General features: G+C 31.7%; 3 protein-coding genes, 1 long non-coding RNA gene and 1 other non-coding gene across 5 annotated transcripts; 2 read left to right on the top strand and 3 right to left on the bottom strand.

Annotated features, from left to right (window-relative positions):
- The first annotated feature begins 38,330 nt into the window (after window positions 1-38,330).
- LOC131620991 (probable aquaporin PIP-type 7a) lies at window positions 38,331-39,821 on the top strand. Its single transcript, XM_058892191.1, has 4 exons — window positions 38,331-38,715; window positions 38,832-39,130; window positions 39,224-39,364; window positions 39,448-39,821. Exons 1-4 carry the CDS (start codon window positions 38,379-38,381, stop codon window positions 39,538-39,540), a joined length of 870 nt encoding a protein of 289 aa, XP_058748174.1. The 5' UTR covers window positions 38,331-38,378; the 3' UTR covers window positions 39,541-39,821.
- Window positions 39,822-45,316: 5,495 nt separating this feature from the next.
- LOC131617618 (uncharacterized) lies at window positions 45,317-45,777 on the bottom strand. Its single transcript, XR_009288633.1, has 3 exons — window positions 45,687-45,777; window positions 45,490-45,600; window positions 45,317-45,396 (listed from the first exon to the last, which is right to left on the bottom strand). It is a non-coding gene; the product is annotated as an uncharacterized LOC131617618 (long non-coding RNA).
- Window positions 45,778-47,282: 1,505 nt separating this feature from the next.
- Window positions 47,283-48,308, bottom strand: LOC131617617 (uncharacterized). The gene is made up of 2 exons (XM_058888879.1): window positions 47,854-48,308; window positions 47,283-47,759 (listed from the first exon to the last, which is right to left on the bottom strand). Exons 1-2 carry the CDS (start codon window positions 48,229-48,231, stop codon window positions 47,439-47,441), a joined length of 699 nt encoding a protein of 232 aa, XP_058744862.1. The 5' UTR covers window positions 48,232-48,308; the 3' UTR covers window positions 47,283-47,438.
- Window positions 48,309-55,220: 6,912 nt separating this feature from the next.
- Window positions 55,221-55,293, bottom strand: TRNAA-AGC (transfer RNA alanine (anticodon AGC)). The gene has a single exon. It is a non-coding gene; the product is annotated as a tRNA-Ala (tRNA).
- Window positions 55,294-65,173: 9,880 nt separating this feature from the next.
- Window positions 65,174-68,272, top strand: LOC131617616 (eukaryotic translation initiation factor 3 subunit F-like). Its single transcript, XM_058888878.1, has 5 exons — window positions 65,174-65,455; window positions 65,804-65,883; window positions 65,957-66,186; window positions 67,510-67,745; window positions 67,950-68,272. The coding sequence occupies exons 1-5, from the start codon at window positions 65,237-65,239 to the stop codon at window positions 68,037-68,039; spliced, it is 855 nt and encodes a 284-aa protein (XP_058744861.1). The 5' UTR covers window positions 65,174-65,236; the 3' UTR covers window positions 68,040-68,272.
- Window positions 68,273-72,089: the final 3,817 nt, after the last annotated feature.

Genomic DNA, 72,089 nt, shown 5'->3' with positions numbered 1-72,089 from the left:
CTCATTAAAATCTTCCATCCAAACACACTCTAAGAGCTACCCCCACTTATGCCCATGAACAACTTGTATGAAAGTTTACTTTCAACCGGATGTCAATTTTTTTTAATAAGATAGTAAAAAGAAAATGATACAAAAAGGGGAACAAGTTAGCCCCCAAGATTACGAGAACCTAAAGAAATGTATGCCTAACCTATTCTTTACAAAATTATTCTGAATCTCCAACGGGGTGGAATCAAAAACGGCGGTAGAACCAATGCCGAGCGCAAAATTTGCCAAAAAGTCGGCTCAAGAATTACCTTCTCTATAGATGTGAGTGAAAATTAGATGCGAGAAATTAAAGTGAAGAACGCAAAAGCGCCAACGAATCCTATAAACAAAAGGAACAAGATTATGGTTGGAGAAAGCTTTGACAACCATGCTAGAATCGGTTTCCACCCAAAGCTTATTCCAACCTTTATCAATGGCAATCTCCATAGCACGGATTACCGGTCCAAATTCAGCATGAATTGAAGAGATGTACCGAGTAGGTTCAGTAAAGGCAAGAATGAAATCCCCCTGTGATTGCATAAAAGGCCCCCACCACCCGCCTTGGCAATGTCGGGAAGAAAAGAATCGTCACAGTTGCATTTAAGCCAACCAGAAGATTGAGGGCTCCAAATGACTTCTTTAATAGAGGGAGCTTTAGGAGGGATGATGTTAACCTTGAAATCTTTTATGAAAGAGAACTCATGCATGTCAATATACAAAGCTTTGCGAGTTGAGTTTCCAGATATTTGAACTTGCCGCATAATCCAATCAATAGAAAAGCTGAGAGAAGGCTTGCGGTTGTCGTGCTTTGTTGAGTTCTGAATCTGCCAGAGAATATACAGTGAGTTTACAACAACGGCACAGTGGATCAAAGCAACTTACGGCGAGTTAATGTTGAAGCTTCGTTCCAGCCATTCAACAATCGATAAAGGGAGGGAACTAAGCTTTAATTTTTGCATAATCCTAGACCAAAGGTTGTTGGAGAAGCTACATTCAAAAAGAAAATGCTAAAAGGATTCGGAGTTAACATGACATATCGGGTAATGGGAAGCCAAAGATATACCTTTCTGCATGATAAAACCATCTGTGGGAATTTTGTTGCAACATTCTCCAAACCAGAATAGATCTACTAGGGGGAATATTAATATGCCAGATAGATTTACTCCAAGGGAATTCCATGGCAGGTTTGACTACAAACTTATAAGCATCATTCAGCTCTAACTGACCCGTGACAGAATGATTTCAGCCCATTGTGTCGTCGATCTCAATAGAAGGAGCCGAAATGTTATCCATATGCAAAGTCAAAAATGGGAACCAAATAAACCATTCCGAAGAATAATCCAAAGCCCCTTAGAAGAAAGGTCCGATAACATGACGTGAGGGTTAATACCTTTAAGCAACAGCACCTCCAAAGAAATATCATTGATAAAGGGGTTACCGTTCCATGAGTCGGTCTAAAAACGAATTTTAGTGCCCGATCCCAAACTTCAGCAAGCATTACTATCAACAATGTTGATATTTGCCTTGATGTCGGTCCAGATGGAAGAAAAGATGTGGTATCAGATAAAATCGTAAGATTTAGTAACCCTATTTCTCAAAAGCTTAGCTCAATCCTCATTGTTGTTGCATAACTCAAAGAACAGCTTCATATTCGCGACTTCATTTAACCAAATAATCGATCTAAGCCCCCAAACCTCTCTTCGAGAACGGTTGACACGTTTTCTTCCAAGAAACAACTCAATAGTCTTAATAGCTCTTATAATTTTCCACTTTATCCTTCCAAAATAAAATTGTCTGCAAATTTCAAATGTAATTTTCTAATCTTTGAATCATTACTAACTAAAAAACTTTAAAAATATATCAATTCTAATAAAACATCACATCATATAACCAAGACCTCTTGTGGCTATAAAAAAAATAAGAAAGGTGGTTGTGGATTGCCTTGTATCTAACCTTTCTCGAATTTGAACTCATCTGTCATTCTTTCATAAGATAAAATAAGTTCAATGGCTAAACTCACACATTCCATAACTTGTCTTGTCTCCTCCATTTTTCTAAGAAATTTATTTTAGTTATGACAGCCTTCAAATATTCTTATTCACCTAGATTATATGCTTTTTAAACATCTATCTTGATTAAAATCAACTTTTTTTCAATTTCTTGGTCTTGTCAACCATTTCATTTGCAATGAAAATTCCATTTAAAGTCTATCTTCCCTTCACAAAATAATAGAGATTCACTTAAATGAATCTGTCAATAACCAATTTTAATTGATTTGCTAAAATCTTGAACAACACTGTATACATACACCCCATAAGAGAGATTGATCTACATTATATAAATTTTATTGAGCGTCCACTTTGACAATCAAAATTATAATGGTGCAATACACCATTTAACAAAATTAGCATTTACATGAAACTAGTTCAAAAATCATATAAATCGCACCTTTATACCACTCTAAAAAATTTGGCTTAATTGTATTTGGTCCCCTTACTTTCTCTTTTTCTAAACTTGGCCCACCATTTTAAAAATCAAAATGTTGATCCTTTTTTAAAGTTTTTTTAAATTTTAAACTGCTTTCCAATTTGAATATAGTTTTTAATGACAAGACACATGTACTGATTACTTGGCATGTGTTCAAATATGGATTTGCTAAGTTATCAATACATGTGTCATATATTTCGATCCAAACACAAAGTACGAAAAAAACACGAAAAAGAACAAGACACATTTGTTATATTTAAAGAAAAACTCATAAAAACTAAAATTTTGAAATCAAAACAAGATCTTTTATCTGGGCTTCTTGCAAATGCAGTGAAGTCTTGAAAAAAAGTTGACACTTTTAGCAAGTTAGAGTTGAGTATTCAAACTTTTTAAAGATAAACTGATTCGATGAAGTCTTTAAATGGGAGGAAGATGAATAATGGGAATCTTCACTTCGAATGCAAATGCACTTCGTTTCTCTTCAGCTCTTTAATTTTTAGGTTTCATCTCTTCGTCAAACACAATGAAACTCAAGAGAGCTAGGGCTTGTGTTTGGAAGTGAGAATGAGATGAACTAGGGCTTGTGTTTGGAAGAGAGAATGAGATGAACTAGGGCTTGTGTTTGGAAGAGAGAATGATATGAACTAGGGCTTGGGTTTGAGCTTCTATTGTAGAAAACCTTTTGTCATATTCTTCTTTTAATTCCTTTTTTGGTAACATATTCTTTTTTTTATTCTAAGTTAATGTTTAATGAAAGACACATTCCAAGTCAATAAAAACCAATTCCATGTCACTTAAACTAATACCAGCCAGAGTGCCACGTCTGTCCAACTTAACCAATTTTAACAAAATTTAACAGAAATGACCAATGTGGCTAAGGAAACGTGATTTGAGGAACTTAAAACAAATGTTTATTAAATAATCGATGAAAGTTAAACCTAAAATTAATTTAAAGAACCCAAAGATGCATTAGATAAAAAAATTAAAAAGAGACCAAAATCTTGATTTTTAAAATGGAAGGACCAAAACTATAAAAAAATAGAAAACCAAAATTACAATTAAGCCAAAAATCTATTTAAAACAAAACCTTGAATCATGTAGTTTCATACTTTTAAAGATGATTTTCAATCATTAAGAGATTCTAAAAATAAATTATGCACACTATGTTTATTAATCTCAAAAGACTTAAACTAGTTGGGAAAATAATTAAAAGTTGAAGGGACTTAATTGCAATACTCCTTAATGATTTATGTCTTATTTGACTAGTTACCAAACTTATTAATTTTGTTTGTATTAGCATTTTTTTCTTAACTCATTAAAACTGTTAATACATATTTTTGAAAAATCCCTTGTAAAAATAAAAGTTTGAATTCCTTCTTCCATGTCATATGAAAATTTCTTTGTTTTGACTCCTCAAAAAACCTATTCATAAAAAATAATGACTTTGCAGGGAATTTTTAAAAAATCGTCAATTTGGCAGGGGGCAAAATAAATATTAATTCTTAAAAATTACATGACATTTAATATGTTATTGATGGGTAAATTTCTTTAGGGGTCAAAACAGGGGAATCTTCATATGGCAGGGAGAGAATTCAAACTTTTTTTATAGGAGATTTTTTAAAAATCGTCAATTTGACAAAGGACAAAATATGTATTAACCCATTTTAAATCTTAGTTTTCTGCTACTGAATTTTACAATCACAATTCTGAATTCAATGATGCATCTTTTCTAAAAGATAAAGTTATAATTTTCCACACTCAAAACTAGAGGTGACAAATGAGCATGTCTGTCTTGTTTATACTAGACTCGTAAAAGGTCATAAAAATAAATCTGGTTTTAAGCATAACAATGTGTTTGGACGAGGTAATTGTGAATTTTTTATGAATTCAAAATTCTAAGCAATTCAAATGATTCAATTGAAATCCATTTATTTATAATTTTTTTGTTTGGGTGGAGTATAAAAATGATTCATTGTTAAATTTTTGGGTCATTTCATAAATTTTAAAACTTTTAGATCAAATTTAAAATATGAAAAATAAGGACCAATTTGCAATTTTTAAAATTATTGGAGGTGAATTTGAAATTTTTATAAAATATGAGGATCATTTTGAAAAATTTTAAAAATTAATAATAAACAATTTAATATGTGAAAGAGCAATTTCAAATTCTTTATTTTTTTAATATTAAAATTTCTTAAATTTAACTTTAATAAAATATTTCAAAATTTATTTTATTTTAATAGTTCTCCATATTTTTTTATCTAAATAATGAATTTTCATTCCGTCAATTTAAATTTTCTTTAAAAATTATTTTTCCTCATTAAAATGTATCATTCAAACACACTTTAAAATCATACTTCATCCCAAAAAAAATGAAGCGGAGCGGGGCGGACTCGCGAGCCCGGCATCTTTTTAGTCTAAAAATCACAAGCATTTATTAATGTTCATGCTTACAAAAATTCGAAAAAAAACTAAGTGGAATAGACATATTAAATACAAGTCTAGAAATTAGACTCCACCCACAAAAAAAAAAATATTGGTAAAATAAGTATGTCCAATGGGACAAACTCATTTTGACAACCCCTACTTAAAACACACAATACTTTATAGCCGCATCGAATTTGAAATGAATAGAAATTTATATTTTAGTACATTTTTTCTTCAATTAATTATCGTTTATATTATCTCGAATTAAATTGACAATTCACCACTAAAGAATAATCAAAGGCTTCATTTTCTATTCCGTTTTCCCCTCAATTTATTCTTGTTTATACTATCTCGAATTAAATTGACAATTTCAGCACTAAAGAATAATCAATGGCTTCATTTTCTATTCTTTTTCCTCTCTTCTTAAATTCTTTCTTTTCATTTTCTTAGCAACTGTTTGGTTTGACAATAGATTAAAAAGAAAAAAGTGGAGCCAAACCGTCTATTCCAATGTCGAATTTGATTCGCATGAGCAATTGTCTGATAACTAAAGCATGTGTACATTATATACGTAAATATAACTTCGTGTTGAATTGAAAGAAACAAATAACATTAAAAAACAAAATATTGTAAAATATTGTAATTTTTATTAGAGTTAAAAATAATATAATGATAATGTAAAATAATTTTACACTGTCATTCAATAGAAAATCATCAATATACCATATCATTAGAGTTAAAAGGTAGTGCACTGACGGTGACGGTATAAAATAATTTTAGATTGTTTTTATAAATAATAAAATAATTTTACACTGTTTTTATAAATAATTTGTTATCAATTAAATATAATTTTTCCCAATCAATCCTCAACGAAACCATTTTTCTTTTTTATATTTAAATAATTTATGTGACTTGCTTGGTAAAAAAGATGATATTAGTCCTCAATATCAAAGACTAAAGGTGTTTTATTAGTACATACAATTATTTTTATGAGTGAAGACCCATTTTGGTCCCTCACAAATATTACACGAGTCAAATTAGTCCCTCACAAAAAAATTGACCCAATTTAATCTCTTACAAAATTTAACCGGATCATATTAGTCCTTCTGCTAATATTTTTCTCAAATCGGCTTTTTTTTCTAGTTTTAAACCGTGACTGGACTGCCATGTTGGATTTTATTTATTTTTCATTTTGTAAATACTAAATTGATTTTTATTTTTAATTTCATTTTTAAACAATTATAAATTAATAATATAAAAAAGCCAAAATTGTTTCTTATAAGGAGTTGAACTTAAGCCCACGTAGTTGTAAACAATTCTAAATTTAAAATATAAAATATAAAATTTGTATCAATATGGTCTTGAAACTAAGTCTCTTCAGATTAAATGACAGTCAATTGTACAATAGAAATTGATTTGTCTATTTGTAAATAATAGTCACTTTACTAACAATAGAAATTGATTTGTCTAGTTGTTATTGATAGTCACTTTACTAACCGTAGAAATAGATTTGTCTAGTTGTAAATGATAATCACTTTATTAAGAATAGAAATTGATTTATATAATTGTAAATGATAATCACTTTACTAACAATGGAAATTGATTTGTCTTGTTGTAAATAATAGTTGCTTTACTAACAATAAAAACTGATTTTTCTAGTTGTAAATGATAGTCACTTTATTAACGATAGAAATTGATTTGTCTAGTTGTAAAGTGAAAATTATTTAACTTGAATGAGACTTGGATTTGAGACCTCATAGGTAAAAATTTATGTATAGAATTTGTTAATATTAGTAGAAATCATGGAAATTATTTGTTTAAAAATTACTTTATAAGAAATAATTTTGACTTTTTTGATATTATTCATTGATAACTGTTTAAAAATAAAATTAAAAATAAAAATTAATTTAGTATTTAAAAAAAATCTAACGTGTTAGTCCAGTCACGGTTTAGAAGTATGAAAAGAACCGGTTTAGAAGTAGAAAAAACCGATTTGAAAAAAATATTAGCAGAAGGACTAATATGACCCGGTTAAATTTTGTAAGGGATTAAGTTGGGTCAATTTTTTTGTGAGGGACTAATTTGAGTCGTGTAATATTTGTGAGGGACCAAAATGGATCTTCACTCTATTTTTATTAGGGGTATATTTAAATTCTTAATCCCAAAAAAAGCACATAAATTTACAATTAAAGGTGACTAGAATGAAAGCTATATTTAATATTTACAATTAATTGTGTTATTGAAAAAATAAACACAACAAATAATTAAAAATTGTGTACGACTTATCCCAAGAAAAAACAGATAGGTACGTACTAGACATCAATTTAAGTACGTATGACAAGGATGCGATTAATTGAGAAATACTCTTGTATGGTCCCAACATTAAATATGAGTAGTTCTTTATGTGGGAAAATAATAAATAAAATAATAAAATAATTATATTTTTTTAAATCATTAAAATGATATGTGTTTTGTGTGAAGGTCTAAATTAATTTTATTTGAAACTATGTTCTAAATACTAAAAAATTGTTTTAAAAGTTTACGTATTTAATACAAAATTTTGCATCAAATTTATCAATTTTCTTTAATCAACTTTTGTTTATAGATCAGGATGAGTATTTTTCTAATTTAATATTAACACGAATAAGCCAAACATATAAACACTGCTGACGCCTGACATGATATAATTGACTTTATACCAGATAACAAAATTTATATTATATTGATCATGACATGAGGGAAACTTTGCTTAGATCCTACTTTTCCGGAATTATAAGTTATTAATCATGTTCAAGTGTTATTCATTATATATTAGTAGTACAACTCTTATAAGAAGAGCATCTTTTAAACACTTAATAATTCAATGTCATAACAATAGTTTTAGGTCTCTTTTTCATTAAAATATACTACACACCATTCATTTCTAATCCATACATTTGAAGAAAATTATTTTCAAAAATATCAGTACTGGTACGAATTTAAGAAGTTAACCTAAAATACATAATAAATTATCTATAAAAAAAGTTAATATTTTAAATTACACAACATGTCAAATAGTATGACTCATAGTTGGGATATGGGGTGCTAACCTCAATAACATGACTAAGTAACTCATTCTTGAAATCATCTATGTAAAAATAACACTCATATTAGTCAAATATTTAGAAGTACAATGTGTATGAATCGTTCCGAACTATATTCAAATAAAATAGGTTTTATCATTTATCTTTGAGGGAGCACACTCATTGAAATCAAAACTCCTAGAACGATGGACCCGTAGGCAGAGATTCGCCTCCTTAGAGACATGTTGATTTAGAGTGATGGTTTACCCTTTAACTTTCTCAATCATTGTGAAGAAACAAGGTAAAATAATCCATGATATGTGACGTCGCATAACCCATGCACCACAATCAAACGTCGAAGAACACTATTAGTGTGATGGAAGCACAAATCAAACATATCAAGAAAAGGTAGAGCTGGTTGAGAATGATAAGAGGCCCAGAAGTCTCCCACCTCGAGAGAAAGACCCTTAAGGTAGAGTGTCAACTTAGACCCAAGGAACTAAACATCGTTCCTGAGTGTACTAAGACAAAAAAGGAGAATGATGATATCAACTCACTTCTCCTTCATCAACAAGATAAATGAAGAGTTGATACCAAGATGGTTTTGACTTCCAATAATGGAGGAGTGTGAAAGCAAGGTGGATCCACAAGAGCACATGACTTCCTACGCCAAAATGAAGCTCCAAAAGGCACCCAACGCCCTTAAGTACATTGTCATCGTAAGGTTCTCCCATCTCCTCCAAAGGTCCATCTATTTATGGTGTGGTTCTATATGTAGTGTAGGTCAAAAGCTATATAAGATTATGATGATGATTGTGGATCTATGTGCTTGTAGGTACAACTGTTAGCAACCGTTGAGATGATTTCGTTGGTTTTGATGATGAAGAGATGATGTCAATAATTTATTTTTGATGATATCAACACTTTATGTCAAAAAGTTGTTGCGGCGCAAAAAATATCCGAGCGTATGAACGCTCAAAATAGACAAAGTCGCCACCGAAGTTTTATTTTTAAAGGGAAACATCGATAAAATCCTTAAAGAACAAAAGATGGTCATCGCAACCCAATTTGGATTCGGGAGTCGGTTATGTGCGGAAAAGGTATTAGATCCTCTCACATCTGTTGTACTCAACGAGAACCGTTTAGTTATTTTTTTAAAAGTATCAGCTTGAAATGTTTAGGTTTATTCTTTTTAAAAGTATTTACGAAAGCGAAAAATTTTAGTTTTTTATTAATGTGCTTGACAAGATGTTAAACCATGCTCCTACGTATTCCCAGGTGTGGTGTGAAATTTAAAGCCTCGTAGTTCGTTGGTATAGAATACTTGTGTGTTGATTGATTTTAATTATAAAAAAAGTTTAGTTGCACTTGGACGGTAAAAGTTGGTTTGATGAGTTGTAATTGATTTTAAGTGCGGAAGACGAGTGATCGCTCAAACAAAATATACGCCAAGTCACCGATTACACGAGAAACAAGTGAATATACATTCACCTATTTTTTAATCCTAAATTTGTTGTGAAAATTGATTGTGCGAAAGACGGCTAATCGCTCAAACAAAGTGTACGCTAAACTCTTGATTATTTGAGAGACAAGTGAATGTACAATCACCGTCACTTTTTTAGTCCGATTTTATTAGAGTGGGTTTTAAGGAATTTGATTTGAAAAGAGAACAAAATATTATTTAAAATGAATTATTGTTTTTGTATTTTTTAAATTTTTTTTTTATTTTTACTTTTATTTTTTTATTTTAAATGTTTGATGTTTAGGAATTAAAATTAATCAAACTAATAATTAGTAAATTAACAATTAACAAAAATTTAAATTAGAAGCTAACAAAGAAGTGTATGCAATTAAAAAAAGACACAATTTATCATGCTAACAATAATTAAATAAATAATAATAAATAAAAATATAAATAATAAAAAAATCAATAAAAGTGATTAGTTGACTTTTCAACTATTCAAACCAAAAACCACTAAATCCACGTGAAAACATAATTATTTCTCTTCCAAAGAAAGCGCCAACTCGGATTCAACAAAAACAAATGGTTTAAACATGAACAATCAAGTAAAATATCAAATATTTATTTCTCATAAAAAATACATTATTGAAACAAATCAACAACTCGGATTCAACAAAAACAAATGTAAAAAGGGAATAGAGATGAACCTCCTAGCTACAATGGGGTTGCCAGTCGGATAAAGTTATGCCACCGAAGTCCATGGATGGTGATTGACGGAAAGAATATGGTGATAAGGGTGAAGGTTTGAGCTTAGTTGTTAACGGTGGAAAATGGTAGTATTGATGTTTGACTTAGTCAAACACGTGAGAGAAGGGGGAAATAATTTATTTTCTTTGTTTGTTTTCCTATAAGAATAAGGGATGACTTGAGGCTATTGTGTGGTATTGTGAATAAAAATTGGTCCTCAAATGGTAAAAATTGTCTCCTATTCATAATGATTTTTTAGATCAACATAAAAGAAAAAAGTAAATGATAGAACATGGCCAATTAAAAACAAGTATGACACATTGTGACCAAATAAATAAGAATGACAAATTGCGACCAATTAAAAACAGAGATGACACATTTGGACCAATTAAAAAGTAAGTATGACAATTTGCGACCAAATTAGAAACAGGGAAGACAAATCGGGAAAGATTTTGATTTTTCTTTTAAATTGTGATTTTTTTAGTATTTTGTGATTAAAAATGAATTAAAATAAACAATAAAAAATGGCTATTAAAAAACGAAAAAATAATATTAAAATTTCCCAAAAAGTCAACATTTGACTTTTTATTGATTTTTTTACCTTTATTAATAAACAAATATAAAGAAATACAATAAGGTTCGAACTTGCAACCCTGCGCTTGATCTCCCTACACAGCTATAAATTGAGCTGACTTACTCAGATTCTATAAAGCTGAGATACATATACATTTTTTTAAATTTGAAATGCTCCTAAAAATAAAGATACTAAAAGAAACACGCAGACAAGTGAATGTACAATCACCGTCACTTTTTTAGTCCGATTTTATTAGAGTGGGTTTTAAGGAATTTGATTTGAAAAGAGAACAAAATATTATTTAAAATGAATTATTGTTTTTGTATTTTTTAAATTTTTTTTTATTTTTACTTTTATTTTTTTATTTTAAATGTTTGATGTTTAGGAATTAAAATTAATCAAACTAATAATTAGTAAATTAACAATTAACAAAAATTTAAATTAGAAGCTAACAAAGAAGTGTATGCAATTAAAAAAAGACACAATTTATCATGCTAACAATAATTAAATAAATAATAATAAATAAAAATATAAATAATAAAAAAATCAATAAAAGTGATTAGTTGACTTTTCAACTATTCAAACCAAAAACCACTAAATCCACGTGAAAACATAATTATTTCTCTTCCAAAGAAAGCGCCAACTCGGATTCAACAAAAACAAATGGTTTAAACATGAACAATCAAGTAAAATATCAAATATTTATTTCTCATAAAAAATACATTATTGAAACAAATCAACAACTCGGATTCAACAAAAACAAATGTAAAAAGGGAATAGAGATGAACCTCCTAGCTACAATGGGGTTGCCAGTCGGATAAAGTTATGCCACCGAAGTCCATGGATGGTGATTGACGGAAAGAATATGGTGATAAGGGTGAAGGTTTGAGCTTAGTTGTTAACGGTGGAAAATGGTAGTATTGATGTTTGACTTAGTCAAACACGTGAGAGAAGGGGGAAATAATTTATTTTCTTTGTTTGTTTTCCTATAAGAATAAGGGATGACTTGAGGCTATTGTGTGGTATTGTGAATAAAAATTGGTCCTCAAATGGTAAAAATTGTCTCCTATTCATAATGATTTTTTAGATCAACATAAAAGAAAAAAGTAAATGATAGAACATGGCCAATTAAAAACAAGTATGACACATTGTGACCAAATAAATAAGAATGACAAATTGCGACCAATTAAAAACAGAGATGACACATTTGGACCAATTAAAAAGTAAGTATGACAATTTGCGACCAAATTAGAAACAGGGAAGACAAATCGGGAAAGATTTTGATTTTTCTTTTAAATTGTGATTTTTTTAGTATTTTGTGATTAAAAATGAATTAAAATAAACAATAAAAAATGGCTATTAAAAAACGAAAAAATAATATTAAAATTTCCCAAAAAGTCAACATTTGACTTTTTATTGATTTTTTTACCTTTATTAATAAACAAATATAAAGAAATACAATAAGGTTCGAACTTGCAACCCTGCGCTTGATCTCCCTACACAGCTATAAATTGAGCTGACTTACTCAGATTCTATAAAGCTGAGATACATATACATTTTTTTAAATTTGAAATGCTCCTAAAAATAAAGATACTAAAAGAAACACGCAGACAAGTGAATGTACAATCACCGTCACTTTTTTAGTCCGATTTTATTAGAGTGGGTTTTAAGGAATTTGATTTGAAAAGAGAACAAAATATTATTTAAAATGAATTATTGTTTTTGTATTTTTTAAATTTTTTTTTATTTTTACTTTTATTTTTTTATTTTAAATGTTTGATGTTTAGGAATTAAAATTAATCAAACTAATAATTAGTAAATTAACAATTAACAAAAATTTAAATTAGAAGCTAACAAAGAAGTGTATGCAATTAAAAAAAGACACAATTTATCATGCTAACAATAATTAAATAAATAATAATAAATAAAAATATAAATAATAAAAAAATCAATAAAAGTGATTAGTTGACTTTTCAACTATTCAAACCAAAAACCACTAAATCCACGTGAAAACATAATTATTTCTCTTCCAAAGAAAGCGCCAACTCGGATTCAACAAAAACAAATGGTTTAAACATGAACAATCAAGTAAAATATCAAATATTTATTTCTCATAAAAAATACATTATTGAAACAAATCAACAACTCGGATTCAACAAAAACAAATGTAAAAAGGGAATAGAGATGAACCTCCTAGCTACAATGGGGTTGCCAGTCGGATAAAGTTATGCCACCGAAGTCCATGGATGGTGATTGACGGAAAGAATATGGTGATAAGGGTGAAGGTTTGAGCTTAGTTGTTAACGGTGGAAAATGGTAGTATTGATGTTTGACTTAGTCAAACACGTGAGAGAAGGGGGAAATAATTTATTTTCTTTGTTTGTTTTCCTATAAGAATAAGGGATGACTTGAGGCTATTGTGTGGTATTGTGAATAAAAATTGGTCCTCAAATGGTAAAAATTGTCTCCTATTCATAATGATTTTTTAGATCAACATAAAAGAAAAAAGTAAATGATAGAACATGGCCAATTAAAAACAAGTATGACACATTGTGACCAAATAAATAAGAATGACAAATTGCGACCAATTAAAAACAGAGATGACACATTTGGACCAATTAAAAAGTAAGTATGACAATTTGCGACCAAATTAGAAACAGGGAAGACAAATCGGGAAAGATTTTGATTTTTCTTTTAAATTGTGATTTTTTTAGTATTTTGTGATTAAAAATGAATTAAAATAAACAATAAAAAATGGCTATTAAAAAACGAAAAAATAATATTAAAATTTCCCAAAAAGTCAACATTTGACTTTTTATTGATTTTTTTACCTTTATTAATAAACAAATATAAAGAAATACAATAAGGTTCGAACTTGCAACCCTGCGCTTGATCTCCCTACACAGCTATAAATTGAGCTGACTTACTCAGATTCTATAAAGCTGAGATACATATACATTTTTTTAAATTTGAAATGCTCCTAAAAATAAAGATACTAAAAGAAACACGCAGACAAGTGAATGTACAATCACCGTCACTTTTTTAGTCCGATTTTATTAGAGTGGGTTTTAAGGAATTTGATTTGAAAAGAGAACAAAATATTATTTAAAATGAATTATTGTTTTTGTATTTTTTTAATTTTTTTTTATTTTTACTTTTATTTTTTTATTTTAAATGTTTGATGTTTAGGAATTAAAATTAATCAAACTAATAATTAGTAAATTAACAATTAACAAAAATTTAAATTAGAAATAAAGGAAAAGATAGTGTAAGCTTAATTTGGGGGTGAGAAGCTAAAAAGAAGTGTATGCAATTAAAAAAAGACACAATTTATCATGCTAACAATAATTAAATAAATAATAATAAATAAAAATATAAATAATAAAAAAATCAATAAAAGTGATTAGTTGACTTTTCAACTATTCAAACCAAAAACCACTAAATCCACGTGAAAACATAATTATTTCTCTTCCAAAGAAAGCGCCAACTCGGATTCAACAAAAACAAATGGTTTAAACATGAACAATCAAGTAAAATATCAAATATTTATTTCTCATAAAAAATACATTATTGAAACAAATCAACAACTCGGATTCAACAAAAACAAATGTAAAAAGGGAATAGAGATGAACCTCCTAGCTACAATGGGGTTGCCAGTCGGATAAAGTTATGCCACCGAAGTCCATGGATGGTGATTGACCGAAAGAATATGGTGATAAGGGTGAAGGTTTGAGCTTAGTTGTTAACGGTGGAAAATGGTAGTATTGATGTTTGACTTAGTCAAACACGTGAGAGAAGGGGGAAAATAATTTATTTTCTTTGTTTGTTTTCCTATAAGAATAAGGGATGACTTGAGGCTATTGTGTGGTATTGTGAATAAAAATTGGTCCTCAAATGGTAAAAATTGTCTCCTATTCATAATGATTTTTTAGATCAACATAAAAGAAAAAAATAAATGACAGAACATGGCCAATTAAAAACAAGTATGACACATTGTGACCAAATAAATAAGAATGACAAATTGCGACCAATTAGAAACAGAGATGACACATTTGGACCAATTAAAAAGTAAGTATGACAATTTGCGACCAAATTAGAAACAGGGAAGACAAATCGGGAAAGATTTTGATTTTTCTTTTAAATTGTGATTTTTTTAGTATTTTGTGATTAAAAATGAATTAAAATTAACAATAAAAAATGGCTATTAAAAAACGAAAAAATAATATTAAAATTTCCCAAAAAGTCAACATTTGACTTTTTATTGATTTTTTTACCTTTATTAATAAACAAATATAAAGAAATACAATAAGGTTCGAACTTGCAACCCTGTGCTTGATCTCCCTACACAGCTATAAATTGAGCTGACTTACTTAGATTCTATAAAGCTGAGATACATATACATTTTTTTAAATTTGAAATGCTCCTAAAAATAAAGATACTAAAAGAAACACGCAGACAAAATTTAGGGTACGACAACATTGTTCGGTGAATTTTTTGGTACAATTTATCCAACAATCTCTAATGATGGCGTCCAATCATGAAGATGTCTCAAGCTTCATCAATTAAAAGATTCAAATTTCTAGATGAAGTGTTAAGTCAATGTTGAATCCAGCTAATGGACTTGAACCTTCAGAGTAGTGAAAGAAAGGAGAGGTGAAAACTCGTATGGACTTGAATGATTTGTGTTTTGTAAAGGTATAAGAGTAACTCTTAAGATATTAAGGTAACTCTCTATACCACACATACACAAACACACTCAAATACTTTTGAAGCCTCTCTTACTTTATAAAATCACCTGAAAAACATTTTGTACACGTACCTAAGGGAGTAAGGACATGTTTAATCAATTAGCAGTACTTTTTTACATTGTTTAATCGACTACTGCAATAGGGTTAATCAATTAACACTTTTGTAATGCCTCCCAATCGACTAGAGCAACCTTTATTCGATTAGTCAATGCGGAATTTAAAAACTTTCCTTTTATAGATTGTCTAATCAACTAAAAGATATGGTAAATCGATTATAAGTATTAAAAAATCCATGGGTCATTTTCCTTTGAGACATATTTTCTCCTATAAATAAAAAGTTTCTCCTCACTTCTTCTCACACCAAAATTTGGATTTGAGACTCTTATTTCTCATTATTATTCTCTTATTCTTCTTTTTATATTCTTTCACTAAAGTTTCCTTAGTGTCTTGAGAGTGAAAAATAATTGTGAGGATTTGGTTGTATTGGTGTTGTACTTTAATAGTTCTTCTTCGATAGTGTGATTCTCTTGAGTGATATTCTTTTTCAGTTCATGAGATTAGCCTGTCAAAAACTCTATTTGGTTCTTGAGATTATCCAGTTAAAATCCTTGTTTGGTTCTTGATTTTAGCCTGTCAAAATCTTTGTTTGATTCTTGATATTAGCTGATTAGAATCTCTATTTGGTTCTTGATATTAGCCTGTTAAAATCTTTGTTTGGTTTGTGAGCTTAGCCTAATAAAAGCTTCGTCTGATTTTGGGGATCAACATGTGTAAAATCTCTCATTTGTTGTAAGAAGGTTTATGGGCATACCTTGTGAAAAGTTCCAGATGTTTTTTAGTGAAAATGTCAAGAGGAAATTCTTGGGAACAAGAGTAGGCCAAGTGGTTAGGATGAACTTGCATAAACCTCTGGTTCAATCTCTCTAACTATATCTCTTTAGATTTAAGTCATCTCTTTTCTTTCCTCTTTATTCATGTCTTCTCTCTTTTCCACTACTCTGTCTCTATTTGGCCTTTTATTCTAACACAAAAGGATTTTTGCTTGAAAGTTTTTATTTTATCTGGATGTCTAAATATTACAATTCATCCCCCTTTTGTATTTTGAGTCATTTTTTCAACAAGACAACTAAATAAGACAAAGTTAATCATAAACATCATCAAATTAGAAGCTAGAAAAAAGCAAGTTAATTAAGTTCTAATGTTGAAATCAAACAACTTGAATCAATTTCAAAGATAAACATCGAAAGAAACTGACGATGTGAACGCCCGTTTGATCTTGCGCTTAGTGGGTTAATCTTTTTTATGAGTAGTATGTAAAATAAGTAAGAATAAGTCTTGATGTAACAAGGTGGTACATACACGCATCAAAAATATTTTTACTATCTTCATCTATTTCTCATTTCTTCTAAAAATATCAAGCATGGCAAGTAATTAATTGATTAATAAGCAATTCTGATAAGTTAAGGAAGCTAAACTCATTGCCTAAACGCCTATAGCCTTCTTCTAATCTATTAAGGAGTGGGGTTTCCTCATTATCAATTTGGAAGTCAATTAATATATTAAGGTGCTAACTGATATCACGGTTCCCTATTTTGGTTTAGTCTAATCGATTAACATGTCATTTCTAATCGGTTACAAAGTGGTCAGGCCCATGAATTGTCGCCTTTTTTAGCCAATTTTTTTCCTATATAAAGGAGTGATGTTCTCACTTCTAAAGCACAAGTTTTTATGAACACTTCTTCTAAAATCAATATTATTCACTACACATTACCTTAAAGTTGAAAGAGTGAAAAACTTTTTTTTAGAGTTGGGTTATTTTGTTGTTGTGCTAAATTTGTTTAATTTAGGAACTTTGCTCTCTTGTGCATTTGTAATTGACTTGGAGGTTGCAAGCTAAAACTGTAAAAAAAAAACTTAGTGTAAGGAAGGTTGTTGGGTTGAACCTGTGTAAAAGCTCAAAGTTCTTGATAGTGAAAATGTCAAGAGGAAACTCTTGGGAACTGGAGTAGAACGTGTGATATAAGGCCAAAACAGTATATATTTTGTGTGTGATTTTTCTAAATTTGTCTCCTTAATTCGTGTCTCTTATTTTCCTTTCGTTTCTTAATCTCTTCTTCTACCCCTTTATTAAAACTAATCAACCTAAAATCAATTTTTCACAAAACATTTTTAAAAACAGAATATCATAATTCACCCATCCTCTTGTATTTGGAGTCATTTATTCAACAAGTGTTATCATAGCCTAACTTCTGTTATTAGACTAATCATATCAAAAGGTAGAAATTACCTTAAAAGATTCACTAAACATACCCCCTCTTTCAATGGAGAGGGTTATGTTTATTGAAAAGAGAATATGAGAATCTTTATAGAGGGGATGATTTATGATATCTGGACTAGTGTAAAAACAATGGTCCCCTTGTTACCACACGTTTAGTTTATGATGTTGTAAAAAACAAAACTAGAGAAATTTGGACCAAAGAGGAAAAAAAATGTGCAACATATTTTGAAAGCAAAAACTATTATCACTGCTGCTCTTGGTATTCATGAGTTTTTACATGTTTCTCATTGTGAATCTGCTAAAAAATGTTAGACACCCATCAAGTTACCCATGAAGGTACGATAAACTTGTTTCTATCTCTAAATCTACTATTTCTTCTCTTGAAAATGAAAAAAAAAAAAAAACATCTAAAGATGAATCTTCCATTCTTTGTATTTGAATTGGTCGTAGGTTGCTCCAAGTACCAATATTTTGCCTTTCCTATCAACAAGTGTGGAAATAGCCTTATAATGGCTATTCTTGACAATCTGATGCTCCAAGTGATATTGCAATTTCATAAAATTTTAACTAGGTGGTTGATTTAATCCTCGAGATCAATTATGGTGAACAGGTCTTTATGAACAAGTTGAAAGACACCTTTCTTCATCTCCATTTTTATTTGATTTGGCCCAAGTCTATTAGTGTAACCTAGTATCCATGGAGCGATGTTAATTATTTGAAGAGGTACAAGTGGATTCATGTTGTTTGGTCTTGTTGATTTTGATATAATATAGGTAAATGACTTCCCTTCTTTGATCTAAAATTTTTTTCTTTCTAGTTTTGCTTAAATTTTTCTTGTCATTTCTTCTGATCTCATCTTCAAAGAGAAATTGATCGATTAAAGTTTTAAATCATAAAAATATAAACCACAAGATATACCAAGAGCCGACAACAAGTGAATATATAAATAAATAAATAAATAAATATATATATATATATATATATATATATATATATATATATATATATATATATATATATATATATATATATATATATATTGAAGTATGGACAAAATGCTTAGAAACATATAAAGTACTGTTATGTCAAAATATGACAACGCAAGTCCCTGACAACACCTCCATTTAATAAAGCATTATTGCAATATTAAAGTATTTTTTAATTATCGTATTTGCATACTAGTAGTGTATTTCAACCGTTCAAAAATCTATATAGGTCTAAGCAGGGTTCATAAAATGTTTTGTTTCGATGAAAAACAAAGTAAAAATACGAATAAAAAAAGAGAGAAAATGTGATGGGATTAAAGATCTTGCCTAATTTCCTACAAAAGTGTTGGAATATGCTTGAAAGCATTAATATATTGATTAAGTCCTATTAATATAATTTTCACAAAAAATAGAGTTAAATGGTTTGTTGCAAAAATAAGTTAATAAGTATCATTATTATACTATTAAAACTAATGGAAAGTTAATAACCTTTCGTTTGCAGGTCGATTAACGCTTATAAAGAGTGTGATGGAAGTTGTCCCTATGTACCCTATGATATCAGCTATGTTGCCCAAGGTTTGTATTGAAGAGATTCTGAAGATGTAGAAGAATTTCATCTAGGGTGATACAATGGAGAAGAAAAATCATCATGCAGTTTGTTAGGATACTTTGAAAAGGCCGAAGAGAGAAAGAGGGCTAGAACTTAGGAAGATGGAGCAGATGAACATAGTGTGTTTCATGAATTTGGTGTGGAAGATTCATAACAAAGGTAAGGATATTTGGTGCGAATTTATAAGGAAAAAAATACAGGATACATCATACCAATGATCTTAGTAGTAAGTGAATGGATTCAAAACTTTGGCGCGACATTGTCAAGATCGATAAATATAATAGGGATATTGGAAGCTGCAGCATATGAAATGGTTCAAAAGCTAATGCTTGGACAAAGTGCTGGATTGACTCTAATATCATAGTACGAAACCTGGAGGTGAAAATTCTTATTGAGCTCGAAAATGCAAAGGTTAAGGATCTTGTGAGTCAGTATGGGGATTGGAGCTGGGGTATTCTCAGAAGATGGTTACTAGATGATATTAGATGAATTATGTGTTACCCCCGGTATGAATATGGGGAAGATACTTTTCTGTTTGAAGGATTCCCAAAGGATCATTTTTTCTATCAAGGAAAGTTATGAGAAATTAGTTATGCAAGACAGAATTATTGGCGGTAGTAGATGGAGAAAGATTTGGAGGATGAAAGTCCAAGAAAGGATTCGATGCTTCATTTTGCAAATACTTGATTAAATGGGTGCAAAAGTATTATTAACTTTAGTTATTCAATTTACAATAAAAATATAATTAATTTTATTAATTCAATTATTTAAAACAGAATCCCGCTAGTGGACGCTGGGACTGGTCCTCTTAGATTAATCGATCGTAAGGTCGGATACCAAGATTTAAAAGGAAAAATTACTTAAATTACTTATATTTTTTAATATGAATTAAATTAGTTGTTTAATAAATTAAATTGATTATATTTTAATATCTGATTAATTAGATGTCGCAAAAATGTAAAAGAAATGTATAAATAAATGAAGTTGTGGCTGTGAAAATTGTGCATGCCGGTAGAGAAACAAACATTGTTCCAGACCATCTAGCTAAGCTAGGGAGGAAGTCTAAGAGTGGTCTTAAGTTCATCGAGGAGGCTCCTGAAAGTTTAAAATCGTATTTGCTTGAAGATATGATTGGTTGTCACACTTCTAGAGTGTTTGTTGAGTAGTTTCTTTCTAGTTACTTGGGCTTTGGCCCTTTTTATTTTCATAAAAATGAAACATTTTAAAAAATGTTTGACTGTTTTGGCAACTTATTGAAATCTAATACGTATTATGAAAATTTATAAATAACTAGGAGAAAAAAAATTCTAAGATTGGTGCATACTGAATTTTGTTTCTTTTGTTTTTATAGTTGGATTGTGTGTTAACTGTTAACTAACTGAGATGCAATTAAATTGTATCAGGTGAGGTGAAGTATATTAAAATTTTGGGCTTTCCGGTATTGGACTTGGCTTTTGGACCAATAGATTCAAGGGAATTGTTGGTATTTTTTTTATGGGAATTTCTCATTTCACCTATATAGGGTAAAAAATACTTCTGAAAACTTTAAAATGTCGTTCGAATATGTATATTAGAACGCGCAATTTTTTACATTTAAGATGTTTCGGATATGCATATCCAAAAACACCTTCTTCGAACATTTTTTTATCTAAACATTAGATTTAAAATGTCAGAGGTTTTTTCGGATATGCATATCCACAAAAATCCCAAAGAAATTGAGAAATTTGGGATATAGATTAATTCGGATATGCATCTCCTAATTAATCAATATCCCAATTTTTTTATTTTAAAAAATATTTATTTATAATATAGTTATAATATAATTAAAGTGAGCTATTATTAGTAAACAATAACTTAAATACAAATTGTTTTAAATAAAATTTTAATTTTATAATAATTTATCGGTCGCATATTTTTTTAAATTATAAAAATAATTATTTCTTAAATGACTATAACATTATGCATTATAATTAATAAAATTATTATGTTAAAAATATCCCCTATTAATATTATAATTTTTAATTTATATTAATTTTTTAAAAATTAATTTTATATAAAAATAATGTGTTGATTTCAATATTTAATAGGTTGATATTATTATTATATTTTGATTATAATGATATACATTTAATTATATATTTTGATTAATACAATTAATTATATTGATTCACCTAATATTGAGTTATTTTGTATATGCATATCCAAAACATTCTACTAAAAATTAGGTTATTTCAGATATACATATTCGAAGATACCAAAAATTATGAATTTGGTGCGTTCGGAGATGCATCTCCGAATTCTGGAGGCAAAAAAGAAATTTCGCCAGAGATTCCTAAGAAGATATATGAGTCTATAGAGAAATTCTTTTTTTATTCTTATGATATGCCCCACATTTTTGAAAATTCAAAATTGTCTTAAAAAAATTTTAGAAATGTATTTCTGGACGCATCTTAAATCTCCACATCCTTCGTAAATCAAACAGTCATTCATTTTTGCCAAAAATTGGTCTAAAGATGCATCTTTGAATATTTTTGGAATGAAATTCAAAAATTTCTATTTCGGATATGAATCTCTGAAAATTTCTCTACATGCATCTTAGGCAGAAACCAGGAGTGTTCGCGATGCGGTTTGGACGGTTTAGACGAAAAAAATCATCCGAACCGCAAGAGAAAAAAATGTGCGGTTTGCTTTAGTTGAATTTTAGAAAAAAACCGAGCCGAACTAAACCAAACCAAAGCAGTTTGGTTCGGTTCGGTTGGTTCAATTTTTTATAAATATTTTATTGAGCCATACATACATATATAGATGACAGGATAACTTTGTATTTAGACATTCATACACTATCAAATAACAACAAAACTCGACATATTTTGACAACTTCCATTTAATATGTAAAAATTAAATTAGACAAAAGTGAAATAATAAACATATAATAATAGCATAAAACAATATAAAAATTATTATAATGAAAAAAAATAGAAGAGACAAGAGATTAGTGAAGATGAAAAAATGAGAAGAAGATGTGCGATAAAAACGAAACTGAAATAGAGAGCATTTGCATAAAAATGAAAAGGTGAAAAAGAAAGAATATACAAAAATAGAGATTAGAGAAGAAGAGAGAAGATGTATGTGGCAAAAAAAGTGCGATAATGCTATTAGAAGTTTGAGAAGATCGGAACTGAAATCATATGTGTAAGGATGAAAAAATTGTTTGTAATCATAAGGCTAAGGTATAATAGGTTTAAGTTTTGGTTGGATGTGAGTTAAGTAAAAGTTAGGTTGTAACATAATGCAGTTTGATTCGATTTGGTTCGGCTTACAAAATACAAACCGCAAACTGAACTGAACCGTGCGGTTTTGTTAAAAGATAACTCAAACAAATCCGAATCAAATGCTGTTTTTTGCAATTTCAATTTGATTTAATTTGCAATTTTCTATTGGATTGATTTAGTTTTGAACACCCTTAAAGAAATATGGTCTAAGATAGCACAATATAGCACAAAGTAGAAATCATCCCAAATATATAAAGTAGGGCGGTAAAAATATATATAAATAGAAGTGTCGTCCTAAATTTTTAGAATTTTTTATATAAAAAAAAAATAGAATTTTAATGTAAATTAGTTATGATTTAATTATGATAAAATAATTAAAGTTTTTATTTAACCATACTTTAACAATAATGAAGGTTTTATAAAATTTTATTAAAATAAATTTAATCGTAATAAATTTTAATTATATAAAGTAATCTATGCTCTAAAAAAAACTCTAATAACTAGTCACACCATTTTAAAAAAAATAAAAAGTTTTTAGTCATCAATTCGTAAGTAGTTTAGGTTTATTTTTTAAAGGACCTAAGAAGTTTCGTAAAATATTAATTGGAGGCATTTTATAAGTTATCATATGACATATGATAAAATTTGTGGCTTATAAACAAAAAAAATCAAAGGCCCTAATTGCATAGACGGTTTCATGTGATTTGATTAATTTATATGACATAATTTAACATTTGGTGTTGTGTCACTGGTTGTTGAACTTTGAGAATGATGATATGTAATACATTGCATGAGAAAAATAATCACCCAGTTTACAAAGTTTTATCCATAGTTATTTAAATATGTGGTATGAAAGTGACACCTATATTAGTGACCATATTGCCATATTTTAAGAGTATGTTTATCATTATCTATTAATATAAATATACACATGAAGAGCCACTCATTTCTTACATCTGAATTTATAATATTTCATCATAATATACTGATATATTTTTATATTGCTAGGAGACTTTTTGGCTTGGTGTTGATATTGTGTACAGAGAAAACAAAAATGGTGGAAATTCATATTCATTATGTAAGTCGTATATATTTTACAAGATAGAGTGAGAAGCTTTAACCTATATATCAATAGGTTCATGACAACTAAAGAAGAAAAAAAATATAGTTGGCTTAACAACTTTCTTAACCAACTCATAACCAATTTTGAAAGTGGTTAATGGGCCTAAAAAAATAAAAGCAAATTAAATGGGCCCAACACATTTAACACCCCCTTCAAATTGAAGCTAAAGTTGGTGAATGTAAAGCTTAGTAAACATATTTGTCAATTGCTTTGTACAAGAAACAGAAAGAAAGTACAGAAGTTTGGAATGGCTGTTTTAGTGCTGCCATCCCTCCTGCTCTTTATCTCATGGCTCAAAATTAATTTTAAAAAATATAGTTGCTTTGGAAAGAAAGCTACATGCAAATGAAGGGCTAAGATTGGAGCTGAATGGGCAGCACCAAAAATTAAATTGGAGAGGATCCAGGTCCCGAATCACATGACAATCAAGTTCAATATGCTTAGTAATTTCATGGAATGTTGGTTTGTGGACCAGATAAATTGTCGATTGGTTGTCATAGTAAACCGAAACATGTGTTAAAAAAAGTGGATTTGAAGATCTCTGACTAAATGTTGAAGCCATTGTAACTCACGTGTTAAAGATGCCATTGATTTGTACTCTACCTCAATGAAAGATCTAGAGACAGTATTTTGCTTCTTTAATTTCCATCCGATAAAAAAGGAAGCAAGCAACACATGAACTCTGTGATAGACTTTCTTATGTCAGGGCATTTTGCCCGATCAAAATATGCAAAGGCATGTTTTTTAAGGGCACTGTCAGCAGAGAAGAGAATACCACTAAAAGGAGAGTATTTTAATATGACCCAAGTATATCTTGCATGGTCATCTAATAAAGTGAGAAAGTACCTTGACCTAAAATTAAAATGGTTGAATAAGGGCCCCATAAATCAACATGTAATAAATCAAAAAGAACAATAGTATGAATAGTACTAGAGGGAAAATATTTTTTTCTGTTTTCATTATGACAAGAATCACAAGGTGCCAAATTTGGTTTACAAAATATACAAGGTTTTTTTTTTAGAAATAACCTTTAAGCCTACATCAAATACATGTCTAACCAAATGCAAGAATTCATGAGAATTGGATAATAGACATATATAGAGGTAAGTTATAATTATTTTCTCACCTCATCATGTCTTTCTTGTGTGCATTGCATTTGAAATTATTAATCTATTTCACTCTCTTATTATCACCTCCAAATGGCACCAAAAAGAAGTCGTTCATTTCAATCTTCTCAATCATAACTTTCAATCATAACTTTCAATAAATATTTTTCCAAAAGAGAAATATACATTTTTCACTTCTTAAATGAGGAACTTTTCAAGGATTTCCTTTCTGTCGAAGATCTTTAAAGATGCCAGTTTGGAAAATTTCATCTTCGAAGTGCCTCAGGAAAGATATCCCGAATTGGTGAGGATGTTTCATGCAAATTTCTCATACTCCAATGGTGTTCTTAGTTTCAAGTTAAGAAACACCCTCATTGAACCATACTTTGAAGAATTTGCACAAGCTTGCAACCTACCGTTCATTAATCAAGATTATGATCAATACGACGAAGAAGGTATTGAGTCCAACTTTGATCTTTATGGTGATCCATTTAATTGATCCATCTTCTAATATTTCTTCTCCATTCACCATCAAAATTATATGTCTGGATAGTCATATGATTCACTATATGATGAATCGTGTTCTCTTTCTAAATAGGAATAACTTGATCACTATTCACAAATAAGATATTCCTAGGTTTGGTTTTTGGAAAATCGAGTTGAGAAAAATTGGGTAGGTGCAATGATCCCTTATATGTTGGATAGCAAAAATAAAAACATGATTTTTAACATATGGTGAATTAATTATTAAAGTATTCATGTATTCTGGTTTCAATTTGGATGAAGAGGAATCTGGGACTAAACACTCAAAAATAGGAAAAAGCATTCTAGGTCAAATGAGGTACACCGTCCAAGGAAGGGAAATCGTTGCTCTACCTCCAAAAGCGCCATCAAGAGCAAGAAAATAACAAAGAAACAACGACACCCCCCCCCCCCCCCGGTCTTCTTCAAACATCCTCATATGTTGACGTGGCAACAACTTCTCCCCACAAGATGTTAGGAAGTTTCTTCTCCTTCAGTATGTTTCTCGTCATATCAAGCAAAGTACAATTTCGTCTTTCAGCAAGACCATTGTGTTGAGGAGTATAAGGAGAAGTAATATCATGCTCAATTCCATTCTCCTCACAGAACTTCTGGAATTTTGTAGAGTTATACTCTAAGCTTCTGTAGTTCAGATGCCCCAACCTCTTGTGCCACAACTTACTATCACCTTCAACGTCTTCTGTACAAAGACATTCTGTTTCAGCTATCTTCACATCCACCTTGAATGTTCTGTTGCTTCCCTGTTTAGATTCCATAATCAGTTTCTGATTAGAATCATACAACTTTAGGAGGTTGTCCTTCATAACAACTGAGAAACATTTCTCAAGGAGATGACCCACACTCATCAGATTGCTCTTAATTCAAGGAACATACCAAACATCCTTGATCAGAACATTCTTCCCATTCTTCACTTTAACTTTGACATTTCTCATACCTTCTACATTAAGGTACTTATCATCAACACATCTGATCTTTGTCATCCTTCTTGAGTCAAAATCTATCAGTCATTATTTGTTTCTAGTCAAGTGATTTGAACAGCCAGTGTCCATATACCACCAATCTGCAAAACACTTTCCATCAGACTCATGCCATCAATAGCACATGTTTATCATCAGAATCTCCTCTGGCTATATTTGCTTCTTCTGATTTCCTTCACTTATTTGACCAGCAATCTTTAGCAAAATGGACAAACTGTTTACAATAGTAACATTGAACATTCTTCTTGTCAAACTTCTCCTTTCCCTTATGATGTTTCTTCTCATCGATTATAGAGGTTTTTTATTTCTGGAATCTATCACCACGTCTAATCTTGACTTCTGACCAAGAATGCTTCTGCTCATTCTTAACAAAAGAAGCTTTTAGAGCCTGCTCAGCTTCCCTCTCAGAAGTTCTTTCAATCAGATGCAACTCTTGCGCCTCTAAACTGCTTTGTAGCTCTTCTATTCTCATGGTGTACAAATCTTTAGAATGTTAAATTACTACCAAAATGTAATCAAATTGACAAGTAAGAGACCTCAATACCTTCTCTATGATTACTTGTTCAGAAAGTGTTTCTCCACAAGCTTTCATCTCAGTAGTGATCAGAATCACTCTATAGATGTACTAAGAAATCTTCTCGTTGTTCTTCATGTTGAGATTCTCATACCGCTTTCTCAGGGAGTGAAGCTTCACCTTCTTCACTAATGTGTCACCACCGTAACATCTAACCAGTGTGTCCCACGCCTCCTTCGCCATCGTCGAATCAACAATTTTCTTAAAGATGTTCATATCCACACACTGATGGAAGAAGAACAACACCTTATGATCTTTCTTCCCCAGGTCATGCTGAGCATTTATCTGTGCATCAGTTGCATTTTCTAGAAGTGAAACTGAAACATAACCATCGTTGACGAGATCAAGAACATCTTGAGCGTCAAACAACACACGCATCTGAATCTTCCAACGATTCCAGTTCTTACCATTGAACACTAGAAGTTTGGTTTTCAAACTAATGTTTCCGTTCATCTTCAACCTTGTGCAAGTCACTCAGATCTCACCAAACACAATGTTTCCCAATCCCGCAGAATTAGAAAATGTGATTCTATTATGATTCCTTTAAAGATTCAACACGAATTCAAGAAACAAAATCAATCACACAATGCCTCACCGTTTCACTCATGTTTCCCGTGTATCCATATGGATCTGAACCGGAGCTCTAAATACCAATTGTTAGTCCACAAGGTGATGAAAGCAAAAGGAATATTATATATAATGCTCTGCAATGACGGCTACAAAAGTTGAAGAAAAATGATTAGGTTTAAATGTAGCTACTACTAGTCTATTTATTCACAGAAAACTAGGGCCACATATGCAACATACTAAAAATACTAAATTATCCTTCAACAATCTTTAGGTTTAATGGTTTGAATGCTTTAGATATGAGAAAATAGTGGAAAGAATAGAGTTTTGATGGATGAAACAGTTACTGTTGAGGGGAAAATGCTTTCATTTTGGATAACTTAAAAATGTGACGACAAATATGCTATGAAAATTTTATAAGGTGTTTTGAGATTGAGGAATTAGTGAGTTAAAAAGATGAATAAGTTGTTGGGTGTATTTAACCCTAGTTACCATTTTTCAATTATGGATTGGATGGATTTGCAGAGATTGAGTATAAAATGCAGGCTATTTGGTTGTTTGTTGGAAATTTAATTAGGAGTATTAACATAAAAAGAAGAAAATATCTATGAGGAAGAGGCCATGAGAATTAAAACACAGAGAGCGAGCGAAAAAAGGCAAAAAGAAAATAGATTCAATGTATTGTAGTCCATGATACAATCTATAGTTAATTTAATTTAATGGTCGATAAATATGGTTCATGGTGAGGGACATATTTAATGTCTCATCCTAGAAGCCACTTAAAATATATTTGAATTTTTTCATAAAATTGATGTTTTGGTTAAAAAAAAGAAAAATTACACTCACTTACTCACTTTTTATGGTATGTTAAAATGACACAAACATCTTTTTCATTTTTAAAATATGCATAATCTCCATTAAAATTGCATATACTAACTAAATTTTTTTAAAAAAATTGTAGATAAATGTCATATATACCTAAAATGTTTTAACCATTATTAAAATATTTTTGTAGCTTTATATAAAATTAGTGTATATTTTAAATTAGAAGAGAATATCGGTATTATTTTAATAAATCTTAGGGGGAAGTAATTGTAATTTCTTCTTTAAAAAATTATTAAATTAAATTTTTTAAAGGAGAAGATTAATAACTTTCATATGAAGTCATTTTGAAAGGAAAATAAGTCATTGCAATTTCCTCTAAAAAATTATCAAATTATTGGCTCACTCAAACGGAAAGCACATTGCTTATTGACAAAAGATGTTCTGAGCTGCCTAGTTATTTTTGTAAATGTTTCTTAACTTAAATTCAAAAACATAAAAAAAACATAGATTTATGAGGGCCCTGCCACCCAAAATGTACCTGGATGGTGATACTTCTCTAACCACTGGTTTTTTGCCAGATAGATTGACAATGAAATGTTACGAAAGATACCATAAAATTTGGCTCACAATTAATTAATTAAAATGATAAGGAACCATTTGAGTTTATTACTATTTAATAATGTTATCCATACAAGTCATTGATACTAATCAAGTTGCTAAACTAATGCGCATTAGGTATAATATGATTGATATAATGATGAACCATGAATACTTTAATGGTTTAATTTGCTTTTTGGTTAACAACTTTTGTATCTATTGCCCAAAAAAACGATTTTATAATTCAACTTATGTACTTTCTTAATTGTATTTAAACTTAATCGTGGATTCAGATTCTATGTGTCTTCTCTTCTGATGGCCATTCTACAACAAGCATCTCAACCGTTCATTTATGTCTTTACTCTTTTCAATTTTTTTTATGCTAAACTTATCTCATTGTAAAACAATGAGATTTTAGTAGCACAAATTGTGATTAGTTAATTGTTGATAACCTTGCAACTAATTTTACTATTAAAAAAAAAAAGAGGAAATGTGCGTAAACAATATATGATGAAATAATACTATTTGTTTACTTAACTAAATGATCAGATTTAACTTAAATTTGGACATACAGCGTTAAAAAAATTTAAGAAGAAATGTATAGTTTTCATTAGAATTCTACAGCTCTCAATTAATTAGAGCTTATTTGTTTGATAATTTCATTTTTGAATTTTTTTTTTAAAATATTTTATAAATTAAAAATAGAAAAAATATTTTATTAATTTTTTTATAATAATTTTTCTTTTAATAGATTTTATTTTAATTTAGATATAGTTCAAAATATTTAGATATAATATTTATTATATTAACTTCAAATGTAAAATTTTAAGAAATATCTCAAAATATTATATTTATTTTAAAAAATACCTGATCTTCATTTTAAGAAATACAGTTGCCAAAGTCATTAAGAAAACACCTCGAAACACGTGGAAGGTGATTTTTTCCATTAGCTTTATTTTATTAGTGTCAAAGAGGCTTTAGATGTAAGTAGTGTCATATTCTAAGATACAGGCTCGTGTTTCTTGGGAAGACAGAGGCACCTAAGAAGGGAATATGGTTAGAAATTTGGGAGGAGTGAAGAGTAATCCCCCATAACAGTAGGACTAGATGATTTGGACCTCTTGTCTGAAACTTCTTCATCCGTAAGATTTTTTATCCTAACCACGCCGCTTATTGTTTCCATTAGTTGTTTCAACAAACCAATCAATGAACCTCTTGATCCTCCATTCACCCTATTCATGGGGAGCTGGCTAGTTATGAGCAACACACAAAACTTCAATGTTTGAAGAGGGTTGTTCTGTTGTCACCTCTCCTTGAGTAGAAACTAGAGTGGAAAGAGGATACTGGAGCGCATCACTCATCTTCATGGCCTTTTTCCTCAAATAAATATTTCTCACAGACGACTAAAATGACTCTAAACCTAGTGTTTTTGGATCTTCTGTTTACACTTGACCGATGTCGAAGCAGAATCACCTATTGGAGTAGATTCTCCCTTAGGGATCCTGTATATTACTTAAAATTCTTCCAAATGTCCGTGTAAACGCCAAAGATCTTGGATGCCTGGCGTGGAGAGAGAAACCCCTGCCCACAATGGGGATCTTTCAAGGTTTGCGACATAAAAATTAAATTAAAATAGAGATCCAGGGATGATTCTTTGTCCCGGTATTCACGCAAGTATTGGTAGACATTAATAAATGCTTAGGCTTCCGGGTGTAATTGAGAAGGGGAAATCTTTATACGCCTCAACATCATTTCATCAAACCCGCTAAAGGGAAACATGGGTTTCTACCGAGTAAAGACACATTCATAGAAGGGAATCAAACACTCATCAAAAGAGCGGAAAATCCTTTTGCCACTAACAACATGTGAAACCAACCAATTAGAGGAAGGACCCGCTTCTATATGAGCTTCCTCCACTCTTTCGGCATTATCAAAATAAGAAAGTATATGTCAGCTCCGGTAAACCTGCATGTCCCCGTCGAAGCATGTCTTCTCAACTATCACCAAAAAGGTAATATGGGTAAAAAAACTGCATTATTGCTACAAAAGGTAAGGCGATCTTTAGTCTCTACGTCACTAGGTTCCCAACCATGTGTCTCCCTAAAGGTATCAGCGAAATAGCGAGCTTGCTGCTCATCTTTAGCCAATACAGAAAACATATGGATCTGTGTGATACTTGATAGAGGAAGCAAGACAAATATATTCTCCCTCAAATTAAGGTTGATGGAATTCCCCTCTCCATCTTGTTTAAAAGATCCATCAGTATTTCCCTCACTAGAAGCACTGAAGGATTCATCCCCATATTCTATCGAACCAGAGTTGTCAGTAAGTATAATAAAACTGGGGTTGGGACAGTTAACTTCTAAGGGATCAGCATTTGGGACATCTAGATTTTCATATATTGTCGAAAATGGAGAATACCCAACATTAGACTCATTCATTATCTTATCATGAATATTTTCTATGTTTTCCATAGTAAAGACAATAAAACTATCAAACAGATGTAAGGGAAAAGGGGATAAAAATGGTTCCTAAGTAAAGAGGTTGAACGAAGAAAGAACTAGAAGCTAGAGAAACTCGAGTATGAGGATAAATTAAGAATTATTGACCAAAATAGAAGGACATGCAGCAAAATCAAAGTTCATTGGTATAAGTTTTAGATTCAACCTAAGAGAGTAGTGAATTAGGTATGCCGATTTTTTTTCATTTTAAGCAGAAGTTTCTTATTTTGTTGGAAGTAATTAACCAGTTTATGAATGTTCAAGAATAAGTGCAGAAAATTAAATGTGCAGAATGTAAAAGACACAAGAGAATTATCCTAGTTCACCTTCTCCAAACTAATGTTGGTCCAATCCATTTATTCTCTTAGAGGATTCTCACCATGTTTTGGATTCTTTGTACGAATATCACACCAAGACTTCTGTTAAAATCTTCTAACACATACACACAATAAAGAACATTACTGTCTAGATAGCGCTAAAGAATTTGTTGATGGATTGATTTATAAATTCACACTTGAAATATGGACTTCTCTTTCTAACATCAAGAATCAGAATAATAACATTTAAATTCTTGGATTTTTTTGAACCTCTTATGATTTTTGAAAGTATGCAAAGTTTCGAAACATTTTGAACAAAGATGAATACTCTGAAAATTGTTTGAATTGTGTGAAAAAATGATTTGAAAGAGGTGAATTTAATTATCTAATGTAAAGTGCTTTATATACACTCCTAGAAACCTTTTTGAAAGGATGCGGTACTTTGAAAAGATTTCATAAAGCATTGTCATGCATTACAATTATGTTGTTTCATGAAAAGCAATCTTTTCATAGGTGCTAATCGATTACCACATAGGTGTAATTGATTACCACTACACAACATTAAAAAAATTGAATTTTTTGAACTAGTAATGAATTACGAAGATCTTGTAATCGATTATCACTTCGTCTTTTTTTTATATAGAAAATAGCACTTTTGGTAGCTTTGCTTCAATGCTTTTAATGCACAACTTTGAAAATATTTTAGATGAAGTTTGAATGATATTTCTTACTTTCAAAGTGATACATAGAATGAATTGTGATATGTACCTTTAAGATGATGTAAATGATAACATTTATTTTCCATTGATCATTCTTCATAATATCTTCATCTTTTTCTTCTTTTAGATACACATGTCTTCATTAAAACCAAGCTAAACTAGAAGATACCATCTTCACAATTTCTCCCTTTTTGATGATGACAAATAATTTTCTTTGTATTTTGTATAAAGATTGAAAAGGAAAAGGTTCCTCTTGATTGTATAACTTCCCATTGATTTCTTAATGTTGTAATCATTGCTATCTCAAGAACCTGCAAGTTTGATTGAAACAAAAGCACAACATAACCAAACTGTTTCTCCCTCTTTTAACATTCTCAAAAAGAAAAAAATTTGGCACAAATAGTAGAAACATATAAAGAGCCATACACGCAACATTAAACAAGCAACATACATAACCATCATACATTTAATAAGTAAATAGTATTGGACGCATCCACAATGTAATACAAAAATATTAGACGAAGGCAACTTATCTAGAGGGGGTGAATAGATCCCCAATTAAAATACTTGGTGAAAATACTATTTTTAAAATGTTTTTAAAAATGGATAGCGAAAAAAAAGCCCCGATTAATTTGTCTAATCTGAACCGTTATCGGAAAACTCGAATATACGTTAAAACCACTAAGATTGAAATGATAATGAAAAGTGGTTGAATTAATATATTTCAATAATGAACACAATTCGTTTGAATTCAAACACGCAAGTAATCTATTTCCAATGAAATAATTAAATAAAAAATAGAGTGAAGCAATTTATCGAACACTTAATGTGAAATCAATTTAGATCATAATTTTCTTAAGGTTTTGTTGATTTGAAAACCAATTAAAATCACAAGGAATATAATCAACACAACAAAACAGTTTTGAATTTATATATAATATATCTAATCGTATTGATTGCACAACTTTAGAATTCAACAATATGCTATTGAAAGTAAATGAGAGAGATATAGAGAGAAGACACGAGGACTTGTTTAAGAAGTTTACCAATCGTCCTCGCTATGACTACATCTCCCCCCAATTCCAAACCGAATTAAGATAGTAAATCTTGCTTTGCAAAATCCGTTTATAAGAGAAATGTAGCAATCCAACCCTACAAAACCCTATGTCTGTTCTTGATCCTAACTTTTTCTCTTCCCTTGATTTTGAGCTCGATCAAGAACCCGATAATACCAATTGATCCTCCAATTACCGCTACTTCTTTGACAGAACCACTTTCTTTGAAGCTTTCACTAGGCTGAATCCAATTGGAAATTATCGTGACCCAAGACTCCTAAACGATCCTCTGTTTACTGCTACTCCTTTGACCGAACCACCTTCTTTTAAGCTTTCACTCACCTGAATCCGAATTGCGAAGTCTTGTGCAAAATCCCAAAATTAGACGTTACCAACCTAATTTAGATGACACCCAAACAAAAAAATGATTATCTATAGTTTGATTGTGTGTATGCACAGATGTGAGGTTGAAGATAAAGAGCAATCTTTGTATTTGTATGGTTTCATCAACTTTGAACTGATGCATGTATGAGGTATTTATATGTGTGCAAGGTGGAGGCAAAATGAGAAACTATAAGTTTAGAAAGGAATGCAATTTTTCAAAAGCTTTGTTGCATCTGTCAACACATACGAGTTATGTGTCAACTCATATTAATGCATGTGTTGACCTATATCAGGTCATGTGTCGACACATGAGAAACATAAGCTACAAGCTTTAAAAATGAGCAACATGTGTCGATACATAAGTCGTATGTGTCAACTCATAGAAGAAAATTTTCTTCTATGTGTCGACACATGCAAACAAAAGTTATAGTATGTGTCGACTCATGCAAATAGAGCCTACGTACTTTAATAATGATCTACATGTGTCCACTCATAACATGTATTTGTTGACACAAAAGCCTGTTTTTCACAAAAAAAACATGATTTTTGATGCATAAAACATTTTCTAAATGCATTCTAAGTTATCTAGTACTAAGATGCACATTAAGACTCAGATGATACCATTCAATATACAGAAACGCTAAATTATCCTAGTTTTGACATATTGAAAAACATCTAATAGGCAGGAGCACTCAATAATCCTCCCTTTTGATGATGAAAAAACTTGCGACGAAGCATTTCGTGTATTCGTGAAGGCCCCCCCCCCCCTGAATATGTGCATCCCAACTTTGTCTTGCAGTGCTTCTCCCCTTTGACAACATCAAAAAAAGAGACAAAACAAGCCTTGAGTAATATCATATATCACACATAAACCAATATATCACATAGAAGCGTTTGAAAAAAAGAACGTGCACTCGCATACGTGAAATGACACAAAATTGAAATGCTTAAACATAAATAAAAAGGAAATTCAAACAACATTGGAATATTGTTTCCACAAATCATCCCGATAACAAATGCAAAGGCATGAAAGATGATAGATACAATGCAATCAGACTCTTGAGTTGCTTCAAAAACATCATGTTTATGAAATTATTTATAAAAGGTGCTCCCGATGCTGCACACGCATGTGTCTAACTTGGTAAAGATGGAAGATACCAATCACCACTAAAACCAAAACAAAGATGCTTTCATAAAATGTGACATGAATTTATCAAGAATTCTATGTACACTATAACATGCTCAATCTCAATCATGCAAGAATTGATAGATAGCAAGCTTACATATATCATGCAAAGAATAATGATAAATACCATGGTCAATAATTAATGGCATCAAAGATACTTCAAATGTGCAGAATTTATGTGATGATGAAGTGCAAATGATTAAAGCATGAAGTCATTATAAGCATATGAATTGAAAATACTCATAGGTTATTCAACAATTTTTTTTGAAGTGCACATTCATGGTATTGCATCATACATCAATTTTATCAAGCATTTGGAACATAAAAAAATAATGAAAAGTAAAAGGCTTATTTACAAAGAGAGAATGAAACGATAATACCTCATAAAAGGATTGGTGAAGGATGCACTCCATGAGTATGTACTTTCAAAGAAAGTTTGAATAAGTAAAATTATGGTGGCGAGATTTGAGATATCAAGTATCCCTAATTCCATTCGAATGTTGAAAAATTGTTCAATTTTAAGAAGTTTTGTGAAAATATCCGCAAGTTGATTTTGGATATCAACATGCTCAACTACAACATCTTCTTTTTCAACATGGTCACGTAGGAAGTGTGATGTATCTCAATGTGTTTAGTGCCAGAATGTAGCAACAAATTTTTGGTTAGGTTAATCGCGCTAGTGTTGTCGCACATGATAGGAATACGTGAAAGTTTAATATTGAAATCAAGTAATTTTTATTTAAGCCACAAAATTTGAGCACAACAACTACTGGTTGCAACGTATTCTGCCTCCGCAGTTGACAAAGCAATGGTAACCTATTTCTTGCTATGCCAACTAACTAAGGAATTTAAGAACATGTGGTAAGTTCCACTGGTACTTTTCCTACCTGACTTAACCGGAAAAATCAGAATCAAAATAATCGGCAAAATCATAATCGAAATAACCAACCAAATTACAATCGCTTCCTTCGGAATATCAAAACCCATACTTAAATGTACTATGAAGGTATCTAAGGATGCGCTTGACAACTTTTAGATGCAATTCCTTAGGAGTCGATTGATAATGAGGGCACATACAAACGCTAAACATAATGCGACCTAGATGCAGTAAGATATATGAGAGATCCATTCGTACCTTTATACTTTTTAACATCTACATCATTACCATTCTTATCTTTATCTAAATTTCCATTTGTGGGCATTGGAGTGTCAATTTATTTTGCATCGTCCATACCGAATTGCTATAACAATTCGTGACAATATTTTGTTTGACACACAAACGTTCCTTTGTTGAGTTGTTTGATTTGGAGTCCAAGAAAGTAATTTAACTTCCTCATTAGACTAATTTCAAACTCACCCTGCATAAGCTTAAAAAACTCATTGACTAATTGCGTGTTAGTAGGACCAAATGTGATATAGTCAACATATATTTGAACTAGAAGTATGTGTTTTCCTTTACGCTTAATGAAAAGTGTTGTATCTACCTTCCCTCTAGAATTTCCTTTATCAGATAAGAATTTGCTAAGTCGTTTATACCAAGCTCTCACCTGCATTTGTTCTATCACTCCCCTTATAGATATGTCATCTTTCATATGAATTCTATTTTATAGCATTCTCCAAACCAAACATGACACTTTAGATGGGATCGCCTTATTCCACCAAACCTTGGTCCAAGAATGATTATCAAGTAGTTGTTCGTTCGCCAGCAAACTTTTATAAGTCTCATTTACCGAATATTCGTTTAATGTAGAACACTCTCCTAAGTTCAAACTACAAACATCCTTCCACTAATTTGATATTCATGCGTTAGCGTCAGATTTTAAACCTCAAAACGCATCCTGTATTTGTCAACCAAAACATCATACCAAATACCCCTCCTATCATTCTTTACTTTCCACTCCTATTTTTCTAGTAATACAATGTTGAACATCCTTAAAATTTTAATCCCCCTCCTATCATTCTTTACTTTCCACTCTCATTTTTCTAGTAATACAATGTTGAACATCCTTAAAATTTTAATCCCCAAACCCTCTACTTCTATCTTTCTACACACCTTTTTTTCATTTATCTTATTCTTCCATTTTCCTTATCACTTATTCTTCTAGCTAGTTTCAATAGATTTGGGCAAATTTGTAGAAAAAACCAGATCTATTATATAGCTCATACACCCATAAGTTATAACCGCACGGCATGACACCATTCATTAACAAGATACTCTCTAAAGTCAAAAACCCTATAGTATTTTGATACATCCTATTTCACATTTTTTAGATACTAGATTTCTTGCGAAATCATTCTTATTAGTATTTTGTATGTCCAAATAACCTTTTTTCTCAGAATATTTCCCTTTGTATAGTATTTATGCAAATAAGAACAATGTAAGAACAATAAACAAAATATCATCTGTTTATTTATTTACAGTCAATCATAATACGCTGCTATTTGTTTCAAATTACAAGAACAGATCAGAGCATCTTTTTACTACCGGTTAGAATTGATTAATTTACTAATTAATCAACATATACAAAATTTTTACAAATATATCATACACAAACAATCAATTATATACCTCCATTTATCAATATAATACAGTTTGAGTAAATTGTAATCTAAGCAAAAAACAACATAAGCTTAGAAGTAATACTTGTTATTAACATCATATCAAAATCATCATCATAATAGATAAATCGTGTGAGTTTTCAATTATCCCATTTATAGAAAACAAAAAAAAGAAACACAGAGAAATCACTTTCGGCACATCGCCGTAGTAGCCACCGCCTACAATAAGAAATAGCATCCCCCAACCTAACCTGTGTGCTATGCCTAATGCAATGCACAACACGACAATCTCAAGAGACACGTGTCACTTCACAGAAGCATCCCAATTTGACAATAACCACCGCCCAGCTTAAAATACACGTGGAAAATGGACCACAATTTCTTCACAACCTTTCCACTTTTACCCTTCATATGTAAAACTAAAGCATTTCTTATTCTCACAACAAGTAGTTCACGTTCCAGTACTTCGCGGAACATGGTGGGACTTACCTTAAGTAGTTAGAATAAAGCACCATTCATGAATAATTGGTCCCTATCAATAGAAAAATGAAACATATTACGCATGGTAGGACCCACATTTCCCTTAACTCAAACCAATTCCTATTATAAATCCTCTTCTTATTCTTATCCCTTCACACTCACCAGAACAATCTAGAGTAAGAAACATGGAAGCGAAGGAACAGGATGTGTCCTTAGGAGCCAACAAATTTCCAGAAAGACAACCACTTGGGATTGCGGCTCAGAGCCAAGACGAGCCAAAGGACTACCAGGAACCACCACCGGCGCCACTTTTTGAGTTCTCGGAGCTGACTTCATGGTCTTTCTACCGAGCCGGGATAGCCGAGTTCATAGCCACTTTCCTTTTCCTTTATATAACCGTTTTAACCGTTATGGGCGTTGTTCGTGAAAGTTCCAAGTGTAAAACGGTTGGTATTCAAGGTATCGCTTGGGCTTTTGGTGGCATGATCTTCGCTCTCGTTTACTGCACCGCTGGAATTTCAGGTATATATATTTCTTGAAACTGCGTCATTACATCTAATGTCTCACAACTACCATCTGAGCTGACTTAACGAATAATAGTACTGATTTTGGAAAATATGATTAAATATCATGTTTAGGGGGTCATATAAATCCTGCTGTGACGTTTGGGCTATTTTTGGCGAGGAAATTGTCGTTGCCAAGAGCAATATTCTACATGGTGATGCAAGTGTTGGGTGCTATTTGTGGTGCTGGTGTGGTGAAAGGTTTTGAAGGTAAAAAAAGGTTTGGAGATCTGAACGGTGGTGCTAACTTTGTTGCTCCTGGTTACACCAAAGGTGATGGACTTGGTGCTGAAATTGTTGGCACTTTTATTCTTGTATACACCGTTTTCTCAGCCACTGATGCAAAACGTAGCGCCAGAGACTCTCATGTTCCTGTAAGTAGGAGTACCCTTCTGAAAATAAATAATTAAATTTTTTACAAAATAGTATAATTAATTAATTTTATGGTTAATTTTTTTTATGAGTAGATTTTGGCACCGTTGCCAATTGGATTCGCTGTGTTCTTGGTGCATTTGGCCACTATTCCAATTACTGGAACTGGTATTAACCCTGCACGTAGTCTTGGTGCTGCTATTGTCTTCAACAAGAAAATTGGTTGGAATGATCACGTAAGTAGAAAAATTATAATCTATTTTTATTGCAAAGTTATTTGTTTTAAAATATTTTTGTTGATCAATTATTATTGTGGCAGTGGATTTTCTGGGTTGGACCATTTATTGGAGCAGGTCTTGCAGCACTGTACCATCAAGTTGTAATCAGAGCCATTCCCTTCAAGTCTAAGTGATCGAAACGAATGGAATCAAACGGTTCTTGATCAATCATGTCATGTTTGTGGATTTCATTTCTTCAACATGAAATGAAATAATCTTATGTATGATATTTTTCTTAAGTTTGAAATGTTGTCTTTTGTAATTTGTATGTAAAGATGTAATATTTATTTATGATTATTAGGTGTAGCATGTGTGTTGGCGTTGCGTAATGGATCCAGCGTAATGGGTCCTGCAGCTCGTGTGTGACTGTGTATTTTGCCAAATCTAAAATAACACTCGAGTCATCATTTCTGAATTTTTTGTCATCTTCCCAAGAGTGACAAGTTTGGGATTCTTTATTCGTACTTTTCGTTCGATTTCACTTGTTAAGGTTTTGAAATTCGAAAGCCTTAGACGGGTGGGGGCTTTGTTGTTACCTAACACTAAATGGGACCATCCTCTTCATTAATAATGGATTTCGTGTTTTGTGGTATATGCCAACTAGATTGTAAAGACACACATTGGATCATTTAACCTATCATCCTACACTTATAACTGGCTTTTTCAATTACAGTGCTATTACTCTTATGTCTAAAAATGCATTTTCGGAAAAAATTATCGGTGCTATTACTCTTTAAAAATAAATTAGTAACTAACTTTTAATTATTTCAGTAATAAATAAATCTAATCTCTAATAGTCTTTCCTTAAGTTGGAGATGATCAGTGTGAACATTCAACTTGGACATGAAATCATGAAATGTTCGTCTTTAATGATTTATTATTGTTGAGTTGGTACATGAACTTTAGTGATGACCTCTAATCGAATATGTCCTCTTATTTAAATGCATATAAGAGAATCAATCAGCTTTTGTTTCCGAAAGATCTATCCTGGACAATGTTATGGTTGTTACAGAAGTGATTCATCATATGAAGACCAAAACTAGATGCAAAGTCGGGGAGATAGCTCTTAAGCTTGATATAAGTAAAGCTTATGATAGAATTGATTGGGACTACTTGAAAGACATTCTTATCACTATGGATTTTTGCCAAAAATGGATTGGATGGATTATGCTATGTGTTGGAACGGTGGAGTATTCAGTAAGTATGAATGGAAACATGGTCGGACCGGATAGTTCCCGGGCGTGGGCTGAGACAGGGAGACCCTTTATCTCCGTACTTATTCATTCTTTGTGCGGAAGGTCTTAATGCTCTTATTAGGAGAGCAGAAAATAGATGTGACATCCATGGTGTTAAACTTTGTCGAAATGCTCCCATAATATCTCATCTATTGTTCGCCGATGATTGTTTTCTCTTCTTCAGAGCTAATATGGAAGAAACTAATGTTATGAAGGATATACTAGCCACTTATGAGGAAGCATCCGAGCAAGCTATTAATTTCCAAAAATCTGAATTTTATTGCAGTAGAAATGTTAATCCTGATACTCGTCTAGAGTTGGCTACGTGTTTAGGGGTTCAACAGATTATGGGCACCGGAAATTATCTCAGTATTCCTTCTATGATTGGTAGAAGTAAGAAATCAGCGCTGAATTTCATTAAAGACGGAATTTGGAGGAAAATTAATTCTTGGAGTAGCAGAAGCTTGTCGCAAGCAGGGAGAGAAACAATGGTTAAATCTGTTTTGCAATCCATTCCGACTTATATCATGAGTATTTTCCTTCTTCGTTCTTCCTTGATTGATGAGATTGAGAAGTTGTTGAACTTGTTCTGGTGGGGCCATAAAAGAGATAGAGCCAAAGGTATTCATTGACTCTCCTGGGATCGTTTATCTGTGCCTAAAGGTGAAGGAGGCATGGGTTTCAAGAATCTAAATGCTTTCAATCTGGCCATGTTAAGTAAGCAAGCATGTAGGCTTACGACCAATACAAATTCTCTTGTATCTCGACTATAACAAAGCCAGGTATTTTTCGAAATTGCGATTATCTAAGCTCAAATATTGGTCATAACCCTAGCTATGTATGGCGTAGTATCTGGAGCTCAAAATTTGTGATTAAGGGAGGATTGAAATGGAGCATAGGGTCAGGAGAGAATATTTTGGTTTGGGATCAGTATTGGTTGGTTGATGGTACTTCTCTGACTAATCCTTGGCCTAATAATTTGGTGGTGAGTAATCTAAAAGTATCGGACTTGATGACTCTTAATGGTAAAGAGTGGAACCATAATTTGATTTATGCGCTTGTAGGAGTAGAAAAAGCTCAAAAGATTCAAAATGCTCCCCTTTTTGCAGCGGTTCATAATGATAAATTGTTTTGGAAGCATGAATCTAATGGCAAGTTCTAAGTTTGAAGCGCTTATAGATATTGTATCAATGATGCTATTGATACCTCCCATCTTAGAATTAATGGGTGCTGGAATTTGTTATGGAATACCAAGGTCCCTCCCAGAGTTAAGAATTTCATGTGGCGTTTGTGTAGAGACTGTGTGCCTACTAGAAGGAGATTACTGGATAAAGGTGTGAGTTGTCCCCCCAATTGTATTGCGTGTGGAGTAGGCGAAGAGAACAATTTTCACCTTTTTCTCCAGTGTCCTAAAAGCATCGAGTGTTGGAAAAAAGTGGGATTATGGTCTATGTTACAACATCTAAGTGGTAATGGCGAGTCATTTGCGTCTGTTATTTTCTCCGTTTTGCAGGTATCCAATCAAGACCAAAAATCGTTTTTCTCAGTCTCCTTATGGAGTATCTGGAAAGGGAGAAATAATCATATCTGGAATCAGGTGGAAGACTCTCCGATGCTTATATGTCAGCGGACTTATCAGTTATTGACCGATTGGAGAGAGGCCCAACAACAGCGTCCCAACAATGGGATTATTAATTCCCCGTTAGTTAATATCAGATGGAAAAACCTCAGAGGGGCAGGTTCAAGTGCAATATTGATGCGGCTTTTTCACAAAATAAGGTGGGTTTGGGTGCTTGCATTAGAGATGATACGGGTAAATTCATTGTAGCCTGGACAGAATGATTTACGCCTTGTACCGATGTTGTTATTGGAGAAGCCCTCGGTCTTTTGAAAGCTTTAAATTGGGTCCATGGTTTGGGGTATGACAATGTGGATTTTGAATTAGATGCCAAGCGAGTGGTGGATAGTGTGACCATTCCGAGACCAGATGACTCGGATCTTGGAGCTATTACTGGAGAATGTAACCAGTTGATGGCTCTTTTCTTTAGGAACTCTCATGTTAAGGTCGTCAGAAGACAAACTAATGAGGTTGCTCATGCTCTTGCACGGGTGGCTCCATCTCTTGCTAGTTTTCATATTTTCTTTGATATTCCAGCATGTATTCAGAATATTATTATTAATGAGATGAGTTAATCTTTTCCTGTAAAAAAAATTGCTGCTTGATTAGTGTCTGGAATATGAAGAGTGTCTAACAAGTTACTTAGCAAAATAATTTCACTTGTAGAATGTGTCATTACTCTATATTCTGTCGCATTAGAGGAACGAGAAATAGTCACTTGTTTAGTTGATTTCCATGCTTTTAGTTATACTATTTGACTATATGACGTAGGCTTTTCATTGTTGTTTATTACTGTAAGATTAGCTTCGTGGTTTATATAAGAAATTGTCATAGATAACAAATTTTGAGATAGAGTATTTAATATTTTAATTAGATGCTAATTCCAAATCCTTATGATTGATGTTAGGATGTACATTATATTGTTAGAAATTTTTGAAATGTTTAGATTGTTTTCTTTCTTTTGGTGTCAACACTATTTCTTCATTATTATTTTCTTTATCATTGGTAACAGTGTGATCCCCCTCACACGCATCATTGGTCATATGGAATATTTTGAATTATGATCGTGTCTAATGTATTAGGATCCAAAAGTTTGGAAGCGGTGAAAATTTTGGTTTCAGCACTTCAATGATCATTCTCGTCAATCGATGTACTATTGTTATCTTAAACGCCAAGTTTAGAGTTTTCCCTAATAGATTCTAGTTCATTGTAATGATTAATGTCTTCAAGTGATTGAGTTGTTTTAATTTTTGAATAATTTGAATCTTCATCATAAAAGAATTGTGTTGTAGTGTTTATTTTTTAATGTTATTCTTGATTGGAAGGATAAATTTATTCGAAGAAGGATATGTCTCTTGGTGTATAAAATACATTGTTTTGAAAATTATAAACTTTTCATTCCATTTTGTCCCTATATCCAATAAATATGTATTTTTTAGCTATTGATTCAAATTTGTCAAGTGGTTTAGAAACATTTTTCATGTTATATAAGCATCCAAAGTTTCTTAAGTGATCATAGTTTGGTGCCTTTTCAAAGAGAAGCTCTTGTGGAATGATATCTTTATTAGCTACAATCGATGTTCTATTGATTAGATATGTTATAGTTAAAACACACTCTTCTAAAAAATGTAATGGAAGGTTTGCTTGAAAACGTAATGCCCTCGCTACATTCAATATTTGTCTATGTTTGCATTCTACTCTTCCATGTTGCTGAGGTTTTGATACACAAGTGGTTTCGTGAATGATTCCCTCTTGTGGTATAAATGACAAGAATTTAGAATTGACAAATTTTGTACCATTGTCACTCCTTAATCTTTTTAACGGTTTTATTGAATTGTTTATTGTGCAACCTTTCTGTTTTCTTTTTCATTAGATACACCTAAGTGCATCTAGTACAATCATCTATGACTATAATTGTGAGAAAATAATATGCTTTATTATGTGTAGCAGTATAGTACTTTTCCCAAATATCACAATGAATCAAATCAAATGATGTGTTAGCTTTATTACTATCCAAATGAAAGGAATTTCTACATTGTTTTGCCTTGTGACAAACAGCACAACAAATAGACACTACAACACGCTGGGGCTTTAAAAGCGCTTTTTATGGGCTTTAAAAGCGCTGTGAAAGCCAGCGCTGGCGTAGGTAACAAAAGCGCTTCAGAAAGCGCTCTATTAGGCCCCCCTATAAGAGCGCTTTTCTGGAAAAAGCGCTCTGGTAGCCCCCCCTATAAGAGCGCTTTTCTGAAAAAAGCGCTCTGGTAGCCCCCCCTATAAGAGCGCTTTTCCAAAAGCGCTTTCGTATGTTGCGTTTTTTTTTTATTTTTTATGCTTTTTTATTATTCTTTGGCAGCGCTTTTACTAAGAAGCGCTTTTTAAAAGCGCTGTCGTTGCTAAATGAGGCATTTTAATGTGCAGCATGTAATTTAATCCTCCCAGTCGACCTGTAATATTTTCGACCTGTAATATGTTTTCAACCTGTAATATTTTCGACGATATAATTTCAGCCATCAGTAAGACAATATATATATATATATACTAATATAATACCATTATAATATCCAAAATTTTATATATATATATATATATATATATATATATATATATATATATATATATATATATATATATATATATATACATCATTACAACATCAATAATATTATAGTTCAAATCGACACAAATCCTACATGAAAAATTGCTTAATATAAAAGTGACACAAATCCTCTTTGATTTCTTCCAACTTAAGTCTCGGGTACCCAGCAGCACGGAATTCGTCAAGATACTACAAAACAAAAACATAATATGAATGATATATTTAGTTAAATGTAATAAATTATATGAAATTATCTTAAGTTATAAATTCATACCGTGAGCGGAATCTCTAATTGATTCGCCTGAAGGATTTCTTTCATAAACCTCAAAACAAAGTATCCGCAATCTGAACTGTTTCGCTATTGCGGACACTACATAGAAAAACAAATAAGATTTTATAGTTGTCTTGTTTTATCAAGTAGCATAAATATTATAAGCAAAATTGTGAAAAATAATGTACCTGCACTTTGATCCAAGTAATGTTGTTTGATTTAGTCCGGGATACCTGTGCGTCCCGTTGACTTCGGAACACTTGTATTGATCTAATTAACAAATATATAAAAGCATGTTTAGATCAATCCCGCAAATAAGTAAATATATAAATATACACGAATATTTAGAACGATCCCACTTACAAATCAACGATTTCCTTCATAGCCGGATAATTGGTCCAGTCACCATTTACCGAATTCAGATAATACACGACTTCTCTTATAGGGTTGATAGCAAGCAACAACCAGTGTGCTCTATAAATTAAAACAATAGGTTATATGAAAATTTTGCTATACACAAAAGAAACAGAGATTAGATGAACCAAGAATGAGAAACTAACCCTACTGGTCGGGTATTATACGCCCAAAGATGCAGACTTTCTGAATTGCCGGTGGACATGAATCTATCGACTAAGAGCTGTCTAACTGATTCTGGTTCCGAAGCAATTGCCATTCCGCTGCAATGGGCGGAAGACACGAAACGGAATCTGTTAGACAATACAGTCCCACACAACACTCTGTCATACAACAACCTTAAATAAAAACATAATAAACATTAGATTATTTTCATTGAAATGTGTAAATAAATTATATTGTGGGACTAATTAAATAATATATCGGGTGAGTGAATATTACCGGATGTATGAGTGCATATTACCGACGCCTAGTTGTTCATGCGTAAAAATCTCTTCCAAGTCATCAATTGCAATATGTGACTTGAATTCAATACCGAAGACACTTTCATCCATATTGATTTCACGTAAAGCACCATCCTTCAAATCGGACATATCAACCATTGTTGCGAGCGTCGTCCGGTACCGAGCCACAAAAGCACCGCCTTTTTTTGCCGCTATCTTCGGAGGACCAGTGGGTGGTACGCTACGAACTTGCTGCGTCACTTGTTGTGACTCCCGAGCGGATGCCTAAAAATCATATAAGTTAGGTAAAATAAAAATTCATGCAGATTTAGATTCAGATTATATATTAACACTTTAAATGTACCTCTTTTAGTGATGCAACAGACTCCTCCTCCTGTAAAATCCCTTTACCCTTAATTGCGGGTTTTATAGGAGCAGTCTAAAATTAAAATGTAAAACATAATTAATAAACGATTTAGAATTGACATTCGAAAACTAAATGATTCATAATCATTTTCAATATACCTCATCACTAATGGTATAGCTCCGAGGGCCGTGCAACAAATGATCCTATTGCATCTCGCAGCAATGTCGTCTCTGAGACCATGTCAGGTACCGGTAGTATCGCATCATGATTTAATACAACATCCAACAATACTTTCAGGTGTCCATCCGGGAGCGGTCTATGGTGAAGTAAATCTCCCAAAGTGTTGTGCATTTTTCCCTTGCCAACTAGTCGATAATTCGGTGACGATAAGTATAGTTGGCAAGATGAAATGCCCTAAACCAATAGTAAATATAAAGTCATTATCATTAATAAAATAGAACAATTTGTAAGAAAAAAAATTTATAATTACCTCGGGAAATTTCCTTTGACAGTTGATACTAGCCTTATCACTAGTTTCTTTCACCGATGAAGTGTTGCACTTTTCTCTCATATACATATCTTTATCTCTTTGCAATTCAGAGACTTGTGCTTGCAATTCCTGCAACTTTTGCAACACTTCTTCATTGGTAAGATTTGATCTTCTCCTAGGACTCTTGTAAAAAGAGGTTGGAGTCACACCATGACCCTTACCCCTCACCCGACCGGGATACTCAGGAGCATCTAGTGCTCTACTAAGTACGCTCCCCTCACCGGTGGATACCGATTGCGACAAGGTCTCCTGTAATTCATTTACATTTCAATAATTATTAGTGGAGATAAAAAATCATTTATATATTAAAAAACATTTGATTTAATTAAAGACACATCATTATACTTACACATTCAGTATAAACTCTCTGAACATCGGGATCGACAGCTTGATTCTTGCCCACACGAGCTTCCTTCCACAACACATGTACAGGAAGTGAAGTTTCCTCACTTTTAGTCTCCTCTAACTATGCATTGACACAAATGATAAAATCGTCAAATAAAACATGCACATTTAGACAATTAATTAAAACGTATTTCTATTTACTTACAATTTTATCCTCTAAGCGTGCATATCCCAAACGCCCTTTTTTGTATGGATACGCGGGTTTGGATGCTCTCGCACTATTCGTGGCACTCCTTTTTCGAAAATCTTCATCTCTTTGCTTTACAAACTCAGCCCAATCTTTTTCATCAATGAAGATCTCATACTTTTTTTGCCGTCCCGGTGCCTCTTCAAGAAAGTTTCCATCTTTATCCTTAAGATAGGTGTTTGTCAAAAAAGCTTTCCACCCTCTATATCTTTTGCCGGCCAAACTAAGTATGTAGCGTCTACGATCATCTGGTATCTCAAAAGTCCTCTACAAAAAAACATACGCATAGTGTGTTAGTATAAGTAATTTAAACAATTTATCGTCAAGATAATAACAACAATTAACCATATATGATATATACCTGAAGCTCGTCCCAAATCGCTTTTTTTTTCGCATCCAACTCTTCGCTTTTCAGATTCCATTTAGCTATGGAGACCGGAATATGCATACGAACAAGTGTACCAATATAGCTTGTCAACTTTGCAGAATTAGGACCAATTGCTTGTTTATCAGAATTCCAATCCATATGGTATACTAATCCTTGGTCTCTATGTCGAATGATTCCCTTCATAATGGTGATGCCTCGTGCAACTTCTTTTGCTTCAGTATCAGGTGGAGCATTTGTATCCGTGGCATCTCTTTCTTGAGCATCTCTTTCTTGTGAGTTTTCTTGTGAGTTTTCAGGTGGAGCATCTCTATCCGGAGCCATTGAACCTGTATCAAACAAACTAAAGCACATTAGTACACTATTAATAAGCTAACAATCTATACAAGTCAAATGGAAGTCAAACCATGCATGTACAAGTAAATCGGAAACGAAATCGATACAAATCAAAATAAGCGTCAAAAAAGAAAGTTGTCGGAATTGAACGAAATTTACATGGCTATGGTAAAACGTCCCCACGGACTAAAAAATAAAGTCGGTTTTCCGAAATTCAAACCCTAAGCCCGACTTTTGATTACGGGCAGAAGCAAAACCGATAAAAAACAGTCCCGAAATGTAAAGATAAGTGCATGAGCAGCTCCGGAATCGTCAAAATAGTATAGTTACATGTAAAGAAGTCAACAAACGTATACATGGTTCAAAAGTTATGTACAAAACGAGAATATGCACCAAAATTGAATAAGTACTATACTATTGAATAAAACAATCGGTACAAATTGAATAAAGCAAATTAGTCGGAATATGTATATTATTACCTTTATCACTAACGTCTCTTTCTTTTCTTGGTAGGATTGTGTTCTACGCGTCTCTTAACAACGCAGACGGTTGGATTGATCCAAATACCCTCATTATGATCATTTCTAGTACACGATTCATTCTCATTTTGATCGTTTCTTTTACAAGATTCAATGCCAACACCAATATCACCTTGATCTTCAATGTTTTCATCAACTATTTTGTTAGATAAAAGCACTATAGACCATTTCGTACTTGTCGGATCATTGACATAGAACACTTGTTTAGCTTGAGAGGCTAGAATGAAAGGCTCATCTTTGTACCCTACCCTATTGAGATCCACTTGCAAAAATCCTGACTTATCCATTCGTATGCCACTATTATTTTCAACCCACTTGCAACCAAATACAGGAATCTGAAACTTCGCGTAATCAAACACCAAAATGCGCTCGATAACCCCAAAATATGACAAATTTGCAAATTTCGGATTTAAGTCATTCGCACTTGATATGTGCATTGCTTCAGCTACCAAGGTAACACCACTATTTTGCATAGTACTTTTATCATCCTGTTCTTTGGTATAAAATGTGTATCCATTAATTGCGTATGCGCTATAAGAAAGCACAATTACACTTGGACCATAGGCTAAACATCTCAACCTTTCTGTTACTGAAGCAGGATCTGAACGATACTTTGAATAAATATGATCCCTAAACCACGGTATGAAACTTCGATTGTGCTCTCGTACTATCCAGTTCTCATTTCTATTTGGATTTAAATCTCGGAGAACAACCTTGTGCATTTCAACATACGGCTCAACCTCAATCTCATTGTGCAGAACATACAAGTGCGCTTGATCCCGTTCGACCATTGATACTGTCACAACTTTATTTCCAATTAGCCTTTTTCCTTCTTTTTTTTCGACAATATGAGATTTGGGGAGTCCAATTGATTGAACATTTGACAGATATTCAGTACAAAACTCAACCGCTTCTTCAACAACGTATCGTTCGGCAATACAACCCTCCGGTCGACTTCTGTTTTTCATGTACCCTTTTAATATTTTCATATAACGTTCAGCAGGGTACATCCATCTCATATAAGCTGGTCCGCACAATTGTGTCTCTTTCACAAGATGAACGACTAGATGAACCATTATGTCAAAAAACGAGGGAGGAAAATACATTTCAAGATCACATAAAGTAACAACTATCTCTTTTTGCAATGTTGGTAAGATCGCGGGATCGACCACCTTACTGCAAATTGACCTGAAGAAGAAACACAGCCTAGTTATTGCGCTTCTTACTTTTTCTGGCAGAATAGAACGTATACCTATTGGTAAAAAGTGTTCCATTATAACATGGCAATCATGCGTCTTCAAACTCTTTAACTTGAGGTCTTTCATGGACACAAGTCTTCTAATATCTGAAGAGTAGCCTTCTGGAACTTAAACTTCACTGAGGAACTTACACATTGTTTTCTTCTCCTTTCTAGATAGAGTGTAAACAGCAGGTGGAAGATATGTTCGTTTTCCTTTTGTCACGGGTCCCAATTCAGTTCTCATTCCCATGTTTACCATGTCCTTCCTTATGTTGAGGCCATCCTTAGACTTTCCTTGTATATTGAGTAACGTACCTATGACGCTGTCAAATACATTTTTTTCAATATGCATAACATCCAGGAAATGTCTTACGTACAACGACTTCCAATATGGAAGTTCAAAAAAAATTGACTTCTTCTTCCACCCACCCTTGACAAGTGAATGTGCAAAAGGCTTGCCAAACTGAGTGCTCACATCTTTCACCTTTTCAAAAATTTGATCACCTGACAAAAAAGGCGGGGCTGTACGATGTTCGGCCTTTCCATTGAATGCTTTTCTCCACCCACGGTAGTGATGATTAGAATTTAAGAATCTACGATGGCCGAGAAAGACATTCTTCTGACAAAGCTCCAATCGTGTCGTATCGGTTTCATCTTCACAAACAGGACACGCCTTTTGCCCTTTATTGCTGTACCCGGATAGATTTCCGTATGCTGGAAAATCATTAATTGTTCCAAACAACATCGCCCTCAAGTTGAAACTTTCCTTCCTATACCCATCATAAACCTCCACACCGTTCTCCCACAAAAACTTTAAATCTTCGATTAACGGTGCCAAGTATACGTCTATGTCATTCCCTGGTTGTTTAGGCCCAGAAATTAGCATAGATAACATCATGTACTTACGCTTCATACATAGCCACGGAGGTAGGTTATAAATCATAAGAATCACAGGCCATGTGCTATGCGAGATACTTTGAATACCATGCGGGTTCATTCCATCAGTAAACAATGACAACCGAAGGTTTCTTGCTTCTTTTCCAAATTCAGGATAATCAGTATCAACTTTCGACCATTGTGGTGAGTCTGCCGGATGTCGCAACTTTCCATCAATAATTCTTTCATCTGCATGCCAAGTCAAGTGTCTTGAATCGGTCTCACTACGATACATGCGTCTAAATCTCGGAATTATAGGAAAATACCATAAGACTTTAGCAGGAGACAACTTTTTCTTATATCGAGGGGCACCACATTTAGGACACTCATTCAACGCTGCATACTCGTTTCGAAACAAAACGCAATCGTTTGGACATGCATGTATCTTATCATAGCTCATGCCAATAGAGGACAACATCTTTTTGGCCTCATACGTTCGATTGGGAAGAACATTATCATATGGTAGCATATCTTTCATAAGGGCTAATAACTCTGTGAAACTTTTATCCGACCATCCATTGTCCGCCTTTAAGTTGTACAACTTTAACACCGCAGACAATCTTATGAATTTTGTACAACCCTCATACAACGGTTTCTCTGCATCGCTTACCAACCTCTCAAACATTTTGGGACAATCCGCAAGATCTTCTTCAAGCGCTTCTGCAATCTCTTCGACTCGATCCCAATCGTATGTGTCTGTGCAATCGTCGTTTGAAGCATACTTCCTATTACAACTCGACTCAGCATTCCCGTTACTTTTCTCACCATGCATTGTCCAACATGTATAACTTCTATCAATTCCAAACCGTAGTAAATGGGATGCCAACTTATTCCCGTCAACCTTACCCCCATAACAACAACCCAGGCAAGGACACGGCATTCGAAGCGGGTCTTCGGAGTGCGCAACCGCAAACTCAACGAATTCCCATACCCCTTTCTCGTACTCTTTCGACAATCGGTTTGAATTCATCCATGTCTTATCCATGTCTTAATTAAGCTAAACAAATGCTTCTTGGTTTCTCTATCAGGTACTAAGGAATTCTGTCAAGATAATAAATAGCTATCATCATTATGTTTTGATCAGAATACCTAATGAGATCCTATAAAGTGTGAATAATAGAATACCTAATCAGAATACCTAATCAGAATACCCAATTTCTTAAAGAAGACATTACCTTATTTCAAGGTAATATAAGTCCACAAACCAAAAAATGGATTGAGAGACACTAAATTGAAATTAAATAGAACCATAAACAATAAACTACAAGCAGAAAACAACAAACTATAAGCAAGAAGAAAGGGATAGTAACCTGAGTTAGACTTGATGTGGGAGACCGGTAGGTTTGAAACGGCGTTGTATACAAGTAGAAACTAGAGGATTCAAAGTAACTGTAAAATTAAACACACACGATGCAGTTAAATACACCACTACTAACACAATATCAAAAAAACCCCAATCTAAATTGAACATATTAAAGTTAGTTTCTATACTGCAAAATTCATCATAATACCAGTAATTTGAGAAAGAAATTTACTAATAAGCCAGATTCAACAATTTAGGAATTTACTGAATAAACTATTTAGGAACTCCTAACATTTGCAACACAAAAGTAAAACAATAAGGGAGACCACATGTACCTATATCAAATGGTTAAAACCAATGAAACCAGTATGACACATCCAAGGCAGATAAGTTGGTAACTATTGTTTTTCATTCCTAACTCTTCTTTTTTATTGATATTCAACTCTACTTGTTTGTGATATTTTTCTTTTTGGTAAACTTTTTAATTAAATTATTTACTTTTGATAACTTCAGCAGAATGAATGCATAAAGAAAGTTAAGATTATATCCCTTTCTTTTGTATATCTCTCAACTCTCAAGTATATTCCAAGTTAATATGACAACTCATCATTTAAAATTATCTAACAAATTCTACAAGAGCATATTATGAATTAGAAAAGTAAAGTCCACATAGAATAAGTAAAAACACTGGCTGCTTAATATATGCTTTGGTGGGTTTTATATTTCTCCTCTATTTCTTTTATATATTTTCTACTGCAAATGTGACAAGTAATAGAAGCTTATTTTTCTACTGCAAATTAAATGTGACAAATAACAATCATCCGTATCAGAAAGCAACAATGTGCAGTTCAAATTTCGTAACACTATAGCTCTGTACCATTGCTATTTGACAAACCCTAACGCCAATTGCAATGACTGATAAAACCTTTGCTGATTAAACAAACCCTAATGCCAATTGCAATGACTGTATTCAAAATCAAAGTTGAGCATATATAAAACCCAGCTATGCAGAATCAAAATTAAAGATACCTGATGTGAAAATCAAAATCAATTCGAACTCAGCTATGCAGAATGGGAAGATATGGGTTGCAGAGTGGGAAGAATGGGAAGATATGGGAAGATACGGTGGCGAACAAGATTTGTTATCTTCGCGTGTGAACTTTGTTGCTGAGCTACGGTGGCAAAGAGAAGAAGATGATTGTAGGATGAATGTGGTTGCAGTGAAGAGAAGGAGATGAACGTAGGGCTCTACGGCGGCGATTTCGCGTGAGAACAGTAGCAGAGCGAAGGGAGATATGGGTTTCATTAGCTTAGAGAAGAACAGTACTGAAGGCCAATAGCGTGTTTTGTTAATTTTGTTTTAGAAATTTTAATTTTAAATTAGCTACTAGAGCGCTTTTCAAAAGCGCCTTTGTATCCCCTTCTACACCAGCGCTTTTTGAATAAAAGCGCTTTCGTATCCCCCCCTTTACCAGCGCTTTTGAAAGCGCTTTCGTACCCCCCCCCCCTTTACCAGCGCTTTTTGAAAGCGCTCTCGTACCCCCACCCTTTACCAGCGCTTTCTAAAAAGCGCTCTCGTACCCCCACCATTTACCAGCGCTTTTTTCCCTTGTTTTTTTTTGTTTTTAGCGAAATCTATAAGAGCGCTTTTTCCTAAAAGCGCTCTCGTAGGGGTGCTGCTAAAGATTATATTTGTTGTAGTGAGATTTATTTGAGTCAAAACTACATTTGAGATGATGAGAAATTTCTTGTAGAGCTTGAGTAGAAGAGTCTCTCATTCTAGTCAAAACTACATAATCAGTTGATGTGGAATCTTGAACAGGTGTTGTTGATCTCCAACATGGTGGCACAGGGGTGGGCCTGCAAGGTTATCACTCCAACGCTTAAGTCAGTTCAAAATTCAAGATGAGTATAGTGAAAAGAGGAGGCAGAGAATGTACCTTGCTTTCCATGTGAATTGACTTTTATACTTTGGGTCAAGTGGATTAGTTTTTAGAGGAATCGGGCCTCAGGTATTTGGTAAGCTCATAATAAATAATATTATTAATGAGTGATATCTAACAATACATCATTATTACTCAATTTATAAAAATATAAATGACCTAGTTTTAACCTTTCCGTGACCATAACTTATTGTACAATAATCCTCTCATTGTTCAAATATCTAATTGAATACATCTCTTAGTGGTTGTCATATTTATAATGTCTAATTATTTGTTTCTCAATTTATAAGTTGACAAATAAATACAAATAGAATACATATCATATATTAGTCCATTCTAACAACATGACCTCATATTTTTATATTCTCACCCTATTGAGAGATATAAAACATAACTTGTGTTATGCAAGAGGAACAAATCTTATATATGTCATTGAGACCCCCTCCACATGCTTTATTGCATACTGAATAAAAACTGTTATGTTTTTCTATTGCATACAATATTTAATGATCTTAAAGTTTACTATTCTCCATGTAGGAATCACAAAGACTTCAAGTTGAAAGACTATTCAATTTAGTTGCATGCAAATGTTTAATAGCACTTAAACAATAATTATGCAACGTTCTCATGATAAATTAAGTTAATATAAATATCACTCATATGATTTATCATATATAAAGACTTCATATCTAATATTTATAACTTATAATATATTATATTTATTAGTCTAGTCACATAATAATTTTTGTAATATTATCATCTTAATTAACATTAATATTGTTATTTATAAAATATAGTAATACTTTAGCTACAAATACTTTAAAAATAATACTCTAATGATCATTGAGTCTCATAATCAAGTATACTTGATATTTTATTGAACAAATTATTATTTTCTATAAAATTATTATTTTACGATAAATTATTCCTTATATATATATATATATATATATATATATATATATATATATATATATATATATATATATATATATATATTATGCAAAATAGTTTGTAATATGAAAAATAGATTGGAGTAAAAAAAATGGAGATGCGGGGTATCGATCCCCGTACCTCTCGCATGCTAAGCGAGCGCTCTACCATCTGAGCTACATCCCCTTGATGTTATCTTGAATAAAAATAAAATTTTCAAACAAAAATACTTTAGAGTATATGAGTTATAATTTCTTGGACGCTCGATAATTTTCCTTTCTCTTAATAATTTTGATTAGAACTTTTTTACGCCTTATGTTAATTCACTCATCAAGATTAGAATTTAGTAGCATTGGAATGACACATGAGTTAGAAATTAACTTAAAATCTTAGAATTTAAAATAGAAATGAAAGTATTTAGAGTCACACTTAGTAGTTATATCCAAAACGCACCAGTTGATTTAGTCGAACACACACACACAATAGATAACTCATACACCCACTTAATTAATGCTAGAGTTGTATTTGAGGGTGTGCAACATGGGCTACATCATAATGTCTCAAATTTGTCATAGTTAAATTGTGGCCAAATACGGCCTCATGATAGATTTGTCACATCCAAACCATGCTAAATGGGGCCCTAGTTATTTTGTCATGATTGAGCTGTCACTAACGTACACAAGATCTTAAAAAAACTTAAGACGAACATGGTTAACACACAGTTGTTCTCAGCATACACACATGAATTTGCTAAAGTACAATAGATGAGAGAAAGAATCTGCCCACGTGGGATTGTGAGAGACTTTGTGTATTTCTCTCTAGAATTTGTGGACCCTCTTCCTAATTATTGGATTGAGATCTTTATAGAAGACTCCTTGGGGAGGAACTAGAAAGCTAGCAATCAATTTTACGAGTTCTGTGGTAAAAAACGTGAGAGAAGAGACAAACTGTAACACCCTGGATTTCCGCTTACCCCGCGGGGCTTCCGGCCTACCAAGCATGTCACCAGCTTAATCAATAATCCCCCCTAGGTCCGCTTATCGGCTGCCCAGGAAAATATTGTTTTTTGCCTCCCGCAGGAATCGAACCATGTACCTAGGGGTTAAGTACATATTCATAGCAATTCCTGCTACCAATTGAGCTAGTAGCTCAAGTGGTAGCAGGAATTGCTATGAATATGTACTTAACCCCTAGGTACATGGTTCGATTCCTGCGGGAGGCAAAAAACAATATTTTCCTGGGCAGCCGATAAGCGGACCTAGGGGGGATTATTGATTAAGCTGGTGACATGCTTGGTAGGCCGGAAGCCCCGCGGGGTAAGCGGAAATCCAGGGTGTTACATTAAAATCCAGGGTTTACCTATTAAGATTGTGAGTTATATTTTATATGAATAATACATCTTGTATAAAGTTATAGTTTTGATGAGAAAAAAATACTATCAAGAATAAAAAGGAGCAAAAAGTAGCATGTGCATCATAAATGAAGGTCATCAAGATTGTATGAACATTGAAATTCAAGTGAAGTTTCAGACAAGAAAATATAACTAAGGTACCTGCTACAATCCATGCTATAACACTTTAAATTTCTTAGAAAATCCATCTCTCACTTCATCTAAACATTTCTTGTGTCATCATTCATATGCATTCGTGAAGCCATACACTAAGAATGCATTTTTAAGCAAAAAGGTAAAGTGGTACCAAGAAGTGGTCTTCGACTACCAGTTCAAAATTTTGCACTTTTTAGTTCTCAAAATTGTGGTAGTTAGCTACCATAAATTGGTATTCAACTACCAATGTTCAAAATTTGAAAAATTGAATGTTGGGAAAATGGTAGTCGACTACCATATATTGGTATTTGGTTATCAACCTAAAATATTGCATTTTTTCAAAGACAAAATGTGTGTAACTCATTGCAATTCTTCATGATTCAATTTTAAACTTATGTATCATTTCAAAGGGTGTTTTAGGATGCATATAAGTGTATACACATCAGAAACACAACTTACCTCTTTCGTAAAAATCATTTTCATATCAATTCAAACAAATTTGATAAGTGTTCATTATTTTTAAGTGTACAATTTTTTTGCATCAATTTCAAATCATTCAAAAATTTCTTAATACATTATGAGCATTTAAAGTACAATAATTTAAATTGTGATATTTAGAAACAACATATCAAAGTATTCAACTTGAAATTAAGCCAATGCTAACATTATTCAAAATTATTCAAAGTGTGTGTTATAACTTTAATCATCAAGGTTGTGGTGATAAAGTGTTGTAAAAGAAAGTATGGTTTCTTTTGCTTGTGTATTAAAAGATTGTAAGAAGGTCTTGCTGAAAAGTTCTATAAAGATCTAACCATATTGAAAAATCCTATAAGTGTAAAGAGACTAGATGTACTCTAGGTTGATAAGAGAAACTAGTTTAATCCTTGTGTGTCATTTACTTTTATACTTTTAATTTACATTCAATTTAAAGTTTCAATCAATCTCATATTTTTGACAAAAAAAGATAAGAATTTTTGTATAAAACAAGAAAAATGTAGAAAAAAACTAATTCACTCCCTTTTAGATTACGATACTTACATTTGGCATTAGAGCAATAGTTAGATAACTTGCTCCTAGATCTAGGTAAAAATGGCTTCCACAAAAGCATTTTAAGAGGAAAGGGTGTTGTCAATATACCACCATGTTTCACCAGTGATCATTATGGTTTTTGGAAAATTAGAATGCAAATGTTTCTAGAATCACAAGAGGCAGAAGTATGGATATCAGTAAAAAATGGTATATACATTCCAGATCAATTGGAGGAATGGTGTCAATTTATTATGGAGTTGAGAATTTTAAAAGGTATATTGTCTTTCTTTCATTGATGAGAGTTTTGAGTATAACTTTTGAGTTTTGAGTATAAATTCGAATAAAGTTTTGATTTATCATGGTATGAATTTCGATCTTTTGGTTTTGTTTCAGGTTATAGGTGCAAATGTAGAAGATAGAGCTAAAAAGTTCATTGTTATTGTTTTTTAGAAATTCTCGAAGATAGAAATATGTAGATTTAACATCAATTTAGCATTTTAGAATTTTCAAGTTGTATCATCAATTTTCAAGTTGTTGTTGTATATATCATCAATTATATATATGTAGATTTTTTGTATATGCAAATTTTGTGCATATTTGTTGGATTGAAGCAACCAAATTTGGTGCAAAATATGGTGAAAACCTGGTGCAAAATATGGTGAAAATTTATTGTACATATTGGACAACGCTTTTTGTAAGTGAAAATAAGTCTTATATTTAAAAAATTTCGTGAACATTTGACAACGCTTAAAGAGAAAACCGTTGTCTGAAATGGGGATAAGCGCTGCCTAAAGTGGGAAAGAGCTGCCTAAAATGGACAATAGACAACGCTTTTAAAGAAAACCGCTGTCTAAAGTGATGCATAAAAGATAACCAAAAGCGCTGCTAAAGGGGTACTTTCCAAAGCGTTGTCTAAAGGGGTGCATAAGAAAGCACTTTTAAAGTCAAAGCGCTGCCTAAAGGGGACATATAACATCACTTTTACATTAAACCAAAGTGTTGCCTTTATTTATAGTAGCGCTGGTTTAGGCAGCGCTTTAAAGCGCTGTATATGGCAAAAATGCGCTGTCTATGTGCTTGTTTGACATAGTGGTTTGTATTATGCTTCTTTGCATGTACTATGGTGCTTCTTTTTCACTGTATGTTCATACTTTGTTAGACTTTGGTACTTAAGTTTCATAATATATGCCTATTGTGTTTGTGTTCCAATTGCGTATATGATTCTTAGGCATGTATGTTATGTTAAATGTATGTTATGTTAGATGTGTGTGATCCCATTTTTTCTTCTTTTTGATAATGTTAAAAGGGGGAGAAAGGTTGGATGTGTTGTGGTTGTTTGGATTAAACAAATTTGCAGGTTTACGAGATTGTATGGTTATAACTTTTGGCATAAAAAGAGGAGTCATGCACTAGGGGGCGTATTTTTTAAATCATATCAATAACACAAGTTCAAGTTATTTGTCATCATAAAAAGGAGGAGATTATGAAGAATACATCTTATATAAAGTTATAATTTTGACGAGGACAAAGATTATAAAAGAAGAAAAAGGAGAAAAAGTATCATGTGCATCATAAATGAAGGTGATCAAGATTGTATGAACATTATAATTCAAGTGAAGTTTGAGACAAAAAAACATAACTAGGGTACATGTTGCAATCTATGCTATAATACTTTCTATTGCTCAGAAAAATCATCTCTCACTTCATCCAAACCTTTCTTCTGTCATCATTCATAAGCATTCATGAAGCCATGCACTAAACATTCCTTTTTAAGTAAAAGGCAAAGTGGTAGTCGACTACTAAGAAGTGGTACTCGACTACCAGTATAAAACTTTGCATTTTTTTTAGTTTCGAAAGTTGTTGTAGTCGACTACCATATATTGGTATTTGAATACCAGTATTCAAAATTTGAAATATTGAATGTTGGGAAAATGGTAGTTGACTATCATATATTGGTATTCAACTATCAGTCTGAAACATTGCATTTTTTCAAAGTCAGAATGTGTGTAACTCATTGCAATGCTTCATGATTCAATTTTAAACTTATTCATCATTTCAAATAGGTTTTTATGGTGTATATAAGTGTATGGAGTGTGCTTGTATTATTAAAATTAGTTCAGTAGATTAACAAATTTCTATGCAACTTTTATGCAATACTTTAGGACAAGTAATGGATCAAGTGAGAGGAGTGTGATAACTTCATTTGTGTGAGATATTTAAATCTCAAATAATTGAATCAATCACTTATAACTTAGATGAACAATACTAGTTTTACTTGAATTAATTTATTTTTTAAAATGATTTGTAGTAGAGCATATTAGATGTGTTATCCATAAATTTCACTTGTGTTCTTAATTTGTACGAATATGGTGACATTAGGTGTCACGAGTGTGCTTGATTGAGTATTCCCAATACTCTTATGAGTTAGAAGAAGTTGGCTAGAGTCACAACATCATATCAAAAGTTAAACAAAATGAGGTTCTTAATATTTAGATCATATGTTGAGCATGCATGTGTCGCTTTACTATCATAATACTATCTCAAAAAGAAATATGTATTACTCTTGGTCTAGGGCTAATTGTATAAATGGAGTCTGACTCAAGTACAAAAGGTGAAGCTATAAAAGAAAAGAAAACATTGTTTGCTTAAGACTAAACAATTTAAGTCATATATAAGGGAGTTTCTCATATGCAAACAAATTCATTAGTTGAGTAAACACATGAAAGATATAGAAATCAAGTGTTTTTGGTCATTGGCGTTCTGTGGGCCAAGACAAGGTTTATAACGAGTGATTTTTCTATTTTAAAGGGTAATGATGATATTGTTCACACACAATAATCACTCGTTGTGCTTCATCATATCACACCTCAAGATTAATCAACATTGAAATACATATGGACATTTGTATACACCTAAATATAAATGAAATGTTATATGAGATCAAAATGAAATATTGTTTTAAGGATATTTGATGATCCTCCAAATGATGTAAAGTTATATGAGTGCAAACGCAACCGAACGAGAGCCAATCTAATATTTCTCAAGTCTAGTGAGGTGTAGCATGGTCTTAACTTCAAACTTAGTCAAAAGCACCACAAGATAAGACAATTTGGCTATATGAATATATTCCATATTTATAATGCCAACACTACGCCAAAAATGTCTTTAGGCAGCGCATATTTTCAAAAGCGCTGCTATAAGTTAAATAAAAAATAAAACACGAAAAGTTTGTACGAAATAAAGGCTTTTTTGTATTATAATGGTATATAATGCCTTTTTTGTATATAATACCTTTTTTTGTATATAATGGTATATAATGTCTTTTTTTTTGTATTATAATAGTATTATAATGGTATATAATTAGAGGTGTCAATTTAGGGGGCCAAAAAATTTGAACCCTAGCCCACTTAGTGAGGGGGCCTAAAAATATCTAAGAATAATGAGCCCCTAAACATATAGGCCCCAAAAATATAAGGCCCCAAAAATTTAGAAGTGACCTTGGGCCCCAAATCAAAAATTAATAACTTAAAAAAAAAAATATCAAAATTTAATATTCTCAAAATAAAAAAAATATTTAAAAATTAAAAAAAAATTGTTTTTTATAAATTAAATGGATTACTTTTATTTATATAAATCATCTCTTTATATGGAAGATACTCTATATATTTAGGTCAATTAGTACATTATGAATGAATTACTTCTATTCATATAGATTATCTCTTTTATTTCCTACAGTAAATACAATTCTATTCATATAAATTATCACTTTTATTTCCTTCATTAAATACAACTCATCCATTAAACTTGTGGACATAGATTCTAGGAACACTTGCATTTTCCAAACTAAAAATGTACTAATGAAATTAATATGAAAAGCATGAGAGCGTATATAAAATTCCAGTTTTTTATTATTACTTAGACAATGTTTGTGACAAGTTGAGTTTAGAGAAACTGCTAGTAAAAATGTTCTTTCAGCTTGTATTACTACTATAGCGTCATAGTGGAATTTAGAGAAACTGCTATTGTTTTGCAACACACAATTAATTGTCTCACAATTGTCAAATTCCATAACCGGAAACAACATTTTTTATATATAACAATTACTATCGGAAAGAAAATAAAAAAGCTTTATTGATGCATCACCTGGTCAATTTGTCTCACTAAAAAGGAAGAAAACAGTACAAAAATTAGTGCATAGGTGAAAATTTTGAAATAGAATAAGGCCCCTTCAATAGGGCCCAAAAATAACACATTAATTAAGGGGCCTAAAATTATAGGGCCTTAAAATTTTTTGGGTTAATACCTATTTTGCCCCCTGCCATATAGGCGTCATTTGAAAAACCCCCCTGCAAAAAAAAAAAGTTGCAAGAAGTTCCCTAACATTTGAAGATTCTCTCATTTTTTATCTTCATCACATCCAGTCATCAAAAAAGCTGACGTGGCAATTTATTTTTATTTTTTTTTAATTTTTTATTATTATTTTTCATGACATGGTCGATGTATGTGGCATTTTTATTTTTATTTATTTTAATTCCACGTGGCAATTTTTATTATTATTTTATTGTTAGGTTGTTAAAATGCTAAATATTAAAGCTTAAAATGATTGGTCTCAAGGGGACTTGAACCCAAGACCCAAAGATTGCAGAATACTAGTGTTCCCACTAGGCTGCAGGTTTCTTCTTGTTGTATTGTTGCCTTTGATGATACTTATTACTCCCTCCGTTCCTTTTTAAGTGTCATTTTAGCAAAAAGCTCTTCAATCAAGATAGTGGATTATTAGAGTTACTTTTCCTATCATACCCTTATTTATTTTTCTCTTTCCAAATAACTTCATTAATACACTCTCTTTTTTCAATAACTAATTGAAAAATGTGGGGTAGAGTTATTGAAAAAATAAGGGTATAATTGACAAATTATAACATTAAATTATAAAATGACACTTAAATAGGAACAAAAAAATTCTTCTAAAACGACACTTAAAAAGGAACGGAGGGAGTATATACTGAATCATTATAAACTAAATTAATTTGTTATAATTTAAATAGGTTTTACTATTTTTAATTTAACTATATTAATTAAAATAGTTTAAATTATTTTAGTTTATTTTTAATTTATTTAAATAGCTACAGTATTTTTTAAATTACATTATTTTTAATTTATTTAAATAGCTACAGTATTTTTTTTAAATAACATTAAATTTTTACAGTATATTGATGTTAAATTATTAATTATTATATAAAACATAAAAATATTTTTATTTGGTTCAGTTAGTATAAACTAAAATAATTATGTTAAATATCGTTTATATTTTAAAATATTAATATTTAAATTACTATTTAAAAATAATGTACATATAAAGTAATATATTAGTTAATAGTTAATATTTAAATTAATAATTATTAGTTAATAGTTAACGTTATTAATTAATATTAGTTAAATTATAAAATAGTAATTAATATTTATTTTACTGTTAAGAATATTAAAATTAATTTAGAATTAAATAGATGATTTATATAGATACTATTTATATAAAATAATGTAATTTAAAAAATACTATAGCTATTTAAATAAATTAAAAATAAACTAAATTAATTATATTAATACATATTAATTAATTTAAAACTAGTTAAATTAATATAGTTAAATTAAAAATAGTAAAACCTATTTAAATTAAAACAAATTAATTTAGTTTATAATGATTTAGTTTATAATGATAATAGTAAAATAATATTAAAATAATAATATTTTAAACAATTTATATTAATATTTATATTTAATATAACTTACTATTAACTTTATTAATTAATATTGTTTAACGTTATTAATTTACTAATTTAATTTAATTTACTATTAACTTTACTAATTTATTAAATTTATAAAATAGTAAAATAATATTTTAATATTTTACTATTTTATAACGTTAAACAATTTATATTAAATTATATAAAATCTTTAAATTAAATTTATTAAGTTAAAATATAACAATGCTTTTAATGTAAATATATATATATATATATATACTATTGAAATTGTAAATAAAAATGCAGTATGCTATAAATACAATTCAATGTATTTGTTAAACAAAACAAATCACCTAGCCTAGTGGTCAAACACTTGGTGATTGTATGGAAGGGGGTGGGTTCAACTCCCACTTACAACAAATTTTGGTTATTTAGAATATTTTAACATATCATCCAAAAATTAATATAATATAAATTGCCAACGTGGCATTATAAATAATAATAAATAAAAATAAAAAGCCACATGGGTCATCCACATCATTAAAAAAAAAAAATTAAAAAAATACATGCCACGTCAGCTTTTTTGGTGACTGGATGTGATGAAGGTAAAAAATGAGAGAATCTTGAAATGTTAGGGAACTTCTTGCAACTTTTTTTTTTGCAGGGGTTTTTTTCAAATGACGCCTATATGGCAGGGGGCAAAATAGGTATTAACCCAAATTTTTTCATATAGAGAGGGCTTAGTAAAGTGGGGCTTTAGTGGGGCCAAAAAATTGGGGTTTTGAAAAATTGGGCTTATTTGACAGCTCTATATATAATGCCTTTTTTTTTTTGTATAAAACAACTTCTTTGTTGAAATAAAGGCTTGTTGAAATGTAAGGCTTGAATTACAGGTTTATGGGATTATTTCCAAAAATACGCTAAAAAAGAAAGAATAGGCAACACTTCTACATAAAAAACGCTTAAAATGTCATTTTTTACGAGAAGCAAAGAAAGCGCTTTTTAGAAAAGCGATGCCTATAGTACACAATAGAACGCGCTTTTTCCTGAAAAAGCGCTGCCTAAAGATGCCAACAAAAAGCATAAAAGGCTAGACAAAGCGCTGCTAAAGATCTACTTTAGAAAGCGCTTTTTCAGGATAAAGCACTGTTACAAACCTACTTTAAAAAGCGTTTTTCAAGGAAAACACTGCCTAAAGTATACATAAGGCATCGCTTTTGCATAAAAAAACACGCTGTTTATACCTACAATAGCGCTACCATAGGCAGCGCTTTTAAGCGTTGTTAAAGGCCAAAAAAAGCGCCTTCTTTTTCCTTTTTTAGCATAGTGCAATAATTAGAAAATGTGAGAATGGTGGAACCATAAGCTAATGAATTCATGCACATTGGGACATGACCAACAAAATATGTTGGGAATACAAAAAAACATGCAAACAATGGGCGCCACGACCCCCCAAATGACAGGAAAAATCATGCACTTCACACATAAATAGTGGAGTAAAGCACTATTTTTGTTGTTACCACTATATTATTGTCTATATTATTTTATATTTCAACCAATCAGTCAAGCTATTTAGACACTTTAGACACTTTATCTTCTATTTTACTAAAAGGTACTCCATGTGTAGTAACCAGTAACTAGAAAGTGAGTGTGTGAAAAGTAATATCAGACATTTTATGTGTCAGGCCCAGTGGCTACTTGCCTGGGCCTACCTAGGCCCATATACAAAACCCTAGCAAATTTGTTCACCCGCGAATCACGAGATTGATTATCACGGTTTCTTCCTCGCACCTGCTGAATCGAAGCTCCGATCATGGCGTCGAGCAAGCGTTCCGTGTTGCAGTTCTCTTCTACGCAGAGTTTGTCGGGGAAGGTTCATCCTCTCGTCATCTTCAACATCTGTGATTGCTATGTCCGTCGTCCTGACCAAGCGGAGCGAGTCATCGGAACGCTACTCGGCTCCGTTCTCCCCGACGGAACCGTCGATATCCGAAATTCATACGCTGTTCCTCACAATGAGTCTGTTGACCAGGTCTTCCACATTCTCCATATGCCATCCTTTTGAAATTATATTGATTTCTTTAAATTTGTCAATGTTTCATTGTAGATGATTATTCATTGTTTGAAATTAAGCTATATCCTAAGTTAGGGAAATGACATTTCAAATATAGTAGTTTTTTTTGTTCAGTAAACAAAATGGTAATAACTATTAAAAACTCAGACACACAACGGTCAGTACCAGAGTTCAGAGTTCTAACTCTGGTGATGACGTCAAACCTAATAATATCGGCTTTTGCCAATAGAGTTAGAATTTACGGACATTTCAATTAAAAAGGTGGAAAAACTCTTTGTTCCAATGTTAATTTATTTTTCCTTATAGGTTGCTTTGGATATTGAGTACCACCATAACATGTTGCTATCCCACCAAAAAGTGAATCCCAAGGAAGTTATAGTTGGATGGTAAGTTCAGTTCTTTTGAACCTAAGTTAAAATTTTGAAGTTCTGTGAGGATAAGTTTGGTTACTTTATGCAGGTATTCAACTGGTCTTGGAGTAACTGGGGGCAGTGCTTTAATTCATGAATTTTATTCTCGAGAAGTATCCAACCCTATACATTTGACTGTTGATACAGGATTTGCAAATGGAGAGGGCTCCATAAAAGCATATGTTTCAAACAATTTGTCCCTAGGAGACCATCAAATTGCTGCACAGTTTCAAGAAATCCCTTTGGATCTTCGTATGGTTGAAGCTGAGCGTATTGGATGTATGTATTGATTGGATTTCATATTTTATATTCATTTTACCCCCTTTTTTTCTTTGTCATGGCTATATTTTTCTTCTATAAAGTACTTGCAACAAAATTATATGCTTGCTTTCATCAATTCATGGATACATATGCAGAGTAGTTCTTCAAGTTTTATTTTAATTGACCATTGGGTGATGTTGCTTTCGGTTAGGTTTGAAAGAGAATCTTTCCGAATCAGAAGTATTTGGACATAATGAATTGATTTTAGCTCTTGTATATATAATATAGATATCGCTATACTTTGTGAAAACAACTAAAACTGAATGCTCTTATACATCATAATTTTTTAAATTTTCTTCCCTCTGATATTTTTATGGAAATTGCTGCTAAAAATGATAATTCATTTTTCTGTGAAAAGATATATGGTTGACATTTACAAAAAGAATGATTAATGAGGCAATGCCAATCACAATATAGTAAAGTGTCATTGTTCAATCTTTTTTTCATCGCGACTTATAAAGTTTGCATCTTGATCATGACCAAAAAGTGATTTGTGTCCCGTTTGTATTTGGGAAAACTGGTATGATATTTGCCTTATCTTGTGTGAAATGATGATTTCCTGAAAATCAGGAATTTCATTTTATTGTGAATAATGTGACTTGGATCATCTGCTGCCTTTATTTTTGGACTGCATGCGGTGAAGTGATGTTAAAATCAGACAGGTCATATCATGATTAATATTTTTGGGTTGTTCTCAGGTTCTTGAACCAGTTATTGATGACTTAGTTTAATTACATTTGAAATGATTCCAAATTTTTATGACTTTGCAATGTTTGTTACAATTTGGTGCGTTGGGTCATTGTTTCTAATAAAAGTTCCTTTAGAATAATATTAGGTGTTTGGCTTCCAGATGGTCTAAGAGTAAGACTTGTGGTCTCTTTTAAAGGGGTTTTAAGGGATTGGGTTGCTTTTCTATATTCACGACTTTATTTGTTTCCACTTGTTTTATTTTAAGGATGATTTCATAGCCGCATTTCCTCTCTGTTATGTGTTAATTTTGTTTCCTTTATAGAAAGAAACTGTTATAGGTCTTCAGAGGAATGTCTCTTGAGAAAGTGGTCGAGTTCACGCAGAACAGGAGGCAGATCAATATCATATCTACAATCTAGTTTTTTAATTAATTGATTTATATTTATATACCGTATTATCATGGAAGAAGGCTACTATCAGCGATGTTTTTCAGTATAATTTGTGGCTATGAGATGCCTATAATGGAACAAGAATGTGATTTGACTTTAATGATTAAAAACCTGATTGTATGTTAACTTCTGCCATTGACAGTTGATAATCTGAAGGCAACTGCTGTTGACAAAATCCCATCTGATTTAGAAGGGATGGAAGCATCAATGACACATCTATTAGCCTTGATTGATGACACCTACAAATACGTTGATGATGTCGTGGAAGGGCGTGTTGTTCCAGACAACAAAATTGGGAAATGTATTTCAGATGTTGTAGGTTCCCTTCCCAAAATTCCTTCCTCAACTTTTGATAAGCTTGTGAACGAGAGCTTGCAGGTAAGATTAGGTTTTGGGTTATGTTGTAGTATAGTGGACTACTATGATCATTAAACAATTTAAGAATTTGTCGGGGACTTCTTTTCTTTGTTTAACCATTATGAAATGATTCTTTTAGCCGTCAGAACAGTTTGCAAATTTCTTAGTTTATGAACACATCTTCTCAGGGTTTTTGGGCTGACTAGAGTTTCTCATGGTTTTCAGGATCACTTGCTCATGCTATATTTATCTAGCATCACAAGGACACAGCTCAGCCTGGCCGAAAAGTTGAACACGGCTGCTCAGATTCTCTGATTGCGTCCTCAACAAATGCAATTTTGCTTAGGGAAGTTACCATTTTATGATATTTCCCAAAACTTGGAATATCGGTATTTTGTAATCTTTTCAATACTAACATTATGCACTTTTTATTGCGTAGGTAATTTTGTTTTTTGTTCTGTGGTAGCATTGTAGTGGTTCATATCATACTTCACTTGTGTAATATGTCATCTTTGAAAATTTTGGTTATAGGAATCCTTTTGTTCCAACCTTTGGTTATGCAATGCTATTAAATCCTTCCAACTCTACGTGCTTTTATGAATTATGCAACACGTGAACGATAATCTATAAGGAAGGAGGGTCTTTAGAGGGGATATGTTGGGGTATGATCTTGATTTAATTACTTGGTACTTTTTGGGACAAAATTTGTAATTGTTATGAAAATTTTGTCGAATGTTTTAAAGGTTTGTATTGTTCTGTCAAGTACTTACCTTTTTACGAATCAAACGCATCCAATGTCTTAATTCTTGGATCCTGCTTGTGTGAGCTCAGGAATTTTTTTTATCAATCAGAGAACGCATGAAGCTATGGGACAGTGGTCTAGAAAAGTTATGGACTAGCTTTGTTTTACTTTAGAAGTTAGTTACACCTCTGTATCTGGACACAAGAAAGATACAAATTATCAACACGAATGCATCTCCTATCCAAGAGCATTTTATCTCTACATTTCAACACTAACAATGTTTTGAAGTAGTTCTCACCAATAACTTCACATCTACTAATAATCCACAAATACTAAGTCCACACCACAAGAGGGAGGATATCTCTACAAGTACCTCGTGAGGCTCGTGATATGGTTTAGTAGATGTTAATCATCTATAACATAATAAATTCAAATTCAAATCATTATTAGAAAAAGTCCTCATATTTTTTTAATGTTTGTATGCATTTGTAACCAGAATTCTCAATGTGTTAAATGTGACTCTTGTTCCGTCATTTTTCATATCTTTTGTATTCTATTTCGTTATGAAATATCGAAACTATAAAATGACATATTTATTTCATTATTTTCCATTTCTCACCGATACTCCTGTTAATTTTGTAATATTCAAACATAGAATAGACTTGCTAAAGCTAACTATATTCCAACTAGCCCTAGACACCAATAAGTCAAAACCTAGACGGAATGTTTGACTGTTGCTAATGGCACTATTCTGCATACATAAATCAAACTATCACTGTTATTCTGTGTTTTTGTCACGACTCAAAACTAAAAAAGCACATCCATAATATAAGCATCGTATTGTGTTTGTTTGTTGTATCTAACTCTAGGAATATATGATAGTGCATGCAATAGCCAATGTGCAAATTGCAAAGTGATACCAAATACCAATAGCCCAAGAGCATGCCAATATACGTATTATTTTAAGTCATTAAACTTCCGCATAGTAGGGAGTATTCTTAAAAAAGCAGCGACAAAAGTGGTGGAGACAAGAAAGTAGTAAAAGACACGGAAGATAAGGAGAAGAGTGGTTCTTTTTTTCATTCCCTTTCTGGCATTGGACACTTCTTAATCACTATCCTATGATAAAGTTGCACACCAAAACACCTTTCTCTATTCTTTTGTTTCAATTACTTCTTTTCATGGAACAAACAGTAGGTAGTAGTACTTCTTAGATACTTGGACAAATACAAAAAGACAAGGGAAGCTAGCTAAAGTCAAGACACTTTTGTTAAAACCCTTAGTTTTGTCCTTCAAATCATTCATATACCTTAATTCTGTTATTTGACCTTGTTTATTTATTGACATAAATTTTGTTATGCTTTTTAAAAAATATTATGATAATTTTTTAATTTTTTCAGAATAGTTTATAGCATATGAAAAATAAATTTATTTTGTTTTATTTTTGCTATAAAAATAATTTATGTAACTTATTTTGAAAACACTTATGCTATAGACTATTTACTCAAACAAACCCATAATTTTAATCTATTTATCTAAATTATCTTTTGTGGATAGCTGCCTCTTTGAATATAAGAGCACCAACAAATTCATGGTTATTAAGAATAGTGAAAAATCTTATTAAATTTCCTAGCTATTATTAAAAAAATAATTATTCTCCAAAACATCTTTCATAAGAACTTCTTTCATAAGAATAAAGAATTCTTTGAAAATTAAAGGTAAATTTAATTAAAAAAATTAGGAATAATATTATTAAATTAATTGATTTTTACTCAAACTCCATCTTTTCTACTTGTCAGTTGTCACTTTTGTAAAAAAAAGAATCATATTTAATTGCCATTTTTAAGTTTAATGTAGTCTAAAATATTATTTTCAGTTTCATAAAAAATGTCTCATTAAAATTATCTATGATTTTTTAAAAATAAATGTGTTAATTTTAATAATAAAATTAATATTATTTACTAAAATACTCTTATTAATTATAACTATTCAAATAATTGAATATAGTAAACATTAATTTATATTAATAAGTATTATATTATTATGAGAAAATGAATGATACCATGACAAAATAAATTAGTTTTACACAGTCAATTAATATATCCCGTCAAATTAGACTGAAATTTTTAAATTACTTGTATGACATGGAAGAATAATATAATCTCATTAAATTTTTAAATTTTTACACTATGAATACATTTTCATTAAACTCTATTACTATTTTAAATGAATAATAATTTTAGACTAAAAAAAAGTGAAGATGAGAGGCGACTTTTTATGTGGCAGAAAGAGTATAAGAAAAATTTAATGGAATATTAATTATTATTTTGTCATAAATAACATAATAAAGTATTGATTGTAAAAAAAAGATTAAATGAACTAATAAATAGTTAATGGTATAAATAAGAAAAAAAATAATTCAAATAAATACTACATTTTTTTAGTTTGTTATATGTATAAATAACCCAAAAAAACAACTAAAAAAAGAGAATAAATATTCATATAATCAACTTATATTTTTTATTGCTTACATTAAAAACTGAAGTGTTAACATATAAACTCAACAGTTTGTCCAAAAGACGTAGAAGTTAGAGCAGGCAAGACAAATAAACTCTAGCGCCAAGCCAAGTTTCAAGAGACAAAATGGTTAGTGAATAATTTAACATCATTGGGAATTGTAGAAAGTGCCCAAAAAGAATTTGGTCTGTCTTTTTGTGAATGTCAATTGTTGGAATTATTTAGTTTAATTTACAAGATACGCTATATAAAATCTTGATTTTTTCTTTATCCACCTCCCTATGGGGGTCACCCCAGCGAAATTTCCAACTTACCCCTGCTTCGGAGATTCATCTCCGAAGTTTTTTTTTTTTTGATTTTTTTAGATTTCGGAAATGCATCTCCGAAAACACCAAAAAATTGGTGTTTTCGGAGATGCATTTCCGAAATGCATCAAAATTCATTTATTTTTTACAATCAGGTAAGAAAACCATTACAGGACAAAAATTGTAATCAACCTGATTTGAAATTTCGAAGTGCCTTTTCTTTCTCCCCCACCACTCTCAGACGGTTACCTTCTAAGAAATGTGGTAACACTTTCCTACTTAAAAGCCTACGTAACAAAAATTGGGAAGCTCCACAGCCACGCGCTAATTCCATTTTGTTACTTACAGTACGTAGTACGTATTTTTATTAAAAGAATAAAAAAACCTTTTGAAATTTCGAAGTTCCCCTTTCCTTCTCCCCACCACTCTCAGACGGTTAACTTCTAAACACTTTCCTATTTAAAAGCTTCTCACCCATTTTTCTTTCAAAATATCCCAAATCATTTTCGATCCTAAGTCTTCTTCTTTGCTTTAACGTTTTCTATCTCTTGTTACTGCTTTCATCACAATGTCTCGCCACGGTGGAGGAAATCATCCCGAAAATCGCCGGAGTCAACCATCTCCTGCACATTCTCAACAATCATCCGTCAATGTTGCAGGATCAGGCCGTGGTGGTGGTGGCCATGGCTCTCGCGGTGGACGTACCTCCGGTTCTTCTTCCTCCGGACATCCACCTCCTCCGTCATATGCTCCGGCCCCGGTTACCTCTCCTCCGTCTGTTGTTGCAGCTCCGGTTGTTCG

This window comes from Vicia villosa, linkage group LG7, assembly GCF_029867415.1.
Source record: "Vicia villosa cultivar HV-30 ecotype Madison, WI linkage group LG7, Vvil1.0, whole genome shotgun sequence".
In the NCBI taxonomy this organism is placed as follows: Eukaryota; Viridiplantae; Streptophyta; class Magnoliopsida; order Fabales; family Fabaceae; genus Vicia; species Vicia villosa.
This window is presented reverse-complemented; position numbering and strand designations above follow the sequence as displayed.

Bases quoted from the DNA above. Each gene is read 5' to 3' on its own strand.
- LOC131620991 (XM_058892191.1), top strand. From the start codon at position 38,379: ATGGAAGCGAAGGAACAGGATGTGTCCTTAGGAGCCAACAAATTTCCA. The intron at 38,716-38,831 runs GTATATATATTT...TATCATGTTTAG, and splicing joins CTGCACCGCTGGAATTTCAG to GGGGTCATATAAATCCTGCT. The intron at 39,365-39,447 runs GTAAGTAGAAAA...TTATTGTGGCAG, and splicing joins AAATTGGTTGGAATGATCAC to TGGATTTTCTGGGTTGGACC.
- LOC131617617 (XM_058888879.1), bottom strand. From the start codon at position 48,231: ATGTGCTTTAGTTTGTTTGATACAGGTTCAATGGCTCCGGATAGAGAT. The intron at 47,760-47,853 runs GTATATATCATA...GTTTTTTTGTAG, and splicing joins CGATTTGGGACGAGCTTCAG to AGGACTTTTGAGATACCAGA.
- LOC131617616 (XM_058888878.1), top strand. From the start codon at position 65,237: ATGGCGTCGAGCAAGCGTTCCGTGTTGCAGTTCTCTTCTACGCAGAGT. The intron at 65,884-65,956 runs GTAAGTTCAGTT...TACTTTATGCAG, and splicing joins AAGGAAGTTATAGTTGGATG to GTATTCAACTGGTCTTGGAG. The intron at 67,746-67,949 runs GTAAGATTAGGT...CATGGTTTTCAG, and splicing joins TTGTGAACGAGAGCTTGCAG to GATCACTTGCTCATGCTATA.